The 68,557-nt window shown below is 55.6% G+C and overlaps 2 protein-coding genes across 4 annotated transcripts in view; both read left to right on the top strand.

Moving 5' to 3' along the window:
* The window catches only part of SLC6A17 (solute carrier family 6 member 17), a 26,573-nt gene extending 7,864 nt beyond the window's left edge, over window positions 1-18,709 (top strand). Inside the window, exons 2-12 of the mRNA XM_071578786.1 lie at window positions 3,552-3,956; window positions 6,878-7,035; window positions 7,534-7,660; window positions 8,269-8,450; window positions 8,955-9,065; window positions 10,073-10,314; window positions 10,588-10,780; window positions 12,010-12,202; window positions 14,201-14,360; window positions 14,875-15,037; window positions 16,015-18,709. Of these exons, the coding sequence (XP_071434887.1) occupies window positions 3,674-3,956; window positions 6,878-7,035; window positions 7,534-7,660; window positions 8,269-8,450; window positions 8,955-9,065; window positions 10,073-10,314; window positions 10,588-10,780; window positions 12,010-12,202; window positions 14,201-14,360; window positions 14,875-15,037; window positions 16,015-16,383 (2,181 nt within the window). The 5' untranslated portion in view covers window positions 3,552-3,673 and the 3' untranslated portion in view covers window positions 16,384-18,709. The remainder of the gene's footprint in view (window positions 1-3,551; window positions 3,957-6,877; window positions 7,036-7,533; window positions 7,661-8,268; window positions 8,451-8,954; window positions 9,066-10,072; window positions 10,315-10,587; window positions 10,781-12,009; window positions 12,203-14,200; window positions 14,361-14,874; window positions 15,038-16,014) is intronic.
* A 7,135-nt stretch (window positions 18,710-25,844) lies between these two features.
* KCNC4 (potassium voltage-gated channel subfamily C member 4) lies at window positions 25,845-53,704 on the top strand. Of its 3 annotated transcripts, none has more exons than XM_071578544.1 (5): window positions 25,845-25,959; window positions 26,832-27,576; window positions 32,368-33,304; window positions 35,253-35,438; window positions 44,539-45,139. In XM_071578544.1, exons 2-5 carry the CDS (start codon window positions 26,926-26,928, stop codon window positions 44,673-44,675), a joined length of 1,911 nt encoding a protein of 636 aa, XP_071434645.1. In that variant the 5' UTR covers window positions 25,845-25,959; window positions 26,832-26,925; the 3' UTR covers window positions 44,676-45,139. The 3 variants fall into 3 exon arrangements, with proteins under 3 accessions (XP_071434645.1, XP_071434647.1, XP_071434646.1); XM_071578546.1 differs by lacking the exon at window positions 44,539-45,139 and adding an exon at window positions 53,561-53,704 and having other exon boundaries at window positions 25,846-25,959; XM_071578545.1 differs by lacking the exon at window positions 25,845-25,959 and having other exon boundaries at window positions 26,467-27,576.
* Window positions 53,705-68,557: the final 14,853 nt, after the last annotated feature.

Raw genomic sequence — 68,557 nt, forward strand, 5'->3', positions numbered from 1 at the left:
AATCCCAGTTTCCCCTAATCAATCCCAGTCACCCCAAGTGCCCTCCCACTTTCCCCCAGCCAGTCCCAGTCCCCTCCCAGTGCCCCCCAGTCAGTCCCAGTGCCCCCCAGTCAGTCCCAGTTCGCTCCCAGTGCCCTCCAGTCAGTCCCAGTTACCCCCCAGTGCCCCCCAGTCATTCTCAGTTCCCCCCAGTCAGTCCCAGTCACCCCCCAGTTCTCCCCAGTCTCTCCCAATCCCCTCCCAGTCACCCCCAGTGCCCCCTGGAGTGCCCACTGGAGCAGCCACTGAGCAGCCAAGGAGCAGCAAACACCCCCTGGGAGATGCCCCCAGGTCTGCCCAAATCCACGCAGAGCCCGCTCCAAACCCGATGGAAATCCCGGCGAATTCCCGGCCCTTCCCCACCCTTCCCATCCCGCCCGAGGATGCTCCAGCCAAGGGCAGCCACGTGCCCGTGCCCGTCCCCACCGCCGGGAGCGGTTTGTGTGAATGAACCCTCGTTAGGAAATTAAACATCGCCAGCCCAGGCTGGAAGGGATGATTTAAAAGGATTCTCCGGAGGAGCCGGATCCAGGGAAGATGCGGAGCCGAGACGGTTGCCTGGCAACGGATGCAGCCGACGGCCGAAAATAGACTTTTTCTTTTTTTTTTTTCCTAGTAGGAACAGGGCCTGGCAAAGGGAGAACTTTCTTCAGGGGTGAAAAAACCCCAAGGTGAGGGTGAGGATGAGGGTGAAGGAGAGTTCCTGCTGCTGCTGCTGCTGCTGCTGCTTTGCTCCACACCAGGACTGCAGTGTCCTGGTTGGGAATGGGCTTTGCTGCCCAGGCTGAATCTTCTGCTGTGGGAAGGGTTGGGATTGTGGGTTGAATTGGATCAAAAAAGTGTGTCCAAAGGCAAGAAGAGCTGAGAATTGCTCTGGAAAATGGTGGAGGCAGAAGGGGCAGGGGAAGGGCCACCCTGCATTATCCACCCTCCATTATCCACCCTCCAACATCCATCCTAGGAGAGATGAGGGTTGGTTTTCCTCAGGCCGAGGGGTTGTTTGGGCACTGTCACCTGTGAGATGCCACCCAACCTGGAGGCCTTCTCACCCAGTTCAAAGCTCCTCCAAGGCCCAGGTGGCATCTCACAGGTGACACTGCCCAAACAAACCCTCAGCCTGGGAAAACCAACCCTCATCTCTCCTGGGATGGATGTTGGAGGGTGGATAATGCAGGGTGGATAATGCAGGGTGGCCCTTTCCCTGCCCCTTCTGCCTCCACCATTTTCCAGGCAGCCAAAAATAGACCTTTTCTTTCTCTTCCCTAGTAGGAACAGGGCCTGGCAAAGGGAGAACTTTCTTCAGGGGTGAAAAAACCCCAAGGTGAGGGCGAGGGTGAGGGTGAAGGAGAGTTCCTGCTGCTGCTGCTGCTGCTTTGCTCCACACCAGGACTGCAGTGTCCTGGTTGGGAATGGGCTTTGCTGAATCTTCTTCTGTGGGAAGGGTTGGGATTGTGGGCTGAATTGGATCAAAAAGGTGTGTCCAAAGGCAAGAAGAGCTGAGAATGGCTCTGGAAAATGGTGGAGGCAGAAGGGGCAGGGAAAGGGCCACTCTGCATTATCCACCCTGCATTATCCACCCTGCATTATCCACCCTGCATTATCCACCCTCCATCATCCATCCCAGGAGAGATGAGGGTTGGTTTTCCCAGGCTGAGGGGTTGTTTGGGCAGTGCCACCTGTGAGATGCCACCTGGGCCTTGGAGAAGGTTTGAACTGGGTGAGAAAGCCCCAAGGCCCAGGTGGCATCTCACAGGTCATGTTGCCCAAACAACCCCTCGGTCTGGGGAAACCAGCCCTCATCTCTCCTGGGATGGATAATGGAGGGTGGATAATGCAGGGTGGCCCGTCCCCTGCCCCTTCTGCCTCCACCATTTTCCAGAGCCATTCTCAGCTCTTCTTGCCTTTGGACACACCTTTTTGATCCAATTCAACCCACAACCCCAACCCTTCCCACAGCAGAAGATTCAGCCCGGGCAGCAAAGCCCATTCCCAACCAGGACACTGCAGTCCTGGTGTGCAGAAAAGCAGCAGCAGCAGCAGCAGCAGCAGCAGGAACTCTCCTTCACCCTCACCCTCGCCCTCACCTTGGGGTTTTTTCACCCCTGAAGAAAGTTCTCCCTTTGCCAGGCCCTGTTCCTACTAGGAAAAAAAAAAGAAAAAGTCTATTTTTGGCTGCCTGGAAAATGGTGGAGGCAGAAGGGGCAGGGAAAGGGCCATCCTGCATTATCCACCCTGCATTATCCACCCTGCATTATCCACCCTCCATCATCCATCCCAGGAGAGATGAGGGTTGGTTTCCCCAGGCCGAGGGGTTGTTTGGGCAGTGCCACCTGTGAGATGCCACCTGGGCCTTGGAGAAGGTTTGAACTGGGTGAGAAATCCCCAAGGTTGGGTGGGAGATGGCCAAGCTGCCGGGCCAGGGTGGGTCATTCCTTTGCTCTGTCAAGACCCCTGGGGAGCAGGGATAGAGAGGATGGGAGAGGAGGAAACCTGGTTCTTCAGCAGAGCCATTTTTCCAAGGTGAGGTGAAGCACCACAATCCCAGCTGGGTTGGAACCTGCCAGTCCAACCCCAGTTCTCCCAGTATAGAGAATCCCAGGATCCCAGCAGAGCAGATTCCCACAGTGTTCCTATGATTTTCCAGGTGGGGGTGAGATCTGTGGGGCTGAGCTGGGCTGTGGGAACCCCCTGAGATGCCTCCCTGCAGGATCAGCCCTCCTGGCCCAGGCTGGGAAGGTGCAGGGGCCAGGATTGATGGCTCTGCCTTGGCCTCTGCTGTTTTGCAGCTGTTATCTGCTCTAAAGCTGCCTGGCAAGAATTCCCAGCAGGCTCCAAGGCTTTTAAGTCACTCCTGATAATGTCCCAGGATGGAGAGATATCCTGGGTGTTTGTCACTGTCCCCTGAGCACTTGTCACTGTCCCCTCAGAGCTTCCAAGCTGATTCTGGGCTCTGCCAAGGGCCAGGAGTGGAGGGAGCAGGACAGGGAGGGCAGAGCTGGGTTTGGTGTCGTCCCCTGGGGGGGCTCAGCTGCTGCCTGAGAGTGTCACAGGGGAGAAAAGGTGTCACACTGATGTGAGTCCCTCCATCAGCTGTCACTGTCCTGTGGAGCACAAGGGAATTCCTTGCTGGGGGTCACTGGGGGCTCTTCTCCATGTGTTTGTCCACGAATGAGAGAAGCTGTGGCTGTCCCACCCCTGGGAGTGTCCCAGGCCAGGTTGGACAGGGCTTGGAGAACCCTGGGCTGGTGGGAGGTGTCCCTGCCCATGGCAGGGGGTGGGATGAGATGAGCTTTGAGGTCTCTTCCAACCCAAACCATCTTGAGATTCCATAAAGCTCCACTAGGGAGCTGCTCCTGGCCCATCCTTCATGGAGAGGGGGACCCTCCTTGTCCAGACAAAGGACCCCAAGGCATGGGGTGATGCCTTGGGGTGGATTCTCCCTCAGTGCTGCTGATTCCACCAGAAGATAAAACAAACCCAGCCCACCCCTCTAAACCCCTTTTCCCCCCCAGGTCCTGCTGATGACGAGGAGGTGAGGCCTGAGCTGTAGCTCACACCGGTGCCGTTCCCTGTGGGGGTTTCATCTCCTTCCCTCATCCCACCCCACCCCGGGGGACCACCTGGAGCCGTCCCAATGCCCAAGAACAGCAAGGTGACCCAGCGGGAGCACAGCAGTGAACATGTCACCGAGTCAGTGGCCGACCTGTTGGCCCACCAGGAGCCTGTGGACTACAAACGCAGCGTCCTCAACGTGACAGGAGAGGCCTGGGACAAGCAGAAGGAAGGGGATGAGGACCTGGATGCGGAGAGACCTGCCTGGAACAGCAAACTCCAGTACATCCTGGCCCAGATTGGATACTCCGTGGGGCTGGGGAATGTCTGGCGCTTCCCCTACCTCTGCCAGAAGAATGGAGGAGGTGAGATATGGGGCAGAGGTGGGGTCAGCCCTTGGAGAAGGGAGTGTGGACCAATCCTACCTCTCTGCACATCGGGGTGTGGATGCTGGGCCAGGACAGAGGGTTTTTGGGGCTCTAAAATGGGTTATTTGGGCTCTGAAGGTGGAAAGGGGCAGCCAGGAGTTGTGCTGAGATGTTGGAACCTCCTGGACAGCCTCTTTCCAAGGGCTGTCTACCCACCCACTCCAAAGTCAAGGCGAGTCCCAGAGTGGGAGCCAGGACTTTTTGCTGCAGCCCCCAATTCCTGTTGGGGCAATTTGGAAATTAGGGAAAAATGGGAAGAAACAATCCCTGCTCTTCCTTGTGTCCTGAAGCCACACTGGATAAAGAGGGAAGAGTGTCCCTCCATTTCCCTGTGCCTCAAAGCCACAATGTGTAGCCATCCTGTCCCCTCATCCTGCCCTGACCCTCCTCCTTGGGCTTCCAGAGACAGCCCAGATGGCCAAGTCTTGTCCAGCTGAGACCCACCACCCTTCCTGACCCTGATGATCAGGTGGGTTCCTCATCATTAACCCAAACCAGCCCCTTCCCAGTGGTGTTGAAGGGATTCAGGGCCAGCCCAGCGCTCTCCTCGAGCATTCCCTGTTCCTGGTGCTGAATCCCTCGTGCCCCTGGACCCGCAGCTGGAAAACCTGCAGTGCTCTGAATAATTAAAACATCTCCTTGTCATCATCTGGATGAGTCATTCTGCCAAATGAGCAGTCAGACTTTTCCCTTTTCCCTTTTCCCTTGTCCCTTTTCTATTTTCCCTTTTCTTTTTTCCTTTTTCTTTTTTCCCTTTTCCCTTGTCCCTTTTCCTTTTTCCCTTTTCCCTTGTCCCTTGTCCCTTTTCCCTTGTCCCTTTTCTATTTTCCCTTTTCTTTTTTCCTTTTTCTTTTTTCCCTTTTCCCTTTTCCCTTGTCCCTTTTCCTTTTTCCCTTTTCCCTTGTCCCTTGTCCCTTTTCCCTTGTCCCTTGTCCCTTTTCCCTTGTCCCTTCTCCCTTTTCCCTTTTCCCTTTTCCCTTTTCCCTTGTCCCTTTTCCCTTTTCCCTTTTCCCTTGTCCCTTTTCCCTTTTCCCTTTTCCCTTTTCCCTTTTCTCTTGTCCCTTGTCCCTTTTCCCTTTTCCCTTGTCCCTTGTCCCTTTTCCCTTGTCCCTTTTCCCTTTTCCCTTGTCCCTTTTCCCTTTTCTCCCTTCCCTTTCCCCTCCCTTTCCCCTGTGGGGAAACCGAGGCACAGAGCTGGGAACCGGTTTGAGCAGCAACTCCTGAGCTTTGCTGAGGTTTTCCTTTACCCCAAGTGACACCATCTGCCCGTGCCATGGGGCAGACACCGATTTCCTCCCCTTTTCCCTCCCTCTTGGCTGGGATTCCACCCGGGCTGTGGCCAGACGGATGCAGGAAGTCGGGAGGGATGGGCAGAGCATTCCCAGCCGAGGGAGGTGGCGGCGGCTGCTGCTTCTCTGCTGCTCCTCGAGCAGGTGCCTGCGGGGGAGGGCGGCTGTGCTGGGAGCACGATGGGCTGGAGCCAAATTCCCAGGACTCGGTGTGCCAGGAGCTGGCACAGACTGGCCCTGGTGCTGCCGAGCTCGGTGATGCACAGCCTTGAGCCTGTGCCCACCTTCCCAGACATCACAGCAGGAAAATCTCCAATACTGGACACATTTCCATGTGAACCTGTCCGTCTGTGTCAGGTTGAGATGTCCCAGGGGACATTCCAGAGATGGCGTTCTCGCGGTCCTTCCAGAATTCCACTGAACTCCAGCTCTTCTCCTTGCCCTCCTTTCCAGCCACCCCGAGCTGTTGCCTCTCACTTTTTCTCCCCCAACACGCCGCGTTTGCTGCTCGGAGCAGCATCAGCTGCCCCAGGTCCTGCTCGGGGCCAGGAGGTGGGGGCTGTCACCCACCTTGTGACAGTGCGATTGTGGTGGTGTCAATCCAGCCAGGAATTTTCGCTGCCTTTGGAACGTCTCCTGCCCCGCGGGAGGCAGCCCCGCGCTCCCAGCCGATGCTCGGCTCCTGGCAGGAGGGCGAGCATCGTTCAGCAGCTGCAGCGTTGAGTCATCGCATCCTTCACGGTCACTTGGTTGTGCTTCGGGAGCCGCTGATGCCGCTCCAGCCTCAACAATTAGAGGGAGATTAAGGGAGTTTTGAATCCGAGTTGTTCCTCTTTCTGTCAGAGGACTTTGCTCTGCTTCTGGAGGGCCCAGTGGATGCTGCTGTTTGGGGTGGGGTTGTCTGGGAGGTGTGTTGGGCCTCGGACAGGTGAGCACAGGCAGGACCTGTGGGGGCAGGAGGGCTCCTGCCTCCCTGTGTGTCCGAGATGGCCGGGAATGTGGTCGTGTCCCCATGGATTGGCTTGTGGAGGTGTCTCCTTGCACATGGGTTGGTGTGTCTGTGGTTTCAGGAGGTCTTTGGGTGCCTTGGGGTCAATCCCACCTGTCCCCACACCGGCAGAGGAATCCTGTACTCTTCCTTTCCTTCCACACACATGTGTGTTTGCTCCTTTCCACAGCTTCTCTGCAGGCAAGGCTCTGATCTGCATTCCCAAATCATGGAATCATGGAAACATTCAGGATGGGAAAGCCCTCTGAGTGTCAGGTCAAATACAACCCTGCCACGGTCACCTCTAACCCGTGTCCCCAGGTGCTCCATCCATGTCCTTTTTAACCCCCTCCAGGGCTGGTGACTCCACCACTGTCCTGGGCAGCTGTGCCAGTGCCTGCCCACCCTTCCCATGAAGAATTTTTCTCTAATATCCAATCTAAACCTCCCCTGGTGCAACTTGAAGCTGTTTGCCAACAAACCAGTGAATGAGGCAGAGCCTGTCCCTGCCTGTCCCTCCCTGCCCACTGTCCTTGGGAACAGAGAGATGGGCCCATGACAACCTTTCTCTCCCCTTCCAGGTGCCTACCTGGTCCCATATCTGGTCCTGCTCATCATCATTGGGCTCCCCCTCTTCTTCCTGGAGCTGGCAGTGGGGCAGCGGATCCGCAGGGGCAGCATTGGAGTCTGGAATTACATCTGCCCCCGCCTGGGGGGCATTGGCTATGCCAGCTGCCTCGTGAGTGCACCCAGGGGACCCCCCAGACCCGACCTTGGGCTGTGTGGGGTGGAACTGAACCCTGAGGGGCCCCATGGGGAGGTTTGAGTGGTCAAGGGGTGTTTTTCCAGCTCCACTCGTGGGCTGGTTTGGGGGTGGTCCCAATTCTGAGCTCTGCAGCCCCACAGGAGGTTTGAGAGGTCAAGGGGTGTTTTTCCAGCTCCACTCATGGGCTGGTTTGGGGGTGGTCCCAACTCTGAGCTCTGCAGCCCAACAGGAGGTTTGAGAGGTCAAGGGGTGTTTTTCCAGCTCCACTGTGGGCTGGTTTGGGGGTGGTCCCAACTCTGAGCTCTGCAGCCCCACAGGAGGTTTGAGAGGTCAAGGAATGTTTTTCCAGCTCCATTCAAGGGCTGGTTGGGGGAGATGGGCCAACCCCTGACCTGCAGCCCCACACTCTGCCCAGTGGGAGCCCGAGGACGGTGTCCCTGCTCTGATTTGATGCCATGTCCTCCCTCCTAGGTCTGCTTTTTTGTGGGTCTGTATTACAATGTCATCATTGGCTGGAGCATCTTCTACTTCTTCAAGTCCTTCCAGTACCCTCTTCCCTGGAGTGAGTGTCCCCTCGTGAAGAATGGCTCCGTGGCAGGTAAGGACAGCCCTGGGGTCAGGGGGTGCTGGGCTGGGTGGGAGCAGCTCCCAGGGAAGGGGGGGATGGGGGACATGGAGACCCCCAACATCTGTAGCTGTCCCAGGAAGGCTGAGGAGTCTCCTGGGGCACTGAGTCCTCTCTGCCCCAACTGAACACGTGGAGAGCTTTCCCTTGGGTTGGATGAGGGTCTCCTGCACTCTCTGTCACGCCTGATGGGATGTGGTGCCAGTTTGGGAATCCAGAGTGTGGATTTTCCTCAGTGCTCCAGGCCAGGATCTGATCCAGGATCTGCTCCATCTGTGCCTGACCGTGACACTGAGGGAGGCAATGGGGTTTAATACCATCCAAGCACCTCCTTGGGACACTCGGAGAGCTTTTATAGCAAACTCAAATGTATCTCCCTGTATTTAACATCTCATTTTCACCTGGAAATGGTTTTATGTCCTGCTAAAAGCAAAGCCCATTAATTCCTGCCCCTCAGTTTCCAGAGGTCCCTCCCTCCCCTGGCTGACTCCTGTGAGTTTTGGACGTTACATCAACCTCAAGAGATGGTGGGGGACTCTTCCCCAGACCCCTCACACTCTCCTGCCTCTACTCCTTTGCAGTTGTGGAGACAGAATGTGAGAGGAGCTCGGCCACCACCTACTTCTGGTACCGGGAGACCCTGGACATCTCCAACTCCATCTCGGAGAGTGGGGGACTCAACTGGAAGATGACCCTGTGTCTGCTGGTGGCCTGGAGCCTTGTGGGCTTGGCCATGATCAAAGGCATCCAGTCCTCAGGGAAGGTGGGTATTGGTGGCCACCTGAGCCTGGCTGGGCTCTGTCTTGGAGGCAGGAACCTCCTGGATTAGACTTTCCTTTCCTTTGGATGTCAATTGTCTCCTTTGACACTCGGTTTCAAGCGTTCCAAGGGCTCTGGAAGCAGGAGGTGGCCAGGGGAGGATGGAGGCCCTTCCTTCTGCTCTGGGGTGGCTGTGGTGTGCTGTGTTCCCTGGGATGTTCACACCCACCCCTCAGTTGGGGTCACCCCTGGGGAGGTCCCAGTATAAGATCAAAAGAGGGTGTAAGGAAGAGGTTTAGTCCAACTGACACCTCCAGCCAGGGCTCCACCAGGGCAGCAAATCCACCTGAGCTTCAGCATTGGGAACATCCTGCTCCGAATCAGAACCCCGGGTTCTTTGTTTGCCTGAGGAACAAACATCACCCTGGGATGGGAAACGGTGGGTTGGACAGGGAGGTGGCTGGGTGGGCACTGAGGCTGTGCCCCTGTTGGATCCCTCTTGCTCCAGGTGATGTACTTCAGCTCCCTCTTCCCATACCTGGTGCTGGTTTGCTTCTTGGTGCGGGGACTTCTCCTGCGTGGGGCAGTGGATGGGATCATGCACATGTTCACACCCAAGGTGAGAGCCCCCCAACCCTAAACAGGTTCTCCTCCTGGCTGGTCACACCCTGTTTTCCCTTAGTTTGATTATTTCACTTATTATTTCCCTGTAGTTCCCTTGTTGTCCTTACCCACCCCACCACCCCAGAGATCCTGACAGATCATCAGCACCCAAACTTTAGGGTGTGGCCAGGACAACCAAGAGCCTCCCAAACCCTCCCTCAGCATCACCCCCATCTCCCTCAGCTGCTCACACCACAGTGGGGCTTGTGGAGGTGCCCAAGGCCATATATAAATATAAAGACTCCATGGAAAGGCTCTGCCTGGCAACAAAACCTCTGCTGGTGGGATGTCCCTATTAATTAGGCAGCTAATTAATTAATTAAGCAGAGATGTAGATGAATCAGCTCAGCCAGTGAGGCTGTTGGAAGATATTAATTATGGGCTCTTGATGGATGGTGCTGGGAGGCCTCCAGGCTGCAGCTCTGGCTCCTGGGAGAGGGTGGATGTGGTTGGGGGGATCAGGACCTAAACCAACCCCCCCAGGCAGGATGTTGGATTTCCAGGTGCTCTGGAAGCAGGAAGGATGGAGACACATCAGTGGGTGGATTGTGGTTCCCTGGGATGAGGGGACAGGGACACCACTCCCCAAGGTGTCCACTGGGACGTTGTTGGGCTTTGCACTGGGAGGTGGAGCACCCAGTTTGGGCCCTGGGGAAGATGGAGCATCCAGAGACAAGGTCAGGTTTATTCCTCATCTCTCCATGCCTCAGTTTTCCCCTCTGTGGGAAACAGAAGGACCTGTGAGTGCTGGGTAATGACCTGATCATCGTGGATCCTGGAAATCCCAGAATGGTTTGGGTTGGAGGGGACCTCAAAGATCATCTCATTCCACCCCCCATCAACGCTGCTCCAAACCCAGCCCAGCCTGGAGGAACAGCAGCTTTTTAATGGAGCTCTGGCTCCATTGGGATGAGCTGTGGAGCCTCCAGACCACTGAACTTCTTCTCCTGTCTTCCTCCCAAGCTGGACAAGATGCTGGACCCCCAGGTGTGGCGGGAGGCAGCCACACAGGTGTTCTTTGCCCTGGGCCTGGGCTTTGGGGGAGTCATTGCCTTCTCCAGCTACAACAAGCAGGACAACAACTGCCACTTCGACGCCACGCTCGTGTCCTTCATCAACTTCTTCACGTCCGTGCTGGCCACCCTGGTGGTGTTTGCTGTGCTGGGCTTCAAGGCCAACATCATGAACGAGAAATGTGTGGTGGAGTAAGAGCTGGGTTTAGTTTGTTTGGGGTGGGGTGGGCAGGGCTTTGCTGCTGCTGGTTGTGGTGGGTCTGGAGGTAGCGAAGGGCTTTGTTGGACACAAACCCAGCCCAGTCCTGATGGTCAAGACTTGCATTTCCAGAGATACCCCACTGAGGGAATTGGGCATTCTGCTCCTCCAGCCTAAAATCCAGCCCTAAGGTGGGCTCTTAGTCTGCAGGTTGAAGGTAAATCCAACACATCTCACACCACCTGAGAGGTTCTGCTGTCCCTTAGGAACGCTGAGAAGATTCTGGGCTACCTGAACAGCAACGTGCTGAGCCACGACCTCATCCCACCCCACGTGAACTTCTCCCACCTCACTGCCAAGGACTACAACGAGATGTACAGGGTGATCATGACGGTGAAGGAGGGGCACTTCAAGGAGCTGGGCTTGGACGCCTGCCTGCTGGAGGATGAGCTCAACAAGGTACCTGGTGGCACTCCCAGGGGGTCACCTCCCCCACTGCCCCTCCCTGTGTCAATCCAGGGCACATCAATCAAAAAAAATACTTTTAGAGACCATCCAGGGATGGGGAATCCATATCCTTGTGGTTCCTCATTCCATGGGGAATCTATATCCCTGTGGTTCCTCGTTCCAAGGGGAATCCATATCCTTGTGGTTCCTCATTCCATGGGGAATCCATATCCCTGTGGTTCCTCATTCCTTGGGGAATCCATATCCTGTGGTTCCTCATTCCATGGGGAATCCATATCCCTGTGGTTCCTCATTCCATGGGGAATCCATATCCTTGTGGTTCCTCATTCCAAGGGGAATCCATATCCCTGTGGTTCCTCATTCCATGGGGAATCCATATCCTGTGGTTCCTCATTCCTTGGGGAATCCATATCCTGTGGTTCCTCATTCCATGGGGAATCCATATCCCTGTGGTTCCTCATTCCATGGGGAATCCATATCCTGTGGTTCCTCATTCCTTGGGGAATCCATATCCTTGTGGTTCCTCATTCCATGGGGAATCCATATCCTTGTGGTTCCTCATTCCATGGGGGATCCATATCCTTGTGGTTCCTCATTCCAAGGAGAATCCATGTCCTTGTGGTTCCTCATTCCATGGGGGATCCATATCCTTGTGGTTCCTCATTCCATGGGGAATCCATATCCTGTGGTTCCTCATTCCATGGGGAATCCATATCCTTGTGGTTCCTCATTCCAAGGGGAATCCATGTCCTTGTGGTTCCTCATTCCATGGGGAATCCATATCCCTGTGGTTCCTCATTCCTTGGGGGATCCATATCCTTGTGGTTCCTCATTCCATGGGGAATCCATGTCCTTGTGGTTCCTCATTCCATGGGAAATTCATATCCTTGTGGGTTCCTCATTCCTTGGGGAATCCATGTCCTTGTGGTTCCTCATTCCTTGGGGAATCCATATCCCTGTGGTTCCTCATTCCAAGGGGAATCCATGTCCTTGTGGTTCCTCATTCCATGGGGAATCCATATCCCTGTGGGTTTTCCCAGGCACAGTGGTCCCAGCTGGGGTGGGGAGAAGGTCTGTCCACAGCAAGTCTGGCAGGGTCATCACCAGTACCAGACTGGGGTTTCCTTTCCCTGAGGACTGGTTCAGTGAGGGATACCTGAGGCATCCAGGTGTCCCTGACATGTTTCTTCTCACCTTTTGCTCCTGTCTCCCCTCCACAGTCGGTGCAAGGGACTGGCCTGGCCTTCATCGCCTTCACAGAAGCCATGACCCACTTCCCAGCGTCGCCCTTCTGGTCTGTCATGTTCTTCCTGATGCTCATCAACCTGGGCCTGGGGAGCATGATCGGGACCATGTCGGGCATCACCACCCCCATCATCGACACCTTCAAGGTGCGCAAGGAGGTGTTCACAGGTGAGGGCCTTTCTCCTGCAGCTCCTGGGGAAAGGGTGGGAGGGGGCCTGGAGCGCTGAGGAGTCATTCCAGGAGAGTGTGGACATGGTGGGTGTGAACTGGGTCCTGATAATGCAAGACCTTGTAGGGGGCTTGGTTCCCCTCAGGGGGGTTTGCTGACCATGTCAGTGCAGGGAACAGACCTTGTGCAGGTCTTGATTCCCTTCAGGGGGGTTGCTGACCATGCAGGGAATGGACCTTGGGAGGTCTTGGTGCCCCTTGGGGGGGTTGCTGACCATGCAGGGAATGGACCTTGGGAGGTCTTGGTGGTCCTTGGGGGGGCTCAGCAGACCATGCCAATGCAGGGGATGGACCCTGGGAGGTCTTAGTGCCCCTTGGGGGAGGGGGTTGCTGACCATGCCAGTGCAGGAGATGAACCTTGGGAGGTCTTGGTGGCCCTTTGGGGTGTTTGCTGACCATGCCAATGCAGGAGATGAACCTTGGGAGGTCTTGGTGGCCCTTTGGAGGGGTTGCTGACCATGCAGGGAATGGACCTTGGGAGGTCTTGGTGCCCCTGAGGGGCTCAGCTGACCATGCAGGGAATGGACCTTGGGAGGTCTTGGTGGCCCTTGGGGGGGCTCAGCAGACCATGCCAATGCAGGGGATGGACCCTGGGAGGTCTTAGTGCCCCTTGGGGGAGGGGGTTGCTGACCATGACAGTGCAGGGAATGGACCTTGAGAGGTCTTGGTGCCCCCTGGGGGGGTTGCTGACCATGCAGGGAATGGACCCTGGGAGGTCTTGGTGCCCCTTGGGGGAGTTGCTGACCATGCAGGGAATGGATCTTGGGAGGTCTTGGTGCCCCTCAGGGGCTCAGCTGATCATGTCAGTGCAGAGAATGGACCTTGGGGAGGCTTGGTTCCCTTTGGCAGGGCTCTGCTGACCATTGCAGTGAAGGGAATGGACCTTGTGGAGGTCTTGGTGCCACTTACGGGGCTCAGCAGACCATGCCAATGCAGGAGATGGACCTTGGGAGGTCTTAGTGCCCCTTGGGGGGGGTTTGCTGACCATGCCAGTGCAGGGAATGGACCTTGGAAGGTCTTGGTGCCCCTTGGGAGGGGGTTGCTGACCATGCCAATGCAGGTGATGGACCTTGGGAGGTCTTGGTGCCCTTTAGGGGGCTCAGCTGACCACACCAGTGCAGGGAATGGACCTGGGGAAGGTCTTGGTTTCCCTTCATGAGGCTCAGCTGACCATACCAGTGCAGGGAATGGACCTTGTGGAGGTCTTGGTTCCCCTTTAGGAGGCTCAGCTGACCACACCAGTGCAGGGAATGGACTTTGGGGAGGTCTTGGTTCCCCTTTAGGGGGCTCAGCTGACCACACCAGTGCAGGGAATGGACCTGGGGAAGGTCTTGGTTTCCCTTCACGAGGCTCAGCTGACCACATCAGTACAGGGAATGGACCTTGTGGAGGTCTTGGTTCCCTTCAGGAGGCTCAGCTGACCACATCAGTACAGGGAATGTACCTTGGGGAGGTCTTGGTTCCCCTTTAGAAGGCTCAGCTGACCACATCAGTACAGGGAATGTACCTTGGGGAGGTCTTGGTTCCCCTTTAGAAGGCTCAGCTGACCACATCAGTGCAGGGAATGGACTTTGGGAAGGTCTTGGTTTCCCTTCACAAGGCTCAGCTGACCACACCAGTGCAGGGAATGGACCTTCTGGAGGTCTTGGTTCCCTTCACAAGGCTCAGCTGACCACATCAGTCCAGGGAATGGACCTTGGGAAGGTCTTGGTTCCCCACACGAGGCTCAGCTGACCCTGCCAATCCAGAGAATGGACCTTGTGGAGGTCTTGGTTCCCCTTTAGAAGGCTCAGCTGACCGTGTCAGTGCAGGGAACACACCTCATGGAGGCCTTGGTGTCCCTCGGTGGGGTTTGGCAACCATGCAGGGAACGGACCTTGTGGAGATCTTTGTTCCTCTTGGTGGGCTCTGCTGACCACCCCTGTTTGCTCCCCACAGTTGGTTGCTGCATCTTCGCCTTCCTGGTGGGGCTGATCTTTGTGCAGCGCTCTGGGAACTACTTTGTCACCATGTTTGATGATTACTCAGCCACGCTGCCTCTCACCGTCGTGGTCATCCTGGAGAACATCGCCGTGGCCTGGATTTATGGCACCAAAAAGTGAGGAATTTGTGCAGCCAAAGGAATAATTGTGCTGTGTCTCCTGGCTGAAAAAAAACCTCCTTCCAGCTCTTTTCCATGTTTTTTTCTAAAAAAAAAAAAAAAAAAGTGCAGTTCCCCTTGGTCCTCTGGCCCTGCCCTGGTGTGACCCAGGCCCAGGAGCAGGTTCTCGTGGTGGGTGTCTCCTGTTGGCTGTGGTGCTCTGTCACCTGTGATTACCCTTTTTTCCTGAGGTTTCCAGGTCCTTCTGGAATGACACCTCATTCTTCCCAGGGTTTTTTGCTATTCCTAAGTTGGCCAGAGCAAAGGATGTTCTGGATAATGCTCCAAAGACCTTTTCCTTAGGAGTTTTCCAAAATTCCTAGAGGCTTGAGGGATATTGAGTTGCTCCCCAGAACCAGCTGGGTTCTTCTTCAGGCTGTGCCTTGAACATAACTCACAGTGGGGGCTCCTGGAAGGGAGTTTCTCACTTGGAGGTGGGGAGAAGATCAGGATTCCATCCCTTTCCTGGCAGGTTCATGCAGGAGCTGACGGAAATGTTGGGATTCCGACCCTACCAGTTCTACTACTACACCTGGAAATACGTGTCCCCCATCTGCATGGCCGTGCTCATGACTGCCAGCATCATCCAGCTGGGGGTCAACCCCCCGGGATACAGCGCCTGGATCAGGGAGGAGGTGAGAACAGCCCCCCCTTCCCCAGCCCAGAGGTCGTGGCTGAGCTGGGGGGAGCTGCAACCACCCTGTTCCTCCCAGCTCTGCTCCCTCTCCTGGGGGACATCCTGCCCGTCCTCCTCAAACGGTTGGGTTTGTCCACTCTGCCCAGGTGTCTCCACCGTGCTGTGATTGTGGCATGAGGTTTGAGTGGAGGTTTTGGTTGGTCTCTGTGGGCAATACCAGGTGTTACAACCCCCTCCTGGGAAAGGAGAAGGGGGTAACTCAGGTTGTTATTTATAATTCCCTTTGGGGTGGGTTAAAGTGAAACAACACTAAATAATTGGTGTTTATTTAACAATTCTGTATAATGTGACATAGAAAATAACCTTAGTGGGGGGGGGGAAAGATGCACAGGGGGAAGAAAGACAGGAGAAGAGTCCAGGACAGCAAGGAAAGAGATGAGATGAGAACAGATGAGAATGTCACACAGTCACCACCCCGGGATCCAGCCTTGCATCTCAGCAATCCTGCAGGCGGTGGGGGCGAGGAACAGAACCCAAATTCCCAAAGTCACCAGTCCATTTATGTACCCTCGGCATGTCCTCTGCACCTCCCCCGGGGCAGGGGGTTGTTTTCCACGGGGTAGTGTGGCCAGCTGGGCTACCAACCCCCAGTATTCGCTGGGTTCATGTGGAGGGCAGGGCAAGGGCTCTTCTTGCCTCTTCAGGGCTTGAAGATGGGCCCCAACTGCCCATCGGGGTATAATGCATAAGCCAAAGGCCTGCAAAGTCTCTTGGAATGCAGAAATCATTAACCCTTTCAGTCTCTGACACCGTGTCCTTCCCCTCGGTTTGACACCAGGGGTGCCAGCTCCAGGCACCCCTGAGGATGGAGTCTGGCAGGAGGCAGCAGGAATTGTCTCACACTTCACTGTGGAGATGTTGAGGGCATCACCTTTGCTGTGTCAGCCTCTTGACATTAATACCTGTCCCTTCCAGGCTGCTGAGAAGTTCCTGTTCTACCCAACGTGGGCCATGGCCATCCTCATCTCCCTGATCATCCTGGCATCCCTCCCTCTGCCCCTGGTCTTCATCCTGCGGCAGTTCCACCTCGTGTCCGACGGTTCCAACGCCCTCTCCGTCACCTACAAGAAGGGTCGGATGATGAAGGACATCTCCAACTTGGAAGACAACGACGAGACCCGTTTCATCCTGAGCAAAGTGCCCAGCGAGACGCCCTCGCCCATGCCCACGCACCGCTCCTACCTGGGGCCGGGCAGCAATTCCCCCATGGAAATGAGCAGCGCTCCCAACGGACGATACGGGAGCGGATACCTCCTGGCCAGCACCCCCGAGTCCGAACTGTGATGCCCGCCCTGCCCACCACCCCCACCGGGAGAGGAGAGTGCTGGGTGGTGGATCCTGGCTGTCCAGGCAACGAGAAATAATTCATTAATAAGGAAGATGAAGAAGAAACCCCTGTTAAAATCGTAACCCAAAGCAGCCGTTTCTAAGGTGACACCGGGAAGGAGGGACTGAGGGAGGGGCAGGACTCCTCCGACAACCCTCGGCTGAAAGGCAGGACCCCCCACCCCGGGGCCGCCCCCGGGGAAGGGAGGAGGAGCAAGAGACGCTGCAAGACCTTTCCGAGAGCCGTTCTCAAACCTGAAGCAAAGAATCTCTCTTTTCTAAGCAGCTGATGGTTGGAACAAGGACCTGGAGGCAGGTTGGGAAGCCAAGGCTGCTCCCTCCTGTCTCCCAACGCTCCTCCCTCCCCGTCTTTGTCCTTTACCCGGGAGGAGTCATGGCCTTACTCCAACGAGCACAATTTAACCCTCGATGTTCAGAGCACAAAAAGGTGCTGTTGTTGTCACCATCGTTGTTGTTGTTGTATCTCCTGTAGGTTTTTATAGCTGTGGACACACCCAAATAACCCCCGGAATTCCCACCAGGGTTGGCAGGGAGCAGCACAGGGGTGGTTGGGATGGTGGATCCCTGGAATCTTTGTTGCCACCAGCATGGGGACAGTGGCTGGGGGAGGCCTGGAGATGGTGCAAACATGGGATGAGGTGGCAGCTTCTGTGCTGAGTGGCAGAAGGACCTCTGAAGTGATGGTGCTTTGAGTGTGTGAGCGTGTGAGGGGCTGGCTGGGGGTCAGGACCTCCCTCCTGGAGTTAGTCCTGATGTGTGGGATGCTCTGCTGAACCAAAATCCCTGGTGTGGGGATCGTCTCCTCTTGCTCCTCTTTTCAGATGTCCCAGAGGAGCTGTGGGACATCCAGTCCTCCCACAGTCCTGGTTTAGCTCTCAGGAAACCACGCCCTGACTTACCTCCTGTGCCCCCCCAGCTGAGGGGAGCTGGGCACTGATTCTCTCCCGATGTGCTGCCTCCATTTCTCCTCATTTCTCCTCATTTCTTCTCATTTCTCCTCATTTCTCCTCATTTCTTCTCATTTCTGCTCCTTTCTCCTCATGTTCCCTTTGAGTTGGGGGCTCCTGTTGCACCCCCACAGGATCTCACCAGCCTTTGGATGGGGCTGAGCAGATTCTGGGCACCACAGGTGTCCACAGCTCTTGGCTGTTGGGAGCCAGTGCCAGATCCCAGGTCCCCTCTAGTTCCTGATGAGGTTGGTGAGCCCCTGTTAGAGCCCAGGGGCCTCTGTTATGCCCATCAATGTTTTTTGGGGGATCAGATTGATGTGACTTCATGTTGTTTCTTCCCAAACTGTGTGGAAAAGGGTGGGATCTCCCAGCTCTGAGTCTCCCACACTGGGACTGAGGATCATTTCCCTGAATCCCAAGGGTACCGGTGTAACTTGGCACACCCTCCTAGTGGAACAGGGAAGCATCAGTCTGGTTGGACCCTCTTTCTCACTCAGCACCTTGCTGTGGCCTCCAAAAGCTGGGGGAGCACCTCATCCTTGCTCCTGCTGGGCTTGGGTCATGCACAAAGGTCCACGAGTCCTTCTGTCCCATCTCTTACTTTGATTTTGTTTGGGAGGTGAAGGCAGAAAGCCCTTGGTCCATCCACTACATCCCTGACTTCTCTCAGCATTCCTGGGGCCAGGAGGTTCCCCACAGTGACATCTCTTGTGGGTTGTGATCCTTAATAGTCCTTCTCCTTGGGCTTGAGTGGTGACCTGAGACTCTTCCTTGACAATCAGCTCAAGCTCTTCATCCAGTTTTTCTTGAGGTGGTTTATGGAGGTATGGAATGAGCCAAGGCCCTCAGTGATGGCTTTGAGAGGCACCAGATCCATGTGGTCCGGATCAGCCACGTTCCCCCTTCTCCATCCACTCCAACATCTTTCTCCTTCCCCTGTCCATGGAGGGGGACACAGAAACGTCCCCACTACACCATCTCTGGAAGGCAGAATCCCAGTCCTGGTGTCATTTCCTCCTTAATGAACATGTTCCCTCCCATGTCTATTTGGGTCCATCTTCACCTGACCAGCACAAGACAATGAGCCAAATTGTTGCCCAGCATCCCCTTCCTGATGCCACAGAGCCCAGGGGGGGATCCCCCTGCCCTCCCATGGAGTTAATGGAGTAGGACATCTCCCACAGCCCAAACTCTCCATCCCAGGACACCTCCCATGGTCCAAACTCTCCATCCCAGGACATCTCCCACAGCCCAAACTCTCCATCCCAGGACACCTCCCACAGCCCGAACTCTCCATCCCAGGGCACCTCCCACAGCCCGAACTCTCCATCCCAGGGCACCTCCCATGGTCCAAACTCTCCATCCCAGGACATCTCCCACAGCCCAAACTCTCCATCCCAGGACATCTCCCACAGCCCAAACTCTCCATCCCAGGGCACCTCCCACAGCCCAAACTCTCCATCCCAGGGCACCTCCCATGGTCCAAACTCTCCATCCCAGGGCACCTCCCACAGCCCAAACTCTCCATCCCAGGGCACCTCCCATGGTCCAAACTCTCCATCCCAGGACATCTCCCACAGCCCAAACTCTCCATCCCAGGACATCTCCCACAGCCCAAACTCTCCATCCCAGGGCACCTCCCATGGTCCAAACTCTCCATCCCAGGACACCTCCCACAGCCCAAACTCTCCATCCCAGGGCACCTCCCACAGCCCAAATGCTCCATCCCAGCACACCTCCCACAGCCCGAACGCTCCATCCCAGGGCACCTCCCATGGTCCAAACTCTCCATCCCAGGGCACCTCCCACAGCCCGAACGCTCCATCCCAGGGCACCTCCCACAGCCCAAACTCTCCATCCCAGGGCACCTCCCACAGCCCAAACTCTTATCCCAGGACACCTCCCACAGCCCAAACTCTCCATCCCAGGGCACCTCCCACAGACCAAACTCTTCATCCCAGGGCACCTCCCATGGTCCAAACTCTTCATCCCAGGGCACCTCCCACAGACCAAACTCTTCATCCCAGGGCACCTCCCACAGCCCAAACTCTTCATCCCAGGGCACCTCCCACAGCCCAAACTCTCCATCCCAGGGCACCTCCCACAGCCCAAACTCTTATCCCAGGGCACCTCCCACAGCCCGAACTCTCCATCCCAGGGCACCTCCCACAGCCCAAACTCTTATCCCAGGGCACCTCCCACAGCCCAAACTCTTATCCCAGGACACCTCCCACAGTCCGAACGCTCCATCCCCTCCCTCCCCAGGGCCTGCTGCTCCCTGAACCCCAGGGGGAACGATCCCCGTGTCTCCCACCCCATTGCCGAACCAGCCAGGGAACCTTTGCTTCCCTCCCCTCTTCTCGCAGCATCAACAAGAGGCAAAGTCAACAAGAAGGCAACAAAAAAGCGCTATATTATATATATATATATAAAATATATACAGAGAGAGGAGATGGAATAATAACCTAGAGATTCTCTATTTCTATTGTATATTTATTCTGTAAATGTCACTGTAAATGCTGTTAAATGACAAACCGTATTCCAAAGTGGCCCGTGACCTCTTTGCATTCCCAGTGCTGTACAGATCAATCCTCATTCTAGAGAGAGGCATATTTTTACCTTTTTATTTTATGTGCGTGGCCGGGTGGGCGTCCCCTTCCCCCCCACCCCCTGCCCAGGAAGGGTCCGACCACCCTGGGGCGGATCCCGCAGAGAGGAAAGGGAGGAAGAGGAGGAGGAGGGACGACACCTTTATTTTATCCGTGGAAATGCTGTATTTTGTCGTGGCATTCGGTGTTAGACACGGGGTGTTGGGGGCGGGGGGAGCGTGTGCGTGTGTTGAGTTTTAAGTGGTCCGTGTTGTCGCGTGTGAGTCCGTGCGGGGTGTGCGTGGCTTTAGGATTCACTTCTGACTCCCCTCTCACCTTCCGAGCCTGCCTTGGGGGTTTCTCCCGCTCGCCGGGGCAGGTTCTCCCCCCCCCACACACCTCCTCGGGGTCCCGGGCTGTGGGTGGGGCCGACCCCTTGTGGCTTTTAGCCCCAGAAATCCCCTTTCCTCCTCTTTCTCTGCACAGAGGCAGAGGGAGTAGCTGCTGCTAGTTGTGAGCACAGGCACTTTGCAGTTTTCCTCCAGGCAGTGGCTCGAGCAGGGGGAGCCGCTGCCGCTGTCCCTGTCCCCCCCCCATCAGATCCCTGCTCGGTTCCCTGCCCAGATCCTGCTCTTTGGAGCAGCGTGTTGTCCATGGCTGGGGGACAAAGAGATGCTGGGGGCATTCAGGAGGAGCTCCAAACTGTGTGGACAGAGCTGGGGAGGAGTTCAGTGGGTCTGGAGAGGGTAGAGAGGAAGTTTCAGGAGGGTGTCCCCCCTGTGATGCTGGTCCAGGCAGTAGGGCTGGATTTGGGGTGTTCTGCTCCAGGAGCTGGACCTTGATCCCTGTGCGAGGCAGAGGGGATGGATGGAGCTGCGTTCCCAGGTTGTCCCACAGCTCCTTCCCCTCAATCCCCCCAGAACAGCCTCTGCCTCACCTCCCAGCCCTCACCCAGACCCAGCAGCTCACATGAAACCCCAGCACCTCCAGGAGCACCTCCCTCTGCCTTCTGTTCCTGATCCCTCCTGGGTCTCGCTGGCAGGAGCGGGAGCAGCGCTGGGTGGCCCTGGTGCTTGGGACAGTGGCCTTGGTGCCCAGGAGGGACAGGGCACGGCCATGGGAGCACCCAGGGTGGAGCTGCTTCTTCTGGGGAAAGCACAAGGCTGGTGAAACCCACCTGTACAGGTCAAAGCACAGATCCCATAGTGACACATCCCCTGTATCCCCGTAGCCGGTGTAGTTCCCACTCGAGCTCCTCGGCCATCGAGAGAAACCCTGTAAGAGCTGTATCAGAGTCTGATTAAAGTCTCTTCTTACCAAATCTCTTCTCACCGAGTCTCTTTGCCTCTGTTTCCTTTCTTGGGATGGGCTTTGGGGTCTCTCTGACGTTTGGGGTGGCAGAGAGATAAAACAATTGGCATCGTTGGCACCTGTGGGCGTCGGGGTCTGTCCTGCCCTGCCCTGTCCTGTCACCACTGTTGTTCTTCTGTGTCCCCTCATCCCTTCCTCCATCCAGCATCAGCCCCTGCAAGGGGCTTATTCAGAGCAGGCAGGTCCTTCAGGAGCATCTTGGAGGTCGTTTTTCACCCTTAACCAGTTCAACCAGTACACACCAGCTTCACAGGGCACATGGACTGGTGAGACACAGAGTCTGCTCCTCTGCACAACACCCTGTTAACAGTGCTGAGCTCTGAGGGTACTGGAGACCCTCTCTGGAGAAGGATTTCCAGCCTCCAGATGCTGGGAATTAGCTTGGCAACAGGTTTAGAGGGAAGCAAAATTTCCTCTTCCCTTCCCTCCCATCTCTGGTCGCTCCTTTGGCTTCTCCAGGGCTGATCCAACCCCAAGGAACATGAGGAAGGATTCAGGATGAGTCCCTGGGCACTGAGGATGCCATGGGGGCACTGCCAGTGCCATGAACTGAAGTTGTCCCCATGCAGTGGCAGCTGTGGAGGAGCAGGGCAGGATTTTTGGGCATCTCTGCACTTTCTGGAAATGCTGGTGCAGGACTGGGGTGAATGTCTGACATGACTGGAGGAGCAGCACTGCCCAGGGAGGGGACAGGAGGTGGCACAGGGGTATCTATGCCCAGAGGGTGTCCAGGACCCGGCTCTGGGGGAAAACACCCCCCAGGAGTGATGACCAGGATAACGGGCCATGTAGGACAGCTCTGATCCCACCCAGCCCCGTTCTGTGGGAGCAGGGATGGAATTCCAGCTCCTCTTCCTCTTCAGCCAGGGGGATGCAGGAAAATGGGGGCAGCACCCACGGAGTCTCATCAGGACCCACGTGTGGTGGTCACTGCTGTGCTGAGCTGGCCGGACTCAGCCCTTCCTGTGCTTCCAGAGGGTCTGGAGGGGCCAGAAAACCCCAGGGCTCCCTGGAAACAGGTGAAGGAAAGGGCAATTCTGGCCTTTGGGGGATAGAAAAGCAACAGAAAAATGGGTTCAAATGTAGAATTTAAGCCAAACATCTGCTTTGAAAGAAAAAAAAATTGAATTTCCTGTAGCAGAGAGGGAGGGAGATTTCAGAGCCTGCTGGGAAGTGAAAGTTGGTGCTGTTGGATCAGGGAGTGGGTTTTGGGTGTCCTCTCTCCAACCTGGAAACAGGTGAAGGAAACAAACTGGAAAGGGCAATTCTGGTTCTTGGGGGATAGAAAAGCAACACAAAAATGGGTTCAAATGTAGAATTTAAGCCAAACATCTGCTTTGAAAGAAAAAAAAATTGAATTTCCTGTAGCAGAGAGGGAGGGAGATTTCAGAGCCTGCTGGGAAGTGAAAGTTGGTGCTGTTGGATCAGGGAGTGGGTTTTGGGTGTCCTCTCTCCAACCTGGAAACAGGTGAAGGAAACAAACTGGAAAGGGCAATTCTGGTTCTTGGGGGATAGAAAAGCAACACAAAAATGGGTTCAAATATAGAATTTAAGTCAAATACCTGCTTTGAAAGAAAAAAAAAAAGAATTTCCTGTAGCAGAGAGGGAGGGAGATTTCAGAGCCTGCTGGGACGTGAAAGTTGGTGCTGTTGGATCAGGGAGTCGGTTTTGGGTGTTCTGTCTCCAGACAACTCTGGACGTGCGTATGGACACACGGTGGAGCTGCTACAGCAACATCTTGCTGTGATTCCCTGAGACCTCGGGAAGAAAAAGGACAGTTATCCTGATGTTTAAGGACAGGGAAACCAAGGCACAGCAGTTCTCTGGCTCATTTCAAAGCCAGACGATCCCAGCTCCAGCCCAGCCTCCTCCTCCCCCTCCCAAATTGCTTTTATGGAGCAAAATTGCATCAGCGATGCTGTGGATGGAGCCAGAGTCTCCCCAGAGCCAGCCACGCTCCTGCTTCGCCTTCCTCGGCTCCAGCAGGACACAAGGTGGCACTGTCAGACAGAGCACGGGGACCTCGCCCGCAATCTGGGGAGCATTTCCCGCGTGGGGATCGGGGGATGAGCCCAACTCCCCCTCCAGGCAGAGCCCGCCGAGGGGATGGGGCTGCAAACTCTTGTCTGTGCAACCTGCACAGCTAAAATGGGTCATTTTAGCTGACAAATTTGCCTGGCAGAGGCAGGTGGAGGAGATGGACCTTGCCCATGGTGTGTGACAGCTTCTTTTGAGAAGATCCACCTCCAAGAGAGTGTTCAGAAGGGCTCCTTGGGGCTCACACCCTGCGGAGAGGGTGCCATGGGTGCCACCACCCACACACCAGCGATGGATCAATCCCACCAAAAACAGGATGGGAAGAGGGCAGAGACCTTGTTTGGAGCATCCAGGGGTTCCTGAAGTCAATATATCTTTTATTAACAGAATCCTGAGCTGGATGGATCTGGAGAAGTTGGTTTGGCTGTTTCTACACCAAAGCAGGATTGTCTCTCCCTAAAGTGGTACAGTTCATCTTCTTCCTCCATCCCTTCATGGATGGAGAGATGGCAGGTCCACAATGTGTCTCCAGGAGGCTGATCAACCCTCTGAGCATCCCATGGCCTCTTGTGCTGGTCTCTCCAGCCTGATATGCTGGACCACGGGCCAGGCTCAGGGTGCTGAGCTGGGTCAGGGGGAAAGACCAGCGGGAGGTGGACCCAGAGACACCTTGTCATGTCCCCAGCACCCACCCAAGACCTGTGGCTTTCCAGGCTGGAGCTGATCCTCCTTGAGATCTTCCAGGTCTTGCTCTCCATTCCATCCTCCTGCATGTTATCTGAGAAGTCTTGAGCCTTGCAGGAGGTCCCTGCACAACTGATCTGAGATGCCTTGAGCCTTGCACAAGGTCCCTGCAGAACTGATCTGAGATGCCTTGAGCCTCCCAGGAGGTCCCTGCAGAACTGATCTGAGATGCCTTGAGCCTTTTAGGAGGTCCCTGCAGAACTGATCTGAGATGCCTTGAGCCTCCCAGGAGGTCCCTGCAGAACTGATCTGAGATGCCTTGAGCCTCCCAGAAGGTCCCTGCAGAACTGATCTGAGATGCCTTGAGCCTCCCAGGAGGTCCCTGCAGAACTGATCTGAGATGCCTTGAGCCTCCCAGGAGGTCCCTGCACAACTCACTCCCTCTTGCTCCAAAAAGGCCCAAGCAGCTCTTGTCATTTTCTCTCTCTCTCTTTCCTTTTTTTTTTCCCTTTTTTTTTTTTCCTCTCATGGACATTAAAAATCCAAAGGCATATTTAGAGAGCAGACAGCTTTGGGCGGGTGTTGCTGGGCTAAAAGATCTCTTCCTTCCCCAGATACAACCCATTTGTCTGCCTGGCCACCTCCTCCCACCCCGGGAACGGCCGCGCTTGGGTGCACGGAGCTCTCCCCGGCGGGATGAAAGTCTTCGGATAAAAAATTACCCTCAGCTCGCAGCATTCCCTCCTCCTGGCCAAGCTCAGCCTCGCCGGCGAGCAGAGCCGAGCTGCGATGCCTGGCCGGTGATGCAAGGCTCGATTTTTCCAGCACGGTTTTCCCTCGGGCTCCAGGCGCTCCCGCCGGTGCAGCTCCGGGTGCTTTGGGTGTGGAGCTTCGCCAACCTCCACCCGCTCGGGAACCGGCCCTGGAAGCTCTGGAGTTGCAGGCACAGTTGGAGCAGAGCTTTCTTGGTGGTAAGATCTGAGCGTGGCTCTCGTGCCTCGTGGTTTTGGGGGTTTTTTTTTGGGTGGAGCGTTTGCCCCCCCCAACCACACCCAACACCCCCTGGGTATGGGGGCACATATGAGGGGATAAACCTGGGCAGGGTGTGATGAGGGGGCCGGGGGGTCGTGCCACACAGCGCTGAGAGGTGCAGAGAGAGGTGCTGGGGCAGCACCTCCTGCTCTGTCCCCTCGCCCTGCACCAAGGACTCCCTTATGCAAGTGCTGATTGCTCTGGAGCAGCTCCCTGTGCCAACAACAGGCCTGTGCTGGGCTCGGATGCCCTTCATGACCCCCAAGCCCTCACCCCGCACACTCCCAGCACCAGCAGTGCCAGTGCAGGAGCAAATATCGCTGGCAGAATGAGTCCCTCGGGTCTTCCTTGGGGTGACAACCTCGGCCCCTGGGGCACCGCAGCTCCTCCCCAGCCCCGGGAGACGGGGCTGAGCATCACCAGCACCCCGGGGGTGTAGGAGCCCCCAGGGAGGGGGGTTACGGCCCCGGGGGCTGCGGTGGTCGGTACCCCAATCCCAGCCTCGGTGGCCGCGGAGGGGAAGGGGCATCGCACACGCAGGAGCCGAAACAGAGCGGAGAGATGCTCGGGGAGGGCGGCGGGAGGGAAGGGGGGCCAGTTCTGCCTGCGGCCCCCCAGCTCCCCACCGGCCCCGGGGTCGGTCTCTCCTGACCTCTCGGTGAGCGAGGGATTGCGAGCCAGGGAGGGATGGGATCTGCGGGAGCCTCTGCCAAGAGCTGGCTTCAGATCCGCAGGCAGCTCTGGGCTGCATTTCCCCTCCGGCGCGAAGCGGAGCTGGGGTGTCCGGGGTTCACTCCTCGCTGACACCGAACCCCCGAGACCCTCAGCGGCGCGTCGGGCCCCGCGGGGAGGTGAGCAGTGCCCGGGGGCGTGGGGGACCCGCGGGGAGGCGGGGGGCTGGGCCGGGGGTGGGTGGAGGGGATGGAGGGAGGGATGGGAGGATGGAGGGGAGGGAGGGATGCGGGGAGGGGAGGGAGGGCAGCGGCGGGGGGCGCTGGGGGTTGCTGCGGGACTGGGCGCTGGGGCGGGGGGTCCCCGGCCCCCCGGAGGGGCGGTGTCGGCTCCGATAACCCCGCCGCCCGCTCGCAGCCCTATAAAAGCCCCGCCGAGCCCCGCAGCCGCTCCCGCCGCGTCCCCCGCGCCGAGCCCCGGGAGGCACCGCCGGGGCGCAACAGGCCCCCCCGGCCCGGCCACGCGTGAGCGGAGCCCCCCCCGGGGAGGGGGAGCGGGAGGGGAGGCGGAGGGGACGCATCCATCCCCCCATCTCCCCGCCGGGGCCCGGGGAGGTGCCCCCCGGCCGCTGCCCCCTCCCCGAGCGCGGCCCGCGGGGGGCGGAGGGTGCGCGGAGCCGCCGGAGCGGGAGGGGCGGGCGCCGGGGCCCCCCCGCGCCTGGCGCTGCAGGTACCGGGCGGGGGGGGGTGGGGGGACACGGCGCCCGGCGGGGCTCAGCATCGCCCCATCCTTTCGCCAGCATCCTCTCAGCCGGGCCCGCAGCGCCCACCAGCCCGCCCCGGGGCCCCCTCTAGCCCGCACTTGTTGCTGCCCGGCAGGGCTGGGCCGGCTCCCGGTTTAGGGCGGTTTTATTCGGGGGGGTGGTTTGGGAGGGGGTGGAGGTTGCAGCCTCCCCTGCTGTCCCCCGGCAGCCGGCGGTGTCCGGCTCGGCTCCAGCGTGCTCCCCCCGCGGCCAGAGCCGAGCCTAAGCTTCCCCTTTTCTCCTCGCCAGTCCCATCCGTGCCCCCCTCCCGCCTCCGCCGACCCCCAGCTCCTCGCCGGGAGGAAGGGTGCGCGTTCCGTGCATCTCCCATCCACCGAAATCTATGATCAGCTCCGTGTGTGTCTCCTCCTACCGTGGACGCAAGTCTGGGAACAAACCACCCTCCAAAACATGCCTGAAGGAAGAGATGGGCAAAGGGGAAGAGTCGGACAAGATCACCATCAACGTGGGTGGCACTCGGCATGAGACCTACAAGAGCACCCTGCGGACTCTGCCGGGCACCCGCCTGGCCTGGCTCGCCGACCCTGACGCCCAGAGCAACTTCGACTTCGATGGGAAGAGCAACGAGTTCTTCTTCGACCGCCACCCCGGGATCTTCTCCTACGTGCTCAACTATTACCGCACGGGGAAGCTGCACTGCCCCGCGGACATCTGCGGGCCCCTCTTCGAGGAGGAGCTCACCTACTGGGGCATCGACGAGACCGACGTGGAGCCCTGCTGCTGGATGACCTACCGGCAGCATCGCGACGCCGAGGAGGCCCTGGACATCTTCGAGAGCCCCGAGCCCGGCGGAGGGGCCGCTGGGGAGGAGCCTGAGGAGGAAGGGGGTAGGGAGATGGCCCTGCAGCGCCTGGGCATGGATGACAGGCCCCCCGGGGCACCAGGGGCTGCTGGAGGGGGTGGCTGCTGTCGGAACTGGCAGCCCAAGATGTGGGCGCTCTTCGAGGATCCCTACTCGTCCAAGGCAGCAAGGGTAAGGCTGCGGAATGCACCGGTGGGGACGTGGGATGGGTGGGTTGTGTCTTCGTCTCCTCATCCCTGCGGTGAGATGGACTTTCCTCGTGGGTTGTGTGGGCCCCCTTATTGCCATCCAAGGCATGTTGGCCATCACTCATCCTGCAGGACATCTCTTCCATCATCTTCCATCCCACTCCCAGCACATCACACCTTGGCCATCTCCCATCCTGCAGGACACCCCATCCATCATCTCCCAGTCCATTCCCAGCACATCACACCTTGGCCATCTCCCATCCTGCAGGACATCTCTTCCATAATCTCCCAGCCCAATCCCATCACATCCCACCTTGGCCATCTCCCATCCTGCAGGACACCTCTTCCATCATCTCCCAATCCCCTCCCATCACATCCCACCTTGGCCATCTCCCATCCTGCAGGACACCCCTTCCATCATCTTCCATCCCACTCCCAGCACATCACACCTTGGCCATCTCCCATCCTGCAGGACACCCCTTCCATCATCTCCCATCCCACTCCCAGCACATCACACCTTGGCCATCTCCCATCCTGCAGGACACCCCATCCATCATCTCCCAGTCCTCTCCCAGCACATCACACCTTGGCCATCTCTCATCCTGCAGGACACCCCTTCCATCATCTCCCATCCCACTCCCAGCACATCACACCTTGGTCATCTCCCATCCTGCAGGACACCCCTTCCATCATCTCCCATCCCACTCCCATCACATCACACCTTGGCCATCTCCCATCCTGCAGGACATCTCTTCCATCATCTTCCATCCCACTCCCATCACATCACACCTTGGCCATCTCCCATCCTGGCAGGACATCTCTTCCATCATCTCCCAGTCCCCTCCCATCACATCACACCTTGGCCATCTCCCATCCTGCAGGACATCTCTTCCATCATCTCCCAGTCCCCTCCCATCACATCACACCTTGGCCATCTCCCATCCTGCAGGACACCCCATCCATCATCTCCCAAACCCTTCCCAATTCATCACAGAGGAGAAGCTGGGCTTAAACTGGGAACAAGCCCAATCCCTGCCTGCTTTGTGCCCTCAGGTTCTGCCTGGGCACCTCCTGGGCACATGGTGATGAGGGGCTGTCCTTGGCAGGGCAGAGTCCTGGCAGAATTTCAGGATGCTCTAGGATGGGCAGGATGCTTGAGTTCTTCTGGCTGGGTTGTACATGTGCCCCCACCAAACCCACATTCAACAGCCAAGGTGTGGAAAGGGGGTCAGGGAAGCAAATGGGATCCTCATGGCCATCCCCAAGGAGGTTGTGCTCAGAAGCAGCACCACCAAAGGACACCCCCTGGCCCCCTGTCCCCCACTGTCACCGTGTCGATGCTGCCCATGGTGCCCATCAGCTCGTGGTGCCCATCAGCACATGCAAGCCCAGGCCCTCAGCTGTTAACACAGACATGACATGCCCCAACCCCCTCAGCCACACACTGAGGTGCCCACATGAGCACAACCCCAACCAACAGCCCCCCAGGACCCTCCCTGGGCATACAGACAGTCCCTACCCATGGGCACCTGTTGACTCAACCCATGGGCTCAACCCAAGGCAGCACCAACAGGCCCAGGATGTGTCCCTCAAACCCAGGCTCATCTTCAGGCTCTCTGTGCATGGGTCTCCTCTCCCAGCCACTCTCAGATCATGCCCAAAGCGCTGCCCATGCACCCCCAGACACCCACCCCATACCCACCCCTCGTCACACGCAGCTTACCAACCTCACACACACACAGATGGGCATTTGGGATCCAAGTGGAATTCTGGATGTGCTTAGAGGTGTGAAAAAACTGGTCAGTGGCAAGAAATCCTGCAGGCATTTGACACCCACCAGCAGGGGCAGGGGTAGATTTTGGCAGGAAGATGTTCTTGCAACACACACACACACAGAGGATGCTCAGGTTGCTCAGGTGAACTCCTTTTAAAAGGGAGAACCTGCTCCTTTGCTCATCTCTGAGGGCTCATCACACTGGGGAGATGCTCCGAGTTGTGCAAAGCTCCAAATAAAAACTTCAACGAAATTAAAAATAAACCCAAGAACAGTAATTCAACTCTTTTTTTTTTTGTCTGTTTGTTTCCCATGGTGTTGTTTGGATCTGCTTTTCCTGTGTTTTCCTGCTTTCCTGTGTGCTGAGCTGCTGCTGGAAAGGCTTTAGCAGGAGGAATGTGTTGGAGGCAGAAGAGGTGGTTGTGATGGAGCTCTGGCTGGGGCTGGAGTGGGACCAGTTCATACTGGGAGCTCCCTGCACCCTTCCCACTGCTCTGGGCTAAAGACCATGGCAATGGTCACCCTTTCAGGTCACCCCCAGAAAATACTCCAATGTGACTGAGGAGAAGGGAAACTGGGGCACAAAGCAGTGAAACCACCCCAAGTGAGTCCAACCTGCCCAGTGCTCCCAGTTCCCGGGCTGGAGTTGACATCCATCACTGGGATGCTCTGGGATCCACAAGCACCTCCATGGGTGGAGCATTCCTGGTGCTGCCCTGATGTTTTGGGGTGGTTGGGATTTCTTTACTTCTGTCCTGTTTTGGGGTGCTGAGGTTTGGGGTGCTTGGCATTTCTTCAACTCTACCCCATTTTAGGGTCTCCCCCTTCCTTTCCAGGTCCAAAGGGAGTTACTGGGAGTTCTCCAGAGCAGCCAGTCTGGTGCATTTTGCCAAACCTTGAGAATCAGCAGCCCCAGCTGTCCATGTGCACCCTCAGCTGTGCCACTGCCATGACTAAGAGTCCTGGGAGCCGAATTTCTCGGCCCCTACTTCCAAACTCCAATTACTTGGAGCTCCTCAATATTTTTCCTGCTCTGGGGAATTCTGACCTCACTTCCATGGGCACCCCCAGGCTGGTGAGCCCCTGTAGGGTGATGGATTTTTTTGGGAACACCCATCTCAAGGTGCTGAGTGCAGGTTGAGCTCGTGTAGATCACCCAGCAGGGCTTCTTTGGTGGGAGTTCTGGTGGTACTGGACAAAATGCATCGATTTTATTTTGTTTTAAATATATTTTGGGAAAAGAACTTGAGTTTGGAGCAGAGACTGAGTGAGACATTTTGGGTCAGACACAAAAGTGGAGCAGCACTGTTGGTTTTGGGGGGGACACACGATGGTTTGCACCAGCTTTGAACCTGAGTCTCCTATTTTTAGAGGTTGTTTTTGCTTCTGGGACTAAATCAGGTCTCACCTCACACTCACACAGCAGAGCTGCTTCATTACCTGAGTGTTCACAGGGTCTCACTCCCTTCCTTGGGGTTTTATTTCTCCCTACCTTGCTCTGAGCGCAAGTTTTTATCCTTCAGGTTTTCCTGAGATTCCCCACACAGGGAAACTCAGGAATGTGACTCAGCCCTTGGCTGGAAGCAGATTATTTTGGCTGTGCCACCACCGTGTAGAGACACTTGTCTGGCTAAAGTGGCCTCAGGATCCCTCTTTGCATTGGATTTGCTTCCCAAATGGCTCATTGGCCTTTGGAGCCACACGTGATCCAGCGGGGTCTGACTGAGGGGTGAGGAGCATCTCATCCCCCACCCCTGAGCAGGTGTCTGGGGTGGGAGAATCACCTTCCAGAGGCTTCTGCAGCAGTTAATGCCTGGTTGAACCTTCCCACCGAACTCCTGGAGCGCTCTCTGTGCCACCCCCCATGGGTTTGCCCTCGGGGACACCCCTGGGGGATGCTCCTGGCAGGCTCTGGGCTGCCAGAATGGGCTTGGGTTTTTCTTCAGCGTGACTCAGGCTGTCTGTGCTGCTGATTCACTCCAGCCAAGGACCAAGGCTGTCTCCTGGAGCAGCCTCTGGAGCAGCTCTGCCCAAAGCAGCCTCTTGTGTGGGTTGGACAGCAAACGGTCTCATCCTGCTCAGTGCTGGTGCAGCAAAGGGGCTGGAGCAGGATCTGCTCCTGGGGAGCCAAACCTGCTGGTTTGGGGCTGGAGGAAAGTAGAACAGGAGCTTTTCTGCTCAGAGGCTCTTTAGTTTTTGGGGAGTTCTTGGAAATAAATGCTCTGGGTAAAGGACTCCTCATGAGCTCATCCTGCTGAGAGGGAGCTGAGCAGGATTGATGGGGCACCACAGGGTGGGTCCTTCTGACACAGCCTCTGATTTCCACCCTCCTCGCTGATATCCACAGGCAGGAAGTGGCATGGAAGGGGCAAAGGTCTCACTGGTCTGGCAGAGGGGACAGATGGGAACATCTGGGTGTCACCAGGTCCAGGCCTCAGCAGGAGACAGCTCTTTCTGCTCCTCTCCTTGTCCTGCTCTCTTAGTCCTGGGACCTTCTGTGGGCACATCACCCACCACTGACCCTCAGGGAGCAAGGAGGGGGTGAAAGGCCATCTCTGACACATCCAGACCCTGAACCTCACGGTCATGAATGATGGGAACCTCTCGTCTGGTGTGGTTTGGGATGAATGTGGGAGAAAGCTCTTTGAATTTGGCCTCTTAAAATTTAGAAGTTAAACTCTTTAATTTTGTGTCTGTTCCCAGTGGAGTCTTGCTCCAATCCCAGGCTGTTCCAGGTCTCCCTTCATCCCCATCACTGTCATTTCTGGCCCATCTCCAGCTGCAGCTGGAGCCCCTTGGACACGCTGTAGCACTTTGAGAAAGGTTCTGGACCGATGGCTGCAGACACTGAGGTTTGCTGCCAACTCCTGGGACAGGCCCAGGGACCCCTCCCCGCTCCCCACCCATGGTCATGGGCTGGTGGGGGTGTTTGGAGCCTCCCCCAAAGAGAAGAGGTCACCCCACATCACTCACGGCCCCGTGTAACTCCTGCTTTCCCAGGTCGTGGCTTTCGCCTCCCTTTTCTTCATCCTGGTCTCCATCACAACCTTCTGCCTGGAGACACACGAGGCCTTCAACATCGACGTCAACGTGACGGAGACCCTCGTGGTGGGCAACACCACGACGGTGCTGCTGACGCACAAGGTGGAGACGGAGCCCATCCTCACCTACATCGAGGGCGTCTGCGTCCTGTGGTTCACCCTCGAGTTCCTGGTTCGCGTCATCTGCTGCCCAGACAAGCTCCTCTTCGTCAAAAACCTCCTCAACATCATTGACTTCGTGGCCATCCTGCCCTTCTACCTGGAGGTGGGACTCAGTGGCTTGTCCTCCAAAGCCGCGCGGGACGTGCTGGGGTTCCTGCGGGTGGTTCGTTTCGTGCGGATCCTGCGCATCTTCAAGCTGACACGGCACTTTGTGGGGCTGCGGGTGCTGGGCCACACCCTCCGCGCCAGCACCAACGAGTTCCTGCTGCTCATCATCTTCCTGGCCTTGGGGGTGTTGATTTTCGCCACCATGATCTACTACGCCGAGCGCATCGGGGCCAAGACGTCCGACCCCACCGGGAGCGACCACACCCACTTTAAGAACATCCCCATCGGGTTCTGGTGGGCCGTGGTCACCATGACCACCCTTGGTTATGGTGACATGTACCCCAAGACCTGGTCTGGGATGGTGGTGGGCGCGCTGTGCGCCCTGGCGGGGGTGCTCACCATCGCCATGCCCGTGCCCGTCATCGTCAATAACTTTGGGATGTATTATTCCTTGGCCATGGCCAAGCAGAAGCTGCCAAAGAAGAAGAAAAAGCATATACCCCGTCCAGCCCCTCTGGACTCACCCACCTATGGCAAATCCGAGGAGAATTCCCCCCGGAACAGCACCCAGAGCGACACCTGCCCCTTGGCCACAGAGGAGGGGGCGACCGAGCGGAAACGATCAGGTGAGACCCCAAAGTGGGGGGGGAGCAGGGAGGGGGACACCTCTGGGAGCACCCAAGGCAGTAGTTTTGTTCCCCTGTGTCCCAGAGCCCCTGGTGATGGTGCAGGGTGTGACCTCCAGCTCTGGGGTGGGTGAGAAGTTGGTGTGGAAGGATGTTGGGGGGTCTGTTGGTGGACCAGGGTGTGTCCTCCAGCTCTGGAGTAGGAGAGAAGTTGGTGTGGAAGGATGCCTGGGGGGGTCTGTTGGTGGACCAGGGTCTGCCCTCCAGCTCTGGGGTGGGAGACAAGTAGGTGTGGAAGGGTGTTGGGTGGTCTGTTGGTGGACCAGGGTTTGGCCTCGTGGGAGAGAAGTTGGTGTGGAAGGATGTTGGGGGGCCCTGTTGGTGGACCAGGGTCTGGCCTCCAGCTCTGGGGTGGGTGAGAAGTTGGTGTGGAAGGATGTTGGGGGGCCCTGTTGGTGGACCAGGGTGTGTCCTCCAGCTCTGGGGTGGGAGAGAAGTTGGTGTGGAAGGGTGTTGGAGGGTCTCTTGGTGGACCAGGGTGTGTCCTCCAGCTCTGGGGTGGGTGATAAGTTGGTGTAGAAGGGTGTTGGGGGCCTGTTGGTGGACCAGGATGCTGCAGATCAAGTTCCTCCCCCCAAGAAAGGGGGAAAGGCCATATCCTGCTCTCCTGATGGCACAGATCAACTTACATGGTGGGATTCCAGGTGTCCCTACTGAGCCCACCTCTCCCTCATCCTGGCAGAGGTAAGGCCACTTGCCCAGCTCCCACCTTAGCCTGGCCATGATCTTGGGATAGATTTTCCTTTGCTTCCTTCCACCATAAATCATGGAAACCTTCTCCAAAATGGACAAATCCATGGGCATTTCCTGGGGCCTGACCCCACCTCCCCATTCTTGTGGGAGGTAAAATTCCCAAACCCTGAGCAAAAGCAGCCCCTGTACATTTATTATTTGCTCTCATGCTGAAGTTTGGGGCTTGGCCAGTCCTTCCTTTGGGTCAGGAGAGGGCATGGCCTCAGTTTTAGGCAGTTACTGGTGGGCACCACCCCTTGGGCTCAGCCTGGGGGTCAGTGAGAGCCCTGCCCTGGTGTCAGCGTGGCCACAGCAGCTGTTCTGCCTTTTAACTCTTTGTTTGCTGCCCTTTCACTCTTGGTTTGCTGCCCTTTCACTCTTGGTTTGCTGCCCTTTCACTCTTGGTTTGCTGCCTTTGGCACCTCTGGAGCAGCTGAAACAGGAGGACCGTGGTGGGCTTGTGTCCTGCCCCAACATGATGCTCTCTGACACCAGCCCTGAGCAGCTGCACATCTGGAACATGTGTCTCACAGTGCCCTTCCCCTGTAGGGACCCAGGGAGCTCTGAATGCCCCAAACAGCCCCTGTCCTTTCTGAGCCTCCCTTTCCCCCATGGCTGCACATCCCACGTGCCCCAGGAGCCCTGGAATTGGGAGCAGGAGCTGTGGGGGAGCAGCTCAACCTCACCCCTTCACCACAACACCCACCAGGAGCTCAGGCCAGGCCCTCACGTGGCAGAGCCTCCTCTCACCCAGGGAACCAGAGAGTCAGGTGACATAAATTAGCACTTCCCACCATCCCGAGCAGCCGCTTCCTCAGCGGTGTGAATTTTTGGAGAGCTGATTCCCACCAATCAAGTGGGTGGATCTCAAAGACCTGGGGTGTTTCTTCCCCAGCTTTGGCTTCATGCAGGATTTATAACCCTGAGCAGGGCTACAGCTACTTCTTTCCTGCTTGGATTTGAGTCTGGGATGGTCCTGCTCCCCTGGACACCCCAAATTAACATGTCCAGGCTGGGATTGTCCTGGAATTAGTGGGATTGTTCTGGACCATCTACAACCTGGTTGCATCTTCTTCTTTGAATGGTCTGACCTCACCTTTCTGACCACCACAAGTACTTTACCAGCTGCTGATGGGTCTCTGCCCCCTCCTTGCAGACTCCAAGCAGAATGGGGAGGCCAATGTGGTGCTGTCTGACGAGGAGCAGCCGCTGTCGCCGACAGAGGAGGGGAAACGGCCCATGCGCCGCTCCAGCACCCGGGACAGGAACAAGAAATCCTCCACGTGCTTCCTGCTGGCCACGGGGGACTTCTCCTGTGCAGCTGATGGAGGTATCCAGAAAGGTATGGCTGGAGAAGAGAGCTGGAGGTTTGTTGTCCATCCAAGGCAGGGCTTTCTCTCCTGGCTCTCCTCTGCTCCCCAAGCCCACGTGTTCCTGCCTCTCTCCACGTGTTCCTGCCTCTCTCCACATGTTCCTGCCTCTCCATCTGCTTCATCTCCGTCCACCACATCTCCCTGTGCTGGCTCCACACTTTCTGTTTTCTTCTCCCCCCTGATTGCCCCTGGTTGGGGTCTATGACCCTGTTGCTGGTGGCACTGCCCTCCTTGGGGACAGGTGTTTTGCTCCCCAGTGCTCCAAATTCTCCTGCCCTTCCCACTCTACTCTCTGGATTTCAAGCCCCATGTCTGGGTGGTGTGAGGGGACCATCTCTCCTGGGCACGTGGTGAGGTTGTGACTGAAGGTGATCAAAAGGTTTTCAGTAGGGAAAAGAAACTCCCCAGGTTTTCCTTTGCTCTCCCCTTCCAATGGCTTTGGGTGGGTTCGAGCGTGGGTGGCTGTGATGTGTCAAGTTCTGTCTTCCCAGAAGGTCTGGGCTGCCAGAAAGGCTCCTCTGGCTTTGGAAAGGGAGTTGTGCTTAAATGTTGAGGTTTTCCATGAGAAACTGAGGGGGAGATGAGTCAGGAAAACACAAAACTCTTCCTGCCATGACAAAACAAAGTCCTCTTCAGCCTGGCCCCATCTTTCTCTGCCCCAATCCCACCAGGCAGCCCCAGGGAGGGCAAATCCAGTGCCACAGAATCCATCTGCAGCCTCGATTGCTGGGATGATTCTCTTGGCACAGCTCAGTTTTTTGGCTCTGCAGGGGTTTTTTTTATGTCCAGGGTGGTGTGGGATGATGAAGATGCAGAGCTGACCTACTTCCACCTCCTTGGTACCAACTGATACTCCCAGGGAATGGTGCCTGGAGCTGGGACCAGGCAGGAGAAGGGATGATGAGCTGCACCCCAAGATCTGCTGGTGCTTTGGTGACCCTCAGGGGTCTGCTCCTTGTGGAACTGCTTGTGATGGCAGAGCCTGGATGGGCTCCAGATGCAGGGGAGGTGTCTGGGGGCAGCCACATTTATCACAGTAGTAGAAGCAAATTGGTTGTTTCCTCCTGGGAAATGAAGGATTCCCTTTGGCATTCCCACTCATCTGTAGAAAGAGGAAAAGAAATGAAAACCTTTGCTCATCTCTGGGCAAATACCATCAAATATTTGCTTGAAGAGCTTCCTGGTTTTTTCCTGGGAGTGCCTTTTCCTTTGAAGTTGGTCTCTTTGCTTAATGCCTGTTAATGTGAAGGGGTGAGGGGGCTCCAGGCCTGCTCCAGACTGGGAGGAGGAGGCTGAGCTGGAAGGGATGAAAGCCAGTGCTGATCTTCATCCTTAGAAAATGCTGAGGTCGGGCATCTCCTCAGCTGAAGCATTTGAACCTGGTCCTGCTGGAGCCTGGAGGAGCTCTCAGAGCTGAGGATCCAGAGCTGCTTTCACTGCTGGCAAATCCATCTCTGGGAGAGGAGACAGGAGGTTCCTCTCCTTGTGTGGTGGCAGTGGCATCTTTTGGAAAGGGCACTGTGGTGGTCATTTTTGGGGTGTTCTGGTGCCTTCCCTGCAGATGTCAGAGTGCTGTCTACAGGTTTCAGTAGAGGTGTAGGGGGGTCACTTATCCCCACGTTGCTGAAATGGTGTTGCACCTGGAGAAAGGTGGATCCACAAGGGCTTCAGGGATGCTTGAGAACTTCGGGGAAGAGGAAACCTCACTACCTGTGTCCTGCTTGTGGGATCCTGTCCTGGGCCAGGGCTGCCCTGGTGAAATGCTCCAGTGGTCAGGGGTGACCAGAGGTGACCAGAGATGACCAGAGGGCAGAGCAGGAACCGTTGGGAGCTGCAGTGGCTCCTCTTGCCTCAGTCCTGATTTATCTCCTGCTGAGGCTGTTTGTTCTGGTACTGGGTTCTTGGCAGCTCTGCAAATTGAGATGAGCTTGGTTCTGAGCCCGCCTCACTGATGGCCATCTGTCAGATCCTGGGACAGGTACTGGTGTCTGTGCAAGCTGTGGAGAGCAGGAGATGGAGCTGGTTCAGGGAGAAGCTGCAGGTCTCAATATCCATTGTGGTTCAGGCCCAGTTGCAGTGTTGGGTCTTGTTGGGGCAGCTCAAAGAGAACAGCTACCCCTAATCCCCACCCCTTGGACCTGGGGAACTGGATCCTGTGTGGATTCCCATGTGGAATGTGTTTCTTGTCCCTCTGGATGCTTCCAGTCGTGTTACTTTGCTGCTTTGCTGCCAGGGATGGTTTCAGAGCCCTGATCTCCCCTCAGCAGATCCCCAAAGGGTGTCCTGCTGGGCCCAGACACGTTGGCAGGAGGCTGGTTTGGAATGTGAGGATTATGGAGGCAGGAGGAGTCCACACCCTCCATGCCCGTGAGATCACTTATCATGGAATCCTTTAGGTTGGAAAAGAGCTCCAAGATCAAGTCCCACCATTCCTCCCACCCTGCCCATGTCTCCAAGTGCCACATCCACCCCTCTTTTAAATACCTTTATCAGCCCATTCACGTGGCACAGCAGCAGTTCTGGGCTCAGTGGCCCAACCCAGACCCTCATGGAGCTGATTTTTCCCTCTGTCTCCTGCTGTCAGTGCAGGGCCCTGACCTGGGGTGGAACTGGGGGTGCCCGCATGAGCTCCCAGCTCTGGGGAGCAAGGACCAGCCCAGACTGGCACAGGAACACCATGCCAGGCCTCTGTCACAACCAGGCACAGGCATTCCTGGGCACTGCTGCCTCCCTGCTCCACCCCTTCCCATCTGCTCCCTCCCAGCCTCCATGGGGTGCACTGGGGGCTGAGTGGTTCCTGTGGGAAGCTCAGCCTGGCAGGACCCCCTGGGTGTCACACAGTGTGCCCCAACTCCTCTGTTGGCAGCAAACCCCTTCATAAAACAGTCCCAGTGACTCCAGGGAGCACTGGAGTTACTGGGATTCTGGCTCTGTTAATGAACTGCACCAGGGCAATTAGCAGAGCATGACCCTCTGGTGCTTTGTGGCTTCACCTGGCCCTGGGCTTGGTGGGCAACCAGGGTGGGCACCAGGGATGGAGCCCTGAGCTCCTTCCCAGGAGTTCCTGCAAGTGTGACTTGGGCATAAACTGATGGATAGAATGGAGTGTTGGGGCTTTGGGCAGGTTTGCCCCTGGAGTTACTGAAGGTCCCTGGAGTGTTATAGTTTGAGCTGGCAAAATGCCAACTGCCTGGTACCCAGTCAAAAAGTCCACTCCCAGAGCAGGAGAGTGAGGGAAAACAGCAGAAATGAGGCTTTAAACACAGTGAGGTTTTATATTTATACAGAGAAGAGGAGAGCTTAACACAGAATATGAAATAGCACAGAGTGACAGGAAACAACAACAGGCTCACCGAGGTCGCCCCAGCTAACAGGTGAAACTCCAAACCAACCAAACCCCCTCCCCAAAGGAAACCTCCCAGCAAGAGGGAAAGAGGAATTAACAGGAATGTGCTCACGTCCCCGGCTAAGCAGACATGCCGACCGGCAGGAGGGCCTGATATCAGCAGTCAGGGAGTGGGAACCATCCTGGTCAGAAGCATGGACTGAAGATCCCAGAGACTCCTCCCACCTTGCTTGTTATACTCCCCGACACATCAAGGATCAGCCCCAGCATCAGTTCAGCTTGGGTCCTTGGCCTTTTGGTTAAAGTCACAGTTCCAAGTTCAGGACTGGTTCACAGGTTAGGGCTGCCTTATCGTTGGACGTCATGGGATACCAGTATCAGCTTTGTTTGGGTCTTTCTCATCTGGTGTCTGGTTTCCTGCAAAACACAACTCAAGGCACACAGTTAGGTTTTCCCCAAGGCTAGGTTGCCTTGGGGCACGCACTGGATCTCAGCATCTTGTCTCATCACCCACCAGGTATTCCCAGGCCCTTGGGCAAAAACAATCCCAGGAATGGGTTTGCTTTCGCCGAGGATGGAGCCCTGAGGGATGGAGCCCTGAGCTCCTTCCCAGGAGTTCCTGCAAGTGTGACTTGGGCATAAACTGATGGATAGAATGGAGTGTTGGGGCTTTGGGCAGGTTTGCCCCTGGAGTTACTGAAGGTCCCTGGAGTGTTATAGTTTGAGCTGGCAAAATGCCAACTGCCTGGTACCCAGTCAAAAAGTCCACTCCCAGAGCAGGAGAGTGAGGGAAAACAGCAGAAATGAGGCTTTAAACACAGTGAGGTTTTATATTTATACAGAGAAGAGGAGAGCTTAACACAGAATATGAAATAGCACATAGTGACAGAAAACAACAACAGGCTCACCGAGGTCGCCCCAGCTAACAGGTGAAACTCCAAACCAACCAAACCCCCTCCCCAAAGGAAACCTCCCAGCAAGAGGGAAAGAGGAATTAACAGGAATGTGCTCACGTCCCCGGCTAAGCAGACGTGCCGACCGGCAGGAGGGCCTGATATCAGCAGTCAGGGAGTGGGAACTGTCCTGGTCAGAAGCAGGGACCAAAGAGAGAAGAGACTCCTCCCACCTTGCTTGTTATACTCCCCGACACATCAAGGATCAGCCCCAGCATCAGTTCAGCTTGGGTCCTTGGCCTTTTGGTTAAAGTCACAGTTCCAAGTTCAGGACTGGTTCACAGGTTAGGGCTGCCTTATCGTTGGACGTCATGGGATACCAGTATCAGCTTTGTTTGGGTCTTTCTCATCTGGTGTCTGGTTTCCTGCAAAACACAACTCAAGGCACACAGTTAGGTTTTCCCCAAGGCTAGGTTGCCTTGGGGCACGCACTGGATCTCAGCATCTTGTCTCATCACCCACCAGGTATTCCCAGGCCCTTGGGCAAAAACAATCCCAGGAATGGGTTTGCTTTCGCCGAGGATGGAGCCCTGAGGGATGGAGCCCTGAGCTCCTTCCCAGGAGTTCCTGCAAGTGTGACTTGGGCATAAACTGATGGATAGAATGGAGTGTTGGGGCTTTGGGCAGGTTTGCCCCTGGAGTTACTGAAGGTCCCTGGAGGAATCCAACACTTTTATGAAGTGCTGCCCCAAACTGTGGTGTTGGAGAATTAATCAGACAAAGCAGAGTAATTTTGGCCCCATTCCTGTGCCCGTTTCCATTTTTTTTTTGTTATCCAGAGATTGGATCAAGAGGGCAAAGAGCATCCCTATAAAACTGTATCACCACCAAGGCTTCCAGCAAGCCCCAACCTCTGACACCTCCCACCAAACTGGTGTTGTTTGGGTGCTGGATCCAGAGTTATCCCAAACTTTTGGGGACTGTTGAATCTCAGCAGGATCCCTTCCCACACACAGGGCTCAGGGTGGCAGGGAAAGACCTGAGTCCTCCCCAGAGCCACAGCTCTCCCAGGAAAAGAGCAAGGAGGAAGGATGGTGCAGATTTTTGGGATGTTGGGGGTAGCAGGGGGGTCTTTGCAGCAGCTGCTGTAGGTGGGAAACATCCCCAGGTCCTCCCCAGCTGTCTCAATTCTCTCCTCACACTCTGTGTGGATCCAAGCCAGAAAATAAATCAGGGAATTGCTCCTCTCCTCAGGGCCTGATTCAGCTCCTGCTTCCACTGCAGGGACTGGGAAAGCTTGGCTGGAGTCAGCAACAGGTTTGTCCCTCTGTCCCCTGGACCTGCCTCTGCTTGGAGAATGTGGAGCTCCTGGGGACTGAGTGGTGGGAAAGGGTGGAAGAAGCCTCGTGCTCCCTGCTGGTGCTCCAGCTGGGAAATGATTCGGGAAAATACAGAAAAAGGGGATAGAAATCAGGTTTAAAGTGCTGTGGAGCCTTTAGCAGGTGGGGCTCTTCTCTCAGCATCCTCCCTGGGGAGATGCTGGGATTGCTCCAGTGAGTGTTAATTCCTGCTCTGAGCCTGAAGCAGCTTGGCTGGACCAGCACCCTCAAAGCAGAACCCAAAATGCCCCATTTTGGAGTGTGGGAGAGGGGCACAGGGAGGGATTCCAAGCTTGGCACTGCCCAGGGGGCTGCCCATCACCCTGTTTCTCAGCTGTCAGGAGCTGCTCTCTCCATCCCCCCCATTCACTTCCATCCTCGGGGAGATACTGGGATTGCTCCAGTGTTGATTCCTGCTCTGAGCCTGAAGCAGCTTGGCTGGACCAGCACCCTCCAAGCAGAACCCAAAATTACCCATAAACACCCCGGGGTGTGGGAGAGGGGCACAGGGAGAGATTCCAAGCCTGGCACTGCCCAGAGGGTTGCCCATCACCCTGTTTCTCAGCTGTCAGGACCTGCTCTCTCCATCCCCTCCATTCACTTCCATCCTCCCTGGGGAGATGCTGGGATTGCTCCAGTGTTGATTCCTGCTCTGAGCCTGAAGCAGCTTGGCTGGACCAGCACCCTCAAAGGAGAACCCAAAATTACCCATAAACACCCCGGGGTGTGGGAGAGGGGCACAGGGAGGGATTCCAAGCCTGGCACTGCCCAGGGGGTTGCCCAACACGCTGGTTTTCAGCTGTCAGGAGCTGCTCTCTCCATCCCCCACATTCACTTCCATCCTCCGGGAGATGCTGGGATTGCTCCAGTGAGTGTTAATTCCTGCTCTGAGCCTGAAGCAGCTTGGCTGGACCAGCACCCTCCAAGGAGAACCCAAAATGCCCCATTTTGGAGTGGGGGAGAGGGGCACAGGGAGGGATTCCAAGCCTGGCACTGCCCAGGGGGCTGCCCATCACCCTGTTTTTCAGCTGTCAGGACCTGCTCTGTCCATCCCCCCCATTCACTTCCATCCTCGGGGAGATACTGGGATTGCTCCAGTGTTGATTCCTGCTCTGAGCCTGAAGCAGCTTGGCTGGACCAGCAACCTCCAAGGAGAACTCAAAATGCCCCATAAACACCCCGGGGTGTGGGAGAGGGGCACAGGGAGGGATTCCAAGCCTGGCACTGCCCAGAGGGCTGCCCATCACCCTGTTTCTCAGCTGTCAGGACCTGCTCTGTCCATCCCCCCCACAATTTCCATCCTCCCTGGGGAGATGCTGAGATTGCTCCAGTATTCCTGCTCTGAGCCTGAAGCAGCTTGGCTGGACCAGCACCCTCCAAGGAGAACCCAAAATGCCCCATTTTGGAGTGGGGGAGAGGGGCACAGGGAGGGATTCCAAGCTTGGCACTGCCCAGGGGGTTGCCCATCACCCCATTTCTCAGCTGTCAGGACCTACTCTGTCCATCCCCCCCATTCACTTCCATGCTCCTGCTTTCCCTGGATTCTGCTGGTGCTCGGGAAGGGCTCAGGCTCGGCTGGGTTTGCATGTTGAGGCAGGTGCAGGGGCAGGGACCTCGGGCTCAGCATGGCCAGGGAGCACTGGAGCACCTCCCAAACCAGGAGCATGGCTCAGCATGGCCAGGAGCATCACTCATTCTCCATATTTTGGGAGCAGGTCCAGGGAACAGACTCAGCTTTAACAGTGCTGCTGGTTGGACCTTAAAATCCAATTTTCAGTGCAAATAATTAGTGCCTTTCCAGCAAGAGAAGGGGCTTTTGACCCATGAGGGCGTTTCTTCTGGCTGTTTGCTTTTCCAGTAAAAGCTGGAGCAATTCCTGGCTCTTTGGAGGGAGTGTGAATTGTTCCTGTGCTTAAAGAAATAGAAATACTTGCCCTCCGATGCAATTCCTTATGGAAAATAATGAGCATTTCTACCTGCTCCTTTGCACACAGGAAGGTGTCAGCAACAGCTTGGGGTTTGGAACTCGGAGCTGTGGGAATGACTCCTTCCAAATCCCATGTTTGTTTGAGTCCTGCTGCTTTTCCCTGTCTGCTTCAGCCCACAAACCCCTCAGTGTCCTCCTTCATTCAGAGAAATTTGGGAAATCCAACACCCCCAGAAGCGATTTGGTCTCCCAGGATTGCAATGCCCCAAATCCTGGATTTGGACAGGGGGGAAAGGTCTGGAGGATCTCAGCCCTCAGAAAGCCCTTCCTGAATTTATTTAGGGGGTTGATTGGGGTGTGGGGCTGGGGCCCCCCAGCTTTCTAAGCCTCGGGAATGCACCTCAGTGTCCTCCTTCATTCAGAGAAATTTGGGAAATCCAACCCCCCCAGAAGTGATTTGGTCTCCCAAGATTGCAGTGCCCCAAGTCCTGGATTTGGCCAGCAAGTCTGGAGTGTCTTAACCCCCAGAAAGCCTTTCCTGAAATTTTAGGGGGTTGATTGGGGTGTGGGTTTGAGTCCTGCTGCTTTTCCGTCTGCTTCAGCCCACAAACCCCTCAGTGTCCTCCTTCATTCAGAGAAATTTGGGAAATCCAACACCCCCCAGAAGCGATTTGGTCTCCCAGGATTGCAACACCCCAAGTCCCAGATTTGGCCAGGGGGGAAAAATCTGGAGTGTCTTAATCCCCAGAAAGCCTTTCCTGGATTTTTTAGGGGGTTGATTGGGATGTGGGGCTGGGGCCCCCCAGCTTTCCAAGCCTCGGGAATGCACCTCAGTGTCCTCCTTCATTCAGAGAAATTTGGGAAATCGAACACCCCCCAGAAGTGATTTGGTCTCCCAGGATTGCAGTGCCCCAAGTGTCGGATTTGGCCAGGGGGGAAAGTCTGGAGGATCTCAGCCCTCAGAAAGCCTTTCCTGGATTTTTTAGGGGGTTGATTGGGGTGTGGGTTTGAGTCCTGCTGCTTTTCCCTGTCTGCTTCAGCCCACAAACCCCTCAGTCTCCTCCTTCATTCAGAGAAATTTGGGAAAAGCAAAATCCAACACCTCCCAGAAGTGATTTGGTCTCCCAGGATCGCAGTGCCCCAAGTGTCGGATTTGGCCAGGGGGGAAAAGTCTGGAGGATCTCAGCCCTCAGAAAGCCTTTCCTGGATTTTTTAGTGGGTTGATTGGGGTGTGGGGCTGAGGCCCCCCAGCTTTCCAAGCCTCGGGAATGCACCTCAGTGTCCTCCTTCATTCAGAGGAATTTGGGAAATCCAACACCCCCTAGAAGTGATTTGGTCTCCCAGGATTGCAACGCCCCAAGTCCCAGATTTGGCCAGGGGGGAAAGTCTGGAGGATCTCAGCCCTCAGAAAGCCTTTCCTGGATTTTTTAGGGGGTTGATTGGGGTGTGGGGCTGGTCCCCCCAGCTCTCCGAGCCTCGGGAATGGCCCTGCTCGGCTCTAACTGTGTGTTTTCTCCACCCAAGGCTGTGGCAAATCGCGGAGCCTGAGCAGCATAGTCGGGGTGGCCGGAGCCGCGGCGGGCTCGGTCCCGCTCACGTCCCGCTGCAGCTCCCCCTGTCCGCTGCAGAATCCCTGCTCTCCTGTCCCCTCCATCCTCTAAAACACCTCCTGGACCCTGCTCTGTGCCGTTCTGCTCCGCCCCCTCCTTCCCAACACCTGCGGTTTCCAGAGCCCGAGCTGGATCTCCATCCCCAGGAGCTGGTTCTGACCCTCTCCAGCTCTCCCTGCCCTGCTCTGCAGGAGCTGTAACATCTCCCCCGACCTTGCCTCTCACCTCCATGTGCTCAGGACTGTCCCTGGAGTATTTTGGGGTATTTTCCAACCCCTCAAAACCTCATTCATCCCAAATGAACAGGCCTGTGGTTCCCTCTGGTGCCGAGCCCTCCCTCCCGTGGGCTGGTGGCTCAAGGGTGGTGGAAACACAAGAAGGACACGTTGACTCATAAAATTATATCTCATTCTGCTGGAAATGGCTGAGTTCATATAATTTTAGGTTCTGGTTTGGGTTTTTTTTTTAAACCAGCCTCAAATTTCTGGAGGCAACAGATGAATAAACCTCTATTCCCTGCCCAGCAGTGGTTCCCTCTTGTTTTGTGCCTTTTTCTGCCTAAATCACACTTGTTCTTTCACTGATTGTGTCTGAATCTCCATCCAGCCTCAGGGATGGGCCTTGGAAACCAGCCCTGAGGTCCTGTGGAGGCTGGAGGGCCCTGGGAAAGGCTGGAATAATGGGTAGGGATGGTCCCAGGAGGAGTTGGGAGGTGGTGGAAGGAGGAAAAAGGATCCCTGGGAAAGCTGGTGGTGAACAGTGAACAGTGGGGGACAGGAGAGATTTGAGACAAAATGATGCCTAAATGGAAAGAGGGGATGAATCCCTGTTTGAGATGGACACAGGGTGGTGGGGCAGAGCATTCCCAAGGGAATGGGAGCTGGGTTTGAACCAGATCCTTGCCATCCTGAGGGGGATGAGGCTGCAGTGATGACCTCCCTGCTGAACCGCTGCCTTTTGCTCACTGGGGGTTTTTTTGGGTGGTTTTGGATGATCTCAGGTGTCTTCTGGAACTCCAACAAACCCTCCAGTCCCTGATTTCTGGCTCATTTCTTTCCCTGTTGGGTTTGGGGGCTGCAAGGGGCTGCTGTAGGGGGTGCAGCCCTGCTCTGGAATCCCACCCTGGTGTGCTCTCAACCTCTTTCCTCACCCTGAGCAAGTCAGGGCTGCGGCCTGGAGACTTTCCTGGGGAGCAGAGCTCAGTTTTGGGGGTATTTAAAAAGAACAGCCCCAAAAGCCTTTTGGGGGTCAGGACCTTCCCCTCCATCATGGCCAAGGCAGAGCTGGTGCTCAGGGAGTGATGCACAGTGAGGATCCCTCTGAGCTGGGGCTGGGCAAAGGTTGGACTTGGTGATCTTGGAGGTCTTTTCCAACCTTAGTGATTTCTGTGGTTCCATGGCCCTGCATCTGAAAGCAGCCAGGATGGATTTTGGCACATCCCAGGATGGATTTTGGCACATCCCACAGGGAGCCAGACCCCTCCTGCTCCATCCCAGGCTCCCTCTGCCTCAGTTCCCCTCAGTGCCCAGAAGGAGCTGCCAGAAGGAGCCACTTCCACCCCCCAAAGCACCAACAGCCCCAAGTTCTTCCACGGGGCCAACAGGAAGTTCTTCCCTTTTATTTTGCTTTTCTTCCCTCCTCCCCCTGTGGAGCTGAAGAGAAGCAGAAAAGAGGTGGAATAATTTGGTGCCACGAGTCAGGTCCTGGGACTGGATACCAAGAGCTGAGCACGGACAGACCCGGTGTTGGAGCTGGAAATTTTAGAGATTTGGGGGAAAATTGGGATGAGCTGCATCCATCCTCTGCTCAGAGTGTCCTGTTCACCCCTCACTGGCAGCCCCTGTGTGGGGCTGGTGGTGTAGAAATTCTTTAGATTTCTGTCATGGAAGTGAATTCCCATAGGAAGTGGTTGGGGTAACTGGGCAGGTCCCCAAATCCATGGACTGGGTGAGTCCAGTGGCTCATCCCAAAGTTTCTCTGGCTTGTTCTCCCCTCTGGAAGCAGGAGGAGCTGGAATATCCCACCCCCTGCCCACAGGGAAGGTCACACTCCATTAGTCCAGTGGTCAAGTGATTGGTCAAGGTCACACCTTGACTTTGGGGACGAGCCAGGCACAAAAACCTGTCCCTTGAGTCAGACCAAGCCGCTCAAACTTTGGGATTTTAAGCAGAGAATCAACCCCAGAGCTGCTGCCAGGAGATGCCACCCTCTCCTTTCCCCCCCCTGGCACCCAAAGCAGCTCATCCAAACAGCAGAGCTGGTTGGCTGGTGTGGAAAACCTTTGGTGGACCCCCCAAAATCTGCTTCCCACCGGAGCAAGGAGGGCTGGGCAGGAGCTGCCACAGGATGCAATTTTTAGCTGTGCCGTTATGCAACTCGGGAGAGGGGATGACTAATGTGCAAAAAGCTCCTCTAAAACAACCAAACCCCGAAAGGGAGATGGAGGGATTTCAGTGGGAGGCACCACACTGCTGAAAAACCCATCTTCTCCCTCTTCCTCCCCACCTCCCTGCGATTTGGGGGCTGCAGGGGGGGACAAAGGGGCTTGTCGGGGCTTTTAAGTGAGGTCTGGGTTGGTTTTCAGGGGAGCTGAGCAGGGGTTAATCCCCCTGGGCAAGAGGAGCTGTGCTGGAGCAGAGCAGAGCTGGAAATATCTCTGGAGCTCAGGGTTTTATCTCAACCAGTGGCCAAAATTGGCTGCCTGGAGAATAGGACAAGAATAGAGCAGGAATATCCGATACTTCCCCCAAATATCCTCCCAGAGCTTATCTGTGTTTTGGGATCTGGAAGGAGCTCACTCACGTTCCAGCCCAGGGAAAGGAAAGTTGCTGGAGTTATTCCCAAAGAACTGAATAAATCCCCGGGATTAAACCCACGGCTGCCTCTCCCCAAGCCCTAAAATGGTATTTAAAGTAAAACAACCCCCAGGAGGGGCTGTGGGGGCATCCCAGGGGGCATGGGAGGGGCTGCCATGGCATGGGGGGAGTGTGTGGGGTCCTGTGCCCAGCAGGATGCTGTGACTGAGCAGGAATATGTTTGTCATCTGTGAGTGTCCCTTGCCTATGGATAGTGGGGTGGCATCCTGGAGCTTTAGTGTCCCTTTTCCCTCCCCATTGTGGCTGCAGGTGCTCAGCAGTGGGAATGGGATGAGAAATCATGGAATGATGGAATGGTTTGGGTGGGAAGACCTAAAGACCATCTTATTCCAGCCCTTGCCATGGGCAGGGACACCTTCACTAGACCAGGTTGCTCCAAGCTCTATCCAAGCTGTCCTTGGACACTCCAGAGATGCTGAACAACATCTCTGATGTTTCTGGAGTGCTCCCATCCCTCTGTCCATGTGTCCATCCATCCTGGAACATGGATCAGCACGTTGGGACAATGATCAGCCCCCTGTAACACCCCACCCCCCCCCACCCCGGTGCTGACATCACCAAAACCAGACCAGCCTTTGGATCCAGGGTGGGGATTTGGGAGCAGAACCCCCTTCCAGAAGCAGCTTTTCCTTCTCTTTCTCCTCCTGGAAGGCTCCAGCTCTGCATGGAGACTGCACCAGGATCCCAGGGTTGCGTGCAAAGCATTAATTTTTATTGTTGAAACAACTGCTCTGTTTCTCAGGAGATGCCTGAAAGAGCTGAGAAAATAGAAAGGGCTGTCAGGCAGCAGGGAGGGAGGTGAAGATGTCAGGAGAGTAATTGCTCTGCCCAGAAGGAGCCTGTTCCCAGCTTCCCCTGCACTGCCAGGAAAAATCCTCAGCGCTCAGTTGATGACAATAAAGGAAAAGAGAAAATAAATAGCAGCCCCATGGTTGGCCTGTGCTGACGAGGAACAGGGAGAGCAGAGGCAGATGCAAAATAAGATGCAGTTGAGCTTATAAATAGGAGCCTCCCAGCTCCCAGTCTGCTCCTTCCTCACCTCCACCAGGGCACTTGATCCTTACGCTTTTCCCACAGGAAAAGGTAAATGCAGGAGCAGAAAGGGGTTTGTGCATTGCTGGGGAGGGATCACACTCCTCCTCCTCCTCCTCCTCCTCCTGTGTGGGCTGGGCTGGGGCAGGGAATGGGTCCTGAGGCTGGGGAGAAAATAATTGTGGAATCACAGAATGCTTGGTGTGGGAAGGGGCCTTAAAGCTCATCCAGTCCCATGGGTAGGGACACCTTCCACCAGCCCAGGGTGCTCCGAGCCCTGTCCAGCCTGGCCTTGGGCACTGCCAGGGATGGGGCATCCTCTGGGAATTCCATCCCTGCCCCTCACCAACCTCACAACCCAGAATTCCTTCCCAATATCCCATCATCTATCCCTGCCCTCTATCAGTGGGAAGTCACTCCCTGTGTCCTGTCCCTCCATCCCTTGTCCCCAGACCCTCCCCAGCTCTCCTTGAGCCCTGTCCAGCCTGGCCTTGGGCACTGCCAGGGATGGGGCATACTCTGGGAATTCCATCCCTGCCCCTCACCAACCTCACAGCCCGGAATTCCTTCCCAATATCCCATCTATCCCTGCCCTCTATCAGTGGGAAGTCACTCCCTGTGTCCTGTCCCTCCATCCCTTGTCCCCAGACCCTCTCCAGCTCTCCTGGAGCTCCTTCAGGCTCTGGAAAGGGACTCTCAGGTCTCACCTTCCACCAGCCCAGGTTGCTCCAAGCCCTGTCCAACCTGACCTTGGACACTTCAAGGGATGGGGCAGCCACAACTTCTCTGGGCAACCTGTGCCAGGGCCTGCCCCCCCTCACAGGCAGGAATTCCTTCCCAATATCCCATCTATCCCTGCCCTCTCTCAGTGGGAAGTCACTCCCTGTGTCCTCTCCCTCCGTCCCTTGTCCCCAGACCCTCTCCAGCTCTCCTGGAGCCCCTTCAGGCCCTGCAAGGGGCTCTCAGGTCTCTCCAGAGCCTTCCCTTCTCCAGGGGAACATTCCCAGCTCTCCCAGCCTGGCTTCAGAATCCTGGAATGCCAGAAGTGTTGGGGTGGGAAAGAACCATAAATCCCACCCCATCCCTGGGCAGGGACCCCTCCCACAGCCCAGGGGGCTCCAAGTTTATCCAGCCTGGCCTTGGACACTCCCAGGGCTGAAGCATCCTCTGGGAATTCCATCCCTGCCCCTCACCAACCTCACAGCCAGGAATTCCTTCCCAATATCCCATCTATCCCTGCCCTCTGGCAGTGGGAAGCCATTCCCTGTGTCCTGGCCCTCCATCCCTTGTCCCCAGACCCTCTCCAGCTCTCCTGGAGTCCCTTCAGGCCCTGCAAGGGGCTCTCAGGTCTCTCTGGGGCCTTCAGAATCCTGTAATTTCAGGAGTGTTGGGGTGGGAAAGAACCATAAATCCCACCCCATCCCTGGGCAGGGACCCCTCCCACAGCCCAGGGGGCTCCAAGTTTATCCAGCCTGGCCTTGGACACTCCCAGGGCTGGGGCATCCTCTGGGAATCCTATCCCAGCCCCTCACCAACCTCACAGCCAGGAATTCCTTCCCAATATCCCATCTATCCCTGCCCTCTCTCAGTGGGAAGCCATTCCCTGTGTCCTGGCCCTCTGTCCCTTGTCCCCAGACCCTCCCCAGCTCTCCTTGAGCCCTGTCCTGCCTGGCCTTGGACACTGCCAGGGCTGGGGATTCCTCTGGGAATCCCAGCCCAGCCCCTCCCCACCCTCCCAGCCAGCAATTCCTTCCCAATATCCCACTTCTCCCTGCCCTCCATCCCTGTCCTGTCCCTCTCCAGCTCTCCTGGAGCCCCTTTAGGCTCTGCAAGGGGCTCTCAGGTCTCCCTGGAGCCTTCCCTTCTCCAGGGGAACATTCCCAGCTCTCCCAGCCTGGCTCCAGAGCAGAGGGGCTCCAACCCTTGGAGCATCTCTGGGGCCTCCTCTGGATTTGCTGCAGCAGTTCCAGGTCCTTGTGCTGTTGTTCCCCAGGGCTGGGGCAGCTCTGCAGGAGGGTCTGACCTGGGGGACAGAGGGGCAGAATCCCCCCTGCTCTGCTGCCCCCACTGTGGGACCAGCCCAGGGCAGGGGGTTTGGGGTTCCAGCACACACAGCCAGGACATGCTGAGCTTCTCATCCACCAACACCCCCAAGCCCTTCTCCTCAGGGCTGCTCTGACAGCCTGTGTTAATGTAGGACCTACCCAAACACTGCTGGCAGCCCAGGGAGCAGCAATTAAGGAGGTTTGCTCATAGTGGGACTGGCTGAACTCCCCATCCCTGGAATTCGGGGGGGGGGGGGGAGGGATGGCTCTGGCAGCACCACAACAAACCCTGGGCATGTTTGGACCTGGGTTGTGCCAAGCCAGGGCAGCCCCCTGCTGATGTTGGGGGGCAGATCTGTGCCCAAAAATGCTGTGAAGGCTTTGAGGATGGGCTGGGACACTCTGGTGGAGCAAACAGAGCCTGAGCAGGGACAGGAGGGGGATTTTCCCCTGGTGGGGACAAAAAAATAAACCCCTGGGACATTGTTATTTATTTGCAGTTGTGCTGATTCTTTTCCCGAGGATGGGAAGCTCCTTCCCAAGGCAGGGCCCTGGAGGTTGTGGGGTCTCTGGGGGGGGTCTATGGGAGGTCTCTGAGGGTCTCTGGAGGGTCTCTCAGGGGTCTCTGGGGGTCTCTGGGGAGTCTCTAGGGGTCTCTCAGGGGTCTCTGGGCTGTCTCTTGGAGTCTCTGGGGGTCTCTGGGGGTCTCTGGGAGGTCTCTGGGGGTCTCTGATGGGTCTCTGGGGGGTCTCTGGGGGTCTCTGGGAGGTCTCTGGAGGGTCTCTCAGGGGTCTCTGGGGGTCTCAGGGGGTCTCTGGAGGGTCTCTCAGGGGTCTCTGGGGGGTCTCTGGGGGTCTCTGATGGGTCTCTGGGGAGGTCTCTGGGGGTCTCTGGAGGGTCTCTGGGGGGTCTCTGGGAGTCTCTGATGGGTCTCTCAGGGGTCTCTCAGGGGTCTCTGGGCTGTCTCTGGGGGGTCTCTGGGGATCTCTCAGGGGTCTCTGGAGGGTCTCTCAGAGGTCTCTGGGGGTCTCTGGGGAGTCTCTGGGGGGTCTCTCAGGGGTCTCTTGGGGATCTCTGGGGCTCTCTCAGGGGTCTCTGGGGGGTCTATGGGAGGTCTCTGAGGGTCTCTGGAGGGTCTCTCAGGGGTCTCTGGGGGTCTCTGGGGAGTCTCTGGGGGTCTCTGGAGGGTCTCTGGGGGTCTCTGGGAGTCTCTGATGGGTCTCTCAGGGGTCTCTGGGGGTCTCTGGGCTGTCTCTGGGAGGTCTCTGGGGGTCTCTGGGGGTCTCTGGGAGGTCTCTGGGGGGTCTATGGGAGGTCTCTGAGGGTCTCTGGAGGGTCTCTCAGGGGTCTCTGGGGGTCTCTGGGGAGTCTCTGGGGGTCTCTCAGGGGTCTGTGGGCTGTCTCTTGGGGTCTCTGGGGGTCTCTAGAGGGTCTCTCAGGGGTCTCTCAGGGGTCTCTCAGGGGTCTCTCAGGGGTCTCTGGGCTGTCTCTTGGGGTCTCTGGCAGTCTCTGGGGGTCTCTCAGGGGTCTCTCAGGGGTCTCAGGGGGTCTCTGGGGGTCTCTGGGGTCTCTGAGTGTCCCTGGGCTGTCTCTTGGGATCTCTGGCAGTCTCTGGGGGTCTCTGGGCTGTCTCTTGGGATCTCTGGCAGTCTCTGGGGGGTCTCTGGGCTGTCTCTTGGGGTCTCTGGGGGGTCTCTGGGGGTCTCTGGGCTGTCTCTTGGAGTCTCTGGGGGGTCTCTGGGGGGTCTCTGGGAGGTCTCTGGGGGTCTCTGGGCTGTCTCTTGGGGTCTCTGGCAGTCTCTGGGGGTCTCTGGGCTGTCTCTTGGGGTCTCTTGGGGTCTCTGGGGGTCTCTGGCGGTCTCTGGGGGTCCCTGGGTGTCTCTTGGGGTCTCTGGCAGTCTCTGGGGGTCTCTCAGGGGTCTCTGGGGGTCCCTGGGAGTCTCTGAGCCCGCCCAGATAATGGCTTTGAATGGGGAGGAGGCGATGGGAGTTACAAGGCAAGTCGTGCCCTGGTAAATCAATTGACCTGACGGGGAATGTTTCCAGCAGGACACGAGTCCTGCCAAGAGCTTTTAGCTGCTCATGGCACTGATGGAACCAAGACCAGACTGTTTTTCATCAGCTGGTCCCCAATTTGCTGCTGGGGATGGTGCTGGATCCCCAACCTGATACCATTTTCCTGGGATGGTGGGGAGTTTTCCTGCATTTAGGGGGCTTTAATCCCAAGGGGTTTTATGGGATGTGGGGTTTGGGAAAGCCTGCAAGTCCAGGCATTGCTCACCCAGGCTGTGCAGTGATGCTCAGCAGAGAATGAGACCTCTATTTGGGGGGAAATGACGTGGGTTTGGGGCTGTGTTGGGTCTGCAGGTTGAGCCCAAAATCAGGAGGTTTAAAGCAGAATTCCAGGACTTCTCCTGTGGCTCAGGCACTGTCTCCCTGCCTGGCAGCCCCTCGCCTGGAAACCAGGCCCTGGCACATGGGGAGAGGCGGGGGGTGACTCAGAGCTCCAATCAATGGTAATTAATTCAATGATAACAAATGAGAGGGAGAGAGAGAGAAGCAAAAGCACTGCGGGATTAATGCACCAGGCTTGGCTTTGGGACATCTGGCTTGGGGTTGGCTTGGGAAGTTTTGGGCAGGAACAGCTTTCTGGGAGCAAAAGGCTGCAGTGGATGTGACGTTTTGACCCCCAAAATCTCCCTGACTCCAAGTCTGGGTTCTCTGGGAGAATCATTTCCCAAGTCTCAATTTCTGGCTCCATTCTGAGGCCTTTTTAAACCATTTTTCCCCTGATTTACTGATGGAACAGGAGCATTTATCCCTCTGAAAAAAGCCATTTTGCTTCATGGTTTCTCTGTTTTCTTCATCCTACAAAGTCTGGGTCCCTTGGAAGCTCCATCTCCTTCTCTGTCTTCTATTTCTTCCCAAACAGATGGAACACAATGTCTGATGGTGTGTTTAATGTTTTTGTCTTTAATTGCAGAGTCCTGCCAGGATTCCCTCGCTTCCAGTTACCCCCAGGGTGAGGTGGTCACCTTCTCCTGAGCCCCAGCTGGATCCAGGGAGTGTCCTGGAGAGGGATGCTCTTCCCAAGGGATGCTCTCCCCAAGGGATGCTCTTCCCAAGGGATGCTCTTCCCAAGGGATGCTTTCCCCAAGGGATGCTCTTCCCAAGGGATGCTCTCCCCAAGGGATGCTCTCCCCAAGGGATGCTCTTCCCAAGGGATGCTCTCCCCAAGGGATGCTCTTCCCAAGGGATGCTCTTCCCAAGGGATGCTCTCCCCAAGGGATGCTCTTCCCAAGGGATGCTCTCCCCAAGGAATGCTCTCCCCAAGGGATGCTCTTCCCAAGGGATGCTCTTCCCAAGGGATGCTTTCCCCAAGGGATGCTCTTCCCAAGGGATGCTTTCCCCAAGGGATGCTCTTCCCAAGGACTGCTCTCCCCGAGGGATCCCTTCTCTGAGGTGGAGGGATGTGTATCCCGAGGGATGCTTTCCCAAAGTGGAGGGATGCTGTCCCTGAGGCCAAGGGATGTTTTCCTCTAAGGATTCTATTCCCAAGGCCAAGGGCTGCTGTCTCAGAGGCCAAGGGATGCATTCCCCAAGGGATGCTCTTCCCAAGGCTGGGAGAAGCTCCAGGGATGCTCTCCCTGAGGCCCAGGGATGCTCTTCCCAAGGCTGGAACAAGCTCCAGGGTTGCTCTCCCTGAGGTCCAGGGATGCTCTTCCCAAGGGAAGTGCTCTCCCCAAAGCCCAGGGATGCTCTTCCCAAGGCTGGGACATGCAATCCCCCAGGGATGCTCTCCCTGAGGCCCAGGGATGCTCTTCCCAAGGCTGGGACAAGCTCCAGGGATGCTCTCCCTGAGGCCCAGGGATGCTCTTCCCAAGGCTGGGACAAGCTCTAGGGATGGTCTCCCTGAGGCCCAGGGATGCTCTTCCCAAGGCTGGGACATGCATTCCCCCAGGGATGCTCTTCCCAAGGCTGGGACATGCATTCCCCCAGGGATGCTCTCCCTGAGGCCCAGGGATGCTCTTCCCAAGGCTGAGGGTTGCTTTTCCCAGCGGAGATGCTCTTCCCAAGGCCAAGGGAAGCTCTCCCAAGGAGGTTTCCTTCCCCAAAGCTCCAGCTCTGTTCTGGGGGGCAGAGGGGAGGGTTGGCAGCCAGATCTGCCCCCAGAGGTGCCACGGGGCAGTAGGGCCAGGAGGGAGGTTCGGGGGTGTCCTCACTGCCCTTCCTGCTGCCAGCCATGGCATGGCCACACTCCCTGTGCCCCCAGAGCACCCCTGGGCTGCCCCCTGTCCCTGCCCATGCTTTGGGATGCACTTTGTCCCTCTGGGACATCTCCAGGACATCCCCACCTGCAGCTCCACCCGTGCTGTGACCCCTTCATCGTCCCACGGCCACTGGGGACCCTTCTCTGGGGTGTCAAAGGCTCCATTCCAGGTGTTGTGGGTGTGTCCCAGGGGTGCTGAGCTCGGGGTGTGGGTCCTGAGGGGCTGGGGGGGCACGAATGGGGCTGTTGGGGTGCAGGGATGGGGCTGGGGAGCAATGGGTGCCCAGGAGGGGGGAGCCCACCCAGCCTGGCAGGGGCAGGGGCTGCCCCCACCACTGTTCCATATCTGTGACCAAGGCAATACTCCTGTCTGTCTGTCTGTCCTCTCAGCATGCCTGTGCCACCAACTGTACTCGAGTTCCAATAAACACATCCATGAGCTGAGGCAGCTCCCACACCCTCCTGGCTCCGTTTCCTCCCTGCATCCCACAGAGCCCTGGGCCAAGCCTGGCTGTCCCTGGCAGAGGGAAGGGGGATTTCAGCACTGGGTCACCTCCAGGGTGGTGATTCTCCCCCTCTACTCTGCCCTCATGGTGTCCCACCTGGAATAATCTTCCAGCTCAAGAAGGGCATGGAAGTGTTAGAGCAACTCCAGAGGAGGCCATGAAGGTGATAAGGGAATGGAGCACCTTCCCTATGGAGACAGGATGGGAGAGCTGGGGCTGTTCACCCTGGAAGGTTCTGTGGAGATCTCATGGGCCCTCCCAGCATCTGAAGGGGCTACAAGGAATTGGAGAGGGACAATTCATCAGGAACTGGAGCAGCAGGACAAGGGCAGTGGGTTCAAGCTGAAAAAAGGGAAATTTGAGTTAGACATTGGGAAGAAATTCTTCTCTGGAAGGGTGGGCAGGCCCTGGCACAGGTTGCCCAGAGAAGCTGTGGGTGCCCCATCCCTGGAAGTGTCCAAAGCCAGGCTGGACAGGGCTTGGAGCAACCTGGGCTGGTGGGAGGTCTCCCTGTCCATGGCAGGGGGTGGAATGGGATGGGATTTAAGGAACTTTCCAACCCAAACCATTCTGGGCTTCTGTCATCCCATGGTGTGGCTGAGCTCGCTGCTCTCTCACACATCTTGGAGCAGAGCCAAGTGGAAAGGCAGAATGGCTTCAACAGCCACGAGGAGTCCCCCTGTAGAGGAAGGGCCCTGCAGAGCTGCCACATCCATCAGTTCTGCCTGGTCCCAGAATCAGAGCTGAAATAATGAGCACTGTGGCCCCAGCAGAGCCATCCCCAGGTTTGGAGAGACCTTTGGATGGAGGTGAAGGGGCTTTTCCTCTCGGGGCAGCTAATTCAGGAGCCCACAGTTAATACTCCACACCCTTTGGGGGCTGCCCCCCTCCAGCCCCACCGGAGCCCTCAGAGACTCCCAGGGACCTGGCACAACTCCCAGTTCTCCCAGTCACTGCTGCCATGAGCTGGGAGGGCCTGGGGTGACTCCTCACCTGGAGGGTTGTGGTTGACAACACATCTGGAGGTCTTTTGTTTGGGAGAGGCTGAGATGGTTCAGAGCTGAAAAGTTGCTGTGAGACTGGAGAGAAAACATTCCCAAATGGGAGCCAAATAGCAAATTCCAGGGAAAGACCTCTCAGAAACACTGCAGAGCCCTTGTGGGAGCCCCCCTGGATGTGCCAGGCCCTTCCCAACGTGGCTGTGGCCATGGATTGAGCATGGGATCCATGCTGGGTGCTTGGGGTGGCTGGAAGAGGCTCAGGCAGGTGGTGCTGAGCACCTGAATCCCCTGGGGCCTGCTGGGGACCACGAGCACTGGGAGCATCCCAGCCCAGCAGAGCTCAGGACCTGCCAGGCTGCTTCAGGGCAACCTCCAGGGGCCATGGTGGTCACACTGGGTGTGGTTGGGACACAGCTGGCTGGAGGTGCTCCCTGTAGTGTCCCCCAGCAGTGGGACAAGGTCCCTGCTCCCTCCTGGTTCTTCCCATCACCACTCCATCCACACCAGGCAATTGCAGCCTGTTCCCACTGATCCCTGGGCAAAAAAGGAGTCAGGAGGAACAAACTGGTGGCTCAGGGACTGAGAGTGTCCCCAGTGACCCCCCCCAGCCCTCCTGAGGGGCCCTCTCCTTCCTCCTTCCACTTTGAGAGAGAGGAATGTCCCACTCTGCCCAACCCGGGGGCTGCAGGGAGGGAACTGTGGCTCCAGCCTGGATTTGGGTGGGGGTGAAGTGTGGCCAAACCCTTCTGGAGCTGCACAAAGCCGGGTGTGACCCATCAGACAGGTAAGGTCCTTCAGCCCAGGACCCTGTGGGCATGTTGGAGTGAGGGAGGGCATGAAGCTCCATCCCAAACCTCCATCCCAAACCCCATCCCACACCTCCATCCCAAACCCCATCCCACACCTCCATCCCAAACCTCATCCCAAACCCCATCCCAAACCCCATCCCACACCTCCATCCCAAACCTCATCCCAACCCCATCCCAAACCTCCATCACAAACCTCCATCACAAACCCCATCCCAAACCCCTTCCCAAACCCCATTCCAAACCTCATCCCAACCCCATCCCAAACCCCATCCCAAACCCCATCCCAAACCCCATCCCAAACCCCATCCCAAACCTCCATCCCAAACCCCATCCCAACTCCATCCCAAACCTCCATCCCAAACCCCATCCCAAACCTCCATCCCAAACCCCATCCCAAACCCCATCCCAAAACCTCCTCCCAACCCCATCCCAAACCTCCATCCCAAACCTCCATCCCAAACCTCCATCCCAAACCTTATCCCAACCCCATCCCAAATCTCATCCCAACCCCATCCCAAACCTCCATCCCAAACCCCATCCCAAACCTCCATTCCAAACCCCATCCCAAACCCCATTCCAAACCCCTTCCCAAACCTCATCCCAAACCTCATCCCAACCCCATCCCAAACCCCATCCCAACTCCATCCCAAATCCCATCCCAAATCCCATCCCAAACCTCCATCCCAAACCTCCATCCCAAACCTTATCCCAACCCCATCCCAAATCTCATCCCAACCCCATCCCAAACCTCCATCCCAAACCCCATCCCAAACCTCCATTCCAAACCCCATCCCAAACCCCATTCCAAACCCCTTCCCAAACCTCATCCCAAACCTCATCCCAACCCCATCCCAAACCCCATCCCAACTCCATCCCAAATCCCATCCCAAATCCCATCCCAAACCTCCATCCCAAACCTCCATCCCAAACCTCCATCCCAAACCTTATCCCAACCCCATCCCAAACTTCATCCCAACCCCATCCCAAACCTCCATCCCAACCCCATCCCAAACCCCATTCCAAACCCCATCCCAAACCTCCATCCCAAATCCCATCTCAACTCCATCCCAAACCTCCATCCCAACCCCATCCCAAACCTCCATCCCAACCCCATCCCAAACCTCATCCCAAACCTCATCCCAAACCCCATCCCAAACCTCCCTCCCCACCCCATCCCAAACCTCATCCCAACCCCATCCCAAACCCCATCCCAAACCCCATCCCAAACCTCATCCCAAACCTCCATCCCAAATCCCATCCCAAACCCCATCCCAAACCCCATCTCAAACCTCCATCCCAAACCTCCATCCCAAATCCCATCCCAAACCCCATCCCAAACCCCATCCCAAACCTCCATCCCAAACCCCATCCCAAACCCCATCCCAAACCCCATCCCAAACCCCATCCCAAACAAACCCCATCCCAAACCTCCATCCCAAACCCCATCCCAAAACCTCCTCCCAACCCCATCCCAAACCCCATCCCAAACCTCCATCCCAAATCCCATCCCAAACCTCCATCCCAAACCTCCATCCCAAACCCCATCCCAAACCTCCATCCCAAATCCCATCCCAAACCTCCATCCCAAACCTCCATCCCAAACCTCCATCCCAAACCTCATCCCAACCCCATCCCAAACCCCATCCCACACCTCCATCCCAACCCCATCCCAAACCCCATCCCAACCCCATCCCAAACCCCATCCCAAAACCTCCTCCCAACCCCATCCCAAACCTCCATCCCAAACCTCCATCCCAAGCCCATCCCAAACCTCATCCCAACCACATCCCAAACCCCATCCCAAACCCCCACCCCAAACCTCCATCCCAAACCTCCATCCCAAACCTCCATCCCAAACCTCCATCCCAAACCCCATCCCAAACCCCATCCCAAACCCCTTCCCAAACCCCATCCCAAACCCCATCCCAAACCCCATCCCAAACCTCCATCACAAACCTCCATCCCAAACCTCCATCACAAACCTCCATCCCAAACCTCCATCCCAAACCCCATCCCAAACCTCCATCCCAAACCCCATCCCAAACCCCCATCCCAGCTGGGCTGGGCTGTGTGTGGGGCTGCTGGGCAAGGCCAGGGGGTCATCCTGACTTCCCAACAAACCATGGAGACATGGGAATGTTGTGGTGAGTGTTGTGGGGATGGGAAAGGCCAAACTCCAGCTGGGGGCAAAACCCTCTTGGGAGAGCACCAGGACCAGGCATGGAAGACCAACAGCTCCTGGGGGGGAACAGAAATCCCAAGGGGGAGCAGAACGGGTCTGTCCATGTTATGACTGTCCCCATGAGGAATTCAAACCGGTTTTGGATCCAGACATCCACCCCCAGCAGGCAGTGGAAGCTCCTGCTGTTCCCCACATCCCCGGGGAGCAGAGGCTCCTCTCTGGTGGGTGTTGCCAACCCCACCCAGGGCTGGCAGGGAATTCCTCGGTGCCACTGCTTGTTTGGAGCTGCAAGACTTGGATTCCTGTGCTTTTGGCACCGCTCCCCTCCTGGCCTGTGTTCCTCAGCTCTCCATCCCTCCAGGTACAAACTCAGCCAAGTGGGAGAAGGGAGACAAGGGATGGATGAGGACAGAGCCTGGCACAGCCTGACACTTCTCCCTTTCTTTTCCCTAATAAAATTCCCGCTTTCCCCCCTCATCCCGCAGCGGTTTTGCTCCTTTCCCTTTCTTTTTGCAGCCAAGGAGCCACATGGAGCACCTGGGGACGTGTGGCAGAGGAGCAGCACAGGCAGAGAGACCCGGGAGAGGGGGACGGTGACACCATCCCTGGCTCGGGAATGGGATTGGCCACCAGGGGCACTCAGAGGAATTTTAATCAACAAAAGACAGGGCTGGCAATAAAACGGGGCCAAGGGATGAGAGCAGGGTTTTAATCTGGGAAAGTGGCTCCTGGGAGGGAACAGGGAACAGGGAACAGGGAACAGGGAACAGCACAGGGATGGGCAGCACCTCCCCAGGAGCTGCTTCCATGCCAGGGAGAACTGAGTGCTGCATCTGGGCTGGCTCAGGGGCTTCCCACCAGCCAGGACCACCCTGTGGGGAGCCACTGCTGGGGAGGAAGGTTGGTGGGGTTCCCCAAAGCTGGTTTGGGCCTCAGTGTCCCCTTTGCCAAGGGGAGGTGGGGGCTCAGCCCTTCAGGAGGAGCAGATTTGGTGGGTGGGGGTACAAGGAGAGGCCGCGTGCAGGGGGTGGGTGAAGGCACCAAGAGAGCAAAGACTGGGAGAAGGGCAGCAGGAGGATGGAGGAGGATGAGCCAGCTCTGGGCAAGGATGGGATTCCAGAGCTTCAGGAAATGCCAAACCACAGGGATCACCCTCTGTCCCATTGGGTGCAGGTGAATCCAGTGATGCTCCCTGGATCCCCCCTAGAGCTTCCACAAGCACATTCCCTGCCTTCCACGCTTTGGAAGGCTGACTTGGCCTCACACCAGCTCCTCTCCAGGACTGTGGCACTGCCAGAGGAAAGTTTGGAAAGGAGCCAGGAGTGTCTCCTGCTTCCCACGGAATACCTGGGAAAAGATAACGAGGTTGATTCCCAGCCCCAATCCCAGCTCTTTTTTGGGGATACCTGGGCTTGCCTCTGCCTGGGAAGCTGATGGGATGCTGGAGGTGGAGCTGGGAATGCTGGAGGTGGAGCTGGGAATGCTGGAGATGTTCTAAACCCACCCCAGAGCAACTCCCGAGGCCACACAACTCACTGGGGCAGTCCATGTCAGTGGTCATGGCCTTGGAGTGGGATGGAAGGTTTGGGAAAGTTTGGGAAGGGGAGGGGAGGGGAGGGGAGGGAAGGGAAGGGAAGGGGAGGGGAGGGAAGGGAAGGGAAGGGAAGGGAAGGGAAGGGAAGGGAAGGGAAGGGAAGGGAAGGGAAGGGAAGGGAAGGGAAGGGAAGGGAAGGGAAGGGAAGGGAAGGGAAGGGAAGGGAAGGGAAGGGAAGGGAAGGGAAGGGAAGGGAAGGGAAGGGAAGGGAAGGGAAGGGAAGGGAAGGGAAGGGAAGGGAAGGGAAGGGAAGGGAAGGGAAGGGAAGGGAAGGGAAGGGAAGGGAAGGGAAGGGAAGGTTTGGGAAGGGAAGGGAAGGGAAGGGAAGGGAAGGGAAGGGAAGGGAAGGGAAGGGAAGGGAAGGGAAGGGAAGGGAAGGGAAGGGAAGGGAAGGGAAGGGAAGGGAAGGTTTGGGAAGGTTTGGGAAGGGAAGGGAAGGTTTGGGAAGGGAAGGTTTGGGAAGGTTTGGGAAGGGAAGGGAAGGTTTGGGAAGGTTTGGGAAGGTTTGGGAAGGGAAGGGAAGGGAAGGGAAGGGAAGGGAAGGGAAGGGAAGGGAAGGGAAGGGAAGGGAAGGTTTGGGAAGGGAAGGGAAGGGAAGGTTTGGGAAGGGAAGGTTTGGGAAGGGAAGGTTTGGGAAGGGAAGCGAAGGTTTGGGAAGGGAAGGGAAGGGAAGGGAAGGGAAGGGAAGGGAAGGGAAGGGAAGGGAAGGGAAGGGAAGGGAAGGGAAGGGAAGGGAAGGGAAGGGAAGGGAAGGGAAGGGAAGGGAAGAGAAGGGAAGGGAAGGGAAGGGAAGGGAAGGGAAGGGAAGGGAAGGGAAGGGAAGGGAAGGGAAGGGAAGGGAAGGGAAGGGAAGGGAAGGGAAGGGAAGGGAAGGGAAGGGAAGGGAAGGGAAGGGAAGGGAAGGGAAGGGAAGGGAAGGGAAGGGAAGGGAAGGGAAGGGAAGGGAAGGGAAGGGAAGGGAAGGGAAGGTTTGGGAAGGGAAGGGAAGGTTTGGGAAGGTTTGGGAAGGTTTGGGAAGGGAAGGGAAGGGAAGGTTTGGGAAGAGAAGGTTTGGGAAGGTTTGGGAAGGTTTGGGAAGGGAAGGTTTGGGAAGGGAAGGTTTGGGAAGGGAAGGTTTGGGAAGGTTTGGGAAGGTTTGGGAAGGTTTGGGAAGGGAAGGTTTGGGAAGGTTTGGGAAGGTTTGGGAAGGTTTGGGAAGGTTTGGGAAGGTTTGGGAAGGGAAGGGAAGGGAAGGGAAGGGAAGGGAAGGGAAGGGAAGGGAAGGGAAGGGAAGGGAAGGGAAGGGAAGGGAAGGGAAGGGAAGGGAAGGGAAGGGAAGGGAAGGGAAGGGAAGGGAAGCTGTTGCTGCTGGGGTGAGGCATTCAGGATTTCTCCCAAATGTTCTTTCAGTGCTCAGTGGTCTGTCCCAGTCCCTCTCAGCTCTGCCAGGAAACCTCTGCCAGGGGTGCTGAGCCAGACCCGGGGCTGGGGTGGGTGAATTCCCCCTGATCCAATGGAAATGGGGATTGAAATGTCCCCCAGAGGGATTTACAGCCCAGTGGGCCCCACACCCCCTCCCCAGGGATGCTCCAGGCTCTCAGTTTAATAGTCTTGGATACACTTAATGCCTCCAGTTCCCACTCTTTTAACGTGATGAAACCTCATAAATAACTCAAGCCCAGAATGGTGATTCTTTATCCTCCAGGACTGAACGAGCTTTGCAGCCCATTTTTGGCCAGGCCTTGCATGGATTTATTTCACTCTTCTGGCTACTCAGAGCCAACGGCCTTAAATCCCTTTGCTGCAGGAGGCAGCTCTCAGAACCCACAAAAAATTACCTAAAATGTTCTTTTACCCCCCCCATCCCTACTTTGAGTGTTGTAAGAAAGGCAGAAAATCAGGGGAGAGGCTTAAGAGGGGTCCTGGAGTGCTGGGAATGGCTGAGCCCTGAAATGGTTTTACTGGGAAATATTTATCTTTTCCCACTTTGGGCTGGAGAGGGGGGAATTTTCCACTGGAATCTCCTGTTTATCCCCCACCCTAAATCCTCAGCTGGGCATGGCAATTCTCCTGCTTCTCCAGACCCTGGGAGGAAAAAGGGCTTCAAGCAACATCCCGGGATTGTGGTTGTTCCCCCACAAGTGGGAGGAAAACAAATGGGGAATGCAGAGTTTCCCTGGAAAAATCAATCCCAACTCTCCATCCAACTGTTGGAGACTCCACAAACCACTTGGATGTGGGTTCGTGCCCTTAACCATGGGAGCTTTTTAATTAGGAGGCAGCACTAATTAGGGCTGGGGGGTTCCTGGGTGGGGTGTTGCAGGCTGGGATAATTTGGGGGGTGAGGGGCAATGCCAGATCCCGACTTGGGAATGCTGAGAATCCTTGGATTCAACCCCAGTTTGCAGCCAGACCTTGCTCAGAGCAGGATCGGGCCTCGGTTTGGGAAGGGAAGGTTTGGGAAGGTTTGGGAAAGTTTGGGAAGGTTTGGGAATGGAAGGATTGGGAAGGGAAGGTTTGGGAAGGTCTGGGAAGAGAAGGTTTGGGAAGACAAGGTTTGGGAAGGTTTGGGAAGGTCTGGGAAGAGAAGGTTTGGGAAGAGAAGGTTTGGGAAGGTCTGGGAAGGGAAGGTTTGGGAAGACAAGGTTTGGGAAGGTTTGGGAATGTTTGGGAAGGTTTGGGAAGGGAAGGGAAGGTTTGGGAAGGTTTGAGAAGGGAAGGGAATGTTTGGGAAGGTTTGGGAAGGGAAGGTTTGGGAAGGGAAGGTTTGGGAAGAGAAGGTTTGGGAAGGGAAGGTTTGGGAAGGTTTGGGAAGGGAATGTTTGGGAAGGGAAGGTTTGGGAAGGTTTGGGAAGGTTTGGGAAGGTTTGGGAAGGTTTGGGAAGGGAATGTTTGGGAAGGGAAGGTTTGGGAAGGTTTGGGAAGGGAAGGTTTGGGAAGGTCTGGGAAGGTTTGGGAAGGTTTGGGAATGTTTGGGAAGGGAAGGGAAGGGAAGGGAAGGTTTGGGAAGGGAAGGGAAGGTTTGGGAAGGGAAGGTTTGGGAAGAGAAGGTTTGGGAAGGTCTGGGAAGGTTTGGGAAGGGAATGTTTGGGAAGGGAAAGTTTGGGAAGGTTTGGGAAGGTTTGGGAAGGGAAGGTTTGGGAAGAGAAGGTTTGGGAAGGTCTGGGAAGGTTTGGGAAGGTTTGGGAATGTTTGGGAAGGGAAGTTTTGGGAAGGTCTGGGAAGGTTTGGGAAGGGAAGGTTTGGGAAGGTTTGGGAAGGTTCCTCAGGGTGTTCTCTCCCTGCAAGCACTGCAGGAGGAAAGCCTTAAAAATCAAAGAAATCCAGGAGGTGTTTGTGTATTCCAGAAAAAGCAGTTCCGGGAGTCACCCGAGGACATTCCCGGCTAATTGGGAGAGCGGAGCAGGGTTTGATTTGCCTATTACGGCCCGGCAAGGTTGGGCTGACCCAGAGCACAGCGAGGGGTTGGCACTGCCAACAACCCCCGTGCCAGTTCGCTGAGCTCGACATCCTTCCCTGGGCCAGGAGGAGAAAAGGGAGCCGGGAAAGGGCCGTGCCAGGCGGGGCTTGTCAGACCCCCCTCCTGCTCCGGGCCCGACCCCTCGCTGGGAACTGTTGGCACCTTCCCCGTGTCGGTGCCACGTGTTGAATTGGCAGCGAAATCCACACCCCTGCAGGGGGGCTGGAATTCTGATGGCAGAGGCTGGAGCAGGGAAGGGATTTGGGAAGGTTTGGAATTCTAGGCTGGAGCAGGGAAGGGATTTGAGAAGGTTTGGAGGGACAGGGATTTGGGAAGGTTTGGAATTCTGATGGCAGAGGCTGGAGCAGGGAAGGGATTTGGGAAGGTTTGGAGGGACAGGGATTTGGGAAGGTTTGGAATTCTGATGGCAGAGGCTGGAGCAGGGAAGGGATTTGGGAAGGTTTGAAGAGACAGGGATTTGGGAAGGTTTGGAATTCTGATGGCAGAGACTGGAGCAGGGATTTGGGAAGGTTTGGAATTCTGATGGCAGAGGCTGGAACAGGGAAGGGATTTGGGAAGGTTTGGAATTCTAGGCTGGAACAGGGAAGGGATTTGGGAAGGTTTGGAGGGACAGGGATTTGGGAAGGTTTGGAATTCTGATGGCAGAGGCTGGAACTGGGAAGGGATTTGGGAAGGTTTGGAATTCTGATGGCAGAGACTGGAGCAGGGACAGGGATTTGAGGATGTTTGGAGGGACAGGGATTTGGGAAAGTTTGGAATTCTGATGGCAGAGACTGGAGGAGGGATTTGGGAAGGTTTGGAAAGAGGCTGAACAGGGACAGGGATTTGGGAAGGTTTGGAATTCTGATGGCAGAGCCTGGAGCAAGGTCAGGGATTTGGGAAGGTTTGGAGGGACAGGGATTTGGGAAGGTTTGGAATTCTGATGGCAGAGGCCGGAGCAGGGACAGGGATTTGGGAAGGTTTGGAGGGACAGGGATTTGGGAAGGTTTGGAGGCACAGGGATTTGGGAAGGTTTGGAGGGACAGGGATTTGGGAAGGTTTGGAGGCACAGGGATTTGGGAGGGTTTGGAGGGACAGGGATTTGGGAAGGTTTGGAGGGACAGGGATTTGGGAAGGTTTGGAGGGACAGGGATTTGGGAAGGTTTGGAGGCACAGGGATTTGGGAGGGTTTGGAGGGACAGGGATTTGGGAAGGTTTGGAGGGACAGGGATTTGGGAAGGTTTGGAATTCTGATGGCAGAGGCTGGAGCAGGGACAGGGATTTGGGAAGGTTTGGAGGGACAGGGATTTGGGAAGGTTTGGAATTCTGATGGCAGAGCCTGGAGCAAGGTCAGGGATTCCTGGTCTGGGCACTGGGAAAACCCTTTTTTCCCCTTGCTTTTACAGCAGGAAAAGGGCACCTTGCAGGGGTCAAACAAAGCCCCAGTGCCCACTTTGGTGCCCTTGCAGAGCTCCCTCCCCAGCCCTGGGCACGGACGTCCCTTTGGCCTCCCATGAAATCCCAGACCCCTTGGGAGCTCCCCCATCCCGGTTTTTTTTCAGCTGATTCATGGAATTCCTGCTCTGGCAGCCCCTGTTGCTTTAAGCTGTTTACTCGAGTTCAGGAGGCGACAGCGCCGAGGTATTTTTAGCTCTTCGGGGAGAGGAGAGGGATTAAAATGCAGTCGGTGTTACAGACGCCGGGGCTGGATCAGAATTCCCGCACCAGCCGCTCCGGGCCGGCGTTTGCCGTGGAGTGTCTGAAAGAGCCGCGTTTCCATGGAAACCCAGCGCCAGGCAACCCGCGAGCCTTGCAACGATGATGTGGCAGAGGGAAAACAGGGAAAAAGGAAAAGAAAAAAAGAAAGAAAGAAAAAGAAAAAAAAAAGAAAAGGAAAAAATGAAAAAGGGGAAAAAAGAAAAAAGAAAAAAGGGAAAAATGAAAAAAAGAAAAAGGGGAAAAAAGAAAAGAAAAAAGAAAAAGGGGGAAAAAAAGAAAAAAGGGGAAAAGGAAAATAAAGAAAAAAATGAAAAAAGAAAAAAGGAAGAAAGGAAAAAAAGAAAAAGGGGAAAAAAAGAAAAGAAAAAAAGAAAAAAAAGAAAAAAAGAAAGAAAAGGAAAAAATGAAAAAAGGGAAAAAAGAAAAAAGAAAAAAGGGAAAAATGAAAAAAAAGAAAAAGGGGAAAAAAGAAAAGAAAAAAGAAAAAGGGGGAAAAAAGAAAAAAGGGGAAAAGGAAAATAAAGAAAAAAATGAAAAAAGAAAAAAGGAAGAAAGGAAAAAAAGAAAAAGGGGAAAAAAAGAAAAGAAAAAAAGAAAAAAAAAGAAAAAAAAGAAAGAAAAGGAAAAAATGAAAAAAGGGAAAAAAGAAAAAAGAAAAAAGGGAAAAATGAAAAAAAAAAGAAAAAGGGGAAAAAAGAAAAGAAAAATAAAGAAAAAAAAGAAAAAAAAGAAAGAAAAGGAAAAAATGAAAAATGGGAAAAAAGAAAAAAGAAAAATGAAAAAAAGAAAAAGGGGAAAAAAAGAAAAGAAAAAAGAAAGAAAAAGAAAAAAAAGAAAGAAAAGGAAAAAATGAAAAAAGAGAAAAAAGAAAAATGAAAAAAAGAAAAAGGAAAAAAAGAAAAAGCAAAAAAAGAAAAGAAAAAAGAAAGAAAAGAAAAAAGAAAGAAAGAAAAAGAAAAAAGAAAAATGAAAAAATGAAAAAGGGGAAAAAAGAAAAAAGAAAAAAGGGAAAAATAAAAAAAAGAAAAAGAAAAAAAAAGAAAAGAAAAAAGAAAAAGGAAAAAGAAAGAAAAGGAAAAAATGAAAAAAGGGAAAAAAGAAAAAAGAAAAATGAAAAAAAGAAAAAGGGAAAAAAGAAAAAAGAAGAAAAAAGAAAGAAAAGAAGAAAGAAGGAAAAGAAAAAAGGAAAAAAGAAAGAAAAGGAAAAAAGAAAAAAAGAAAAAAGAAAAGAAAAAAGAAAAGAAAAAAGAAAAGAAAAAAGAAAGAAAAGGAAAAAATGAAAAAAGGGAAACAAAGAATAAAAGAAAAAAGAAAAAAGAAAAAAGAAAAAAAGAAAAAAGGGAAAAAAGAAAGAAAAGGAAAAAAGAAAAAGAGAAAAAAGGAAAAAGAAGAAAGAAGAAAAAGAAAAAGAAAAAAGGAAAAAAGGAAAATACAGAAAAAAGAAGAAAAAGAAAAAAGGAAGATAAAGAATAAAAGAAAAAAGAAAAAAGAAAAACAGGGAAAAAGAAAAGAAAAAAGGAAAGAGAAAAAAGAAAAAAGAAAACAATGAAAAAAGAAGAAAGGGAAAAAAGAAGAAAAAAGAAAAAAACAAAAAATAAAAAAGAAAAAAGAAAAGAAAAAAGAAAGAAAAGGAAAAAATGAAAAAAGGGAAAAAAGGATAAAAGAAAAAAGAAAAAAGAAAGAAAAGAAAAAAGGGAAAAAAGAAAGAAAAGGAAAAAAAAAAGAAAAATAAAAGAAAAAAGGGAAAAAAGGAAAAAAGAAAAAAAAAGAAAAAAGCACCAGGTAGAGAAAGCGGGAGATGGGCTTGAGTTTGGCTCCTGGAATGATGAATTTTCCTTCCCAACTTCAGGAATTAAATGGGTGGAAGCAGCAAATCCTCTTGCCCGTGTTGGGTCTGTGCCCTTTGCTGCCTCGAGGTCCCTCTGAAGGGCTTTGCCATGGGCAGGTTGTCTCCTGTCCCAGGTGCAGGAGCAGAAACACTCCTGGGAGACACGAGGGAGAAGGTGGTTGTTCAGGACTCCAAAGCACAACTATCCTGTCTTGGTTTGCCTGTTGGCCAACAGAGACATCAATAAAGTCTTCCATGAAGAGACCAAAACATTTGGATTCTCCTTTATTTTCTAGCTTGGTATCTCCCCTTTTTCCCACTCCTGCTGGAAATATCCTGGAAAAAAAAATAAAAAAAGAGAAAACTATTGATTCTTGGTGGACATTTCTCCCATTTCTCCTGCCTGTGCCCAGCACTGTGGTCAGGACCCACCTCAGCTGGTGAGTGTTGGGACAAAGAGGGTCATAGAATCATAGAATGGATTGGGTTGGAAAAGATCTCAGAGATCATCAAGTCCAACCCTTGATCCAACCCCACTGGGATCACTCTGGCACTCTGTGCCCTGGGCTGGTGATCACAGTGGGGTTGGATCAAGACATGGTGGATTCTCTGTCCCTGGAGGTGTTTCAGAG

This window comes from Pithys albifrons, chromosome 28 (assembly GCF_047495875.1).
Source record: "Pithys albifrons albifrons isolate INPA30051 chromosome 28, PitAlb_v1, whole genome shotgun sequence".
NCBI classification, from domain to species: Eukaryota; Metazoa; Chordata; class Aves; order Passeriformes; family Thamnophilidae; genus Pithys; species Pithys albifrons.

What these genes read in the sequence shown, in the direction of transcription:
- KCNC4 (XM_071578544.1), top strand. Translation starts at nt 26,926, where the DNA reads ATGATCAGCTCCGTGTGTGTCTCCTCCTACCGTGGACGCAAGTCTGGG. An exon ending in GACCGAGCGGAAACGATCAG is followed by an intron (nt 33,305 to 35,252) that starts GTGAGACCCCAA and finishes CCCTCCTTGCAG; the next exon opens with ACTCCAAGCAGAATGGGGAG. An exon ending in TGATGGAGGTATCCAGAAAG is followed by an intron (nt 35,439 to 44,538) that starts GTATGGCTGGAG and finishes TCTCCACCCAAG; the next exon opens with GCTGTGGCAAATCGCGGAGC.